Raw genomic sequence first — 72,089 nt, 5'->3', positions numbered from 1 at the left:
CTAAAACAGACAATTAATCGTCATAATCGACAAAGCCCCAAAGCAGACAATTAATCGTCATAATCGCCAAAGCCCCAAAAACAGACAATTAATCGCCATAATCGACAAAGCCCCAAAACAGACAATTAATCGTCACAATCGCCAAAGCCCCAAAACAGACAATTAATCGCCATAATCGCCAAAGCCCCAAAGCAGACAATTAATCGCCATAATCGACAGCCCCAAAACAGACAATTAATCACCATTATAGCCAAAGCCCCAAAACAGACAATTAATCGACATAATCGACAAAGCCCTAAAACAGACAATTAATCGCCATAACCGTCAAAGCCCTAAAACAGACAATTAATCGTCATAATCGCCAAAGCCCCAAAACAGACAATTAATCGCCACAATCGCCAAAGCCCTAAAACAGACAATTAATCTTCACAATCGACAAAGCCCTAAAACAGACAATTAATCGACACAATCGCCAAAGCCCCAAAACAGACAACCAATCGACATAATCGGCAAAGACCTAAAACAGGCAATTAATCGTCATAATCGCCAAAGCCCCAAAACAGACAATTAACCGACATAATCGCCAAAGCCCTAAAACAGACAATTAATCGTCATAATCGACAAAGCCCCAAAGCAGACAATTAATCGTCATAATCGCCAAAGCCCCAAAAACAGACAATTAATCGCCATAATCGACAAAGCCCCAAAACAGACAATTAATCGTCACAATCGCCAAAGCCCCAAAACAGACAATTAATCGCCATAATCGCCAAAGCCCCAAAGCAGACAATTAATCGCCATAATCGACAGCCCCAAAACAGACAATTAATCACCATTATAGCCAAAGCCCCAAAACAGACAATTAATCGACATAATCGACAAAGCCCTAAAACAGACAATTAATCGCCATAACCGTCAAAGCCCTAAAACAGACAATTAATCGTCATAATCGCCAAAGCCCCAAAAACAGACAATTAATCGCCATAATCGACAAAGCCCCAAAACAGACAATTAATCGTCACAATCGCCAAAGCCCCAAAACAGACAATTAATCGCCATAATCGCCAAAGCCCCAAAGCAGACAATTAATCGCCATAATCGACAGCCCCAAAACAGACAATTAATCACCATTATAGCCAAAGCCCCAAAACAGACAATTAATCGACATAATCGACAAAGCCCTAAAACAGACAATTAATCGCCATAACCGTCAAAGCCCTAAAACAGACAATTAATCGTCATAATCGCCAAAGCCCCAAAACAGACAATTAATCGCCACAATCGCCAAAGCCCTAAAACAGACAATTAATCTTCATAATCGCCAAAGCCCTAAAACAGACAATTAATCGCCACAATCGCAATGATTTATTAGACAATTAATCGTCAATCAAATTTCATAATCGTGACAGCCCTAACGTGAAGTAAACCACAGTATTTAATATAATTAAATAAACTTTTCACAATGTAGAAAAGGCATATGTAAACTCGTCCGTTGTTTTTCTGAACAAAAAACTGTGATTTTTTTTCCCTTTCCACTTCTGTTGAAGTGATGTATCGATGTTCCCTGATTCCCTACGTCATTCACATGCCCTTTGAACTGAACATGTAGGCTGATGCAAGCTTGACTAACGTGACCTGCCAGTACTGACACCATATGTGACCCTGGATCACAAAACCAGTCTTAAGTAGCACGGGAACATTTTTAGTAAAAGACAAAAATACATTGTGTGGGTCAAATTATCCATTTTTCTTTTATGCCAAAAATCATTAGAAAATTTAAGTAAAGATCATGTTCCATGAAGATATTTTGTAAATTTCCTACCTTAAATATATAAAACTTTATTTTTGTGAGTGGATGGTCTGCCACAGTGCCCCTGATTAACAACTTCAAAGGCAATTTTCTCAATATTTTGATTTTTTGCACTCTCAGATTCCAGAGATTTATACTTTTGTATCTCAGCCAGATATTGTCCTATTCTAGCAACTCATATATCTATAGAAAGTGTATTTATTCAGGTTTCAGATTATGTAAAAATCTCAATTTCAAAAAATTGACCCATAAGACTCAACTCAACTCAACTTTATTTATATAGCGCTTTTACAATTTTCATTGTTACAAAGCAGCTGTACATGAGACATACTGACTATAAGCAAAATAATTAAAGTTGTACCTGCAAAAACAAGAAAAATTTGAAAACACAGAAGACAGACACACCCACATACAAAACACTCCACACACACAATATGCACACGTACTAACACACATAGACATAGAGACACACACACACACACGGATGCGCACGCACACACACAACACACACACACACACACGTACGTACACAGACAAGTACGCACAAACACACACACACACGCTCAGTGAGAGCACAAGATACACTGCGTTCCAAATTATTATGCAAATTGGATTTAAGTGTCGTAAACATTTAATTTTATATTGTTCAATTAAACTTATGGATGGTATTGTGTCTCAGTGCTCTTTGGATCACTGAAATCAATCTCAGACACCTGTGATAAGTAGTTTGCCAGGTGAGCCCAATTAAAGGAAAACTACTTAAGAAGGACGTTCCACATTATTAAGCAGGCCACAGGTTTCAAGCAATATGGGAAAGAAAAAGGATCTGTCTGCTGCCGAAAAGCGTCAAATAGTGCAGGTATGAAAACATTAGATATTTCACGAAAACTTAAGCGAGATCATCGTACTGTGAAGAGATTTGTGGCTGATTCAGAGCACAGAAGGGTTCGTGCAGATAAAGGCAGAATGAGGAAGGTTTCTTCCAGACAAATTCATCGGATTAAGAGAGCAGCTGCAAAAATGCCATTGCAAAGCAGCAAACAGGTATTTGAAGCTGCTGGTGCCTCGGGAGTCCCGAAAACCTCAAGGTTTAGGATCCTCCAGATGCTTGCAGTTGTGCATAAACCTACTATTCGGCCACCCCTAACCAATGCTCACAAGCAGAAACGGTTGCAGTGGGCCCACACATACATGAAGACTAATTTTCAAACAGTCTTGTTTACTGATGAGTGCCGTGCAACCCTGGATGGTCCAGATGGATGGAGTAGTGGATGGTTGGTGGATGGCCACCATGTCCCAACAAAGCTGCGACGTCAGCAAGGAGGTGGCGGAGTCATGTTTTGGGCTGGAATCATGGGGAGACAGCTGGTGGGCCCCTTTAGGGTCCCTGAAGGTGTGAAAATGAACTCTGCAAGGTATGTAGAGTTTCTGACTGAGCACTTTCTTCCATGGTACAAAAAGAAGAACCATGCCTTCCGTACCAAAATCATCTTCATGCATGACAATGCACCATCTCATGCTGCAAAGAATACCTCTGTGTCATTGGCTGCTATGGGCATAAAAGGAGAGAAACTCATGGTGTGGCCACCATCCTCCCCTGACCTCAACCCTATTGAGAACCTTTGGAGCATCCTCAAGCGAAAGATCTATGATGGTGGGAGGCAGTTAGCATCAAAACAGCAGCTCTGGGAGGCTATTCTGACATCCTGCAAAGAAATTCAATCAGAAACTATCCAAAAACTCACAAGTTCAATGGATGCAAGAATTGTGAAGGTGATATCAAAGAAGGGGTCCTATGTTAACATGTAACTTGCCCTGTTAGGATGTTTTTGATTGAAATAGCTTTTGATTTCAGTAAATATGACCTCCTAATGCTGCAAATTCAACAAATGACCGTTTTCAGTTTTTTACAACCTATGAAATGTTTTCAAACTCTGTTGTGCATAATAATTTGGAACAGTGCATTTTGAGTTTTTCATTTTTAAAATAAATACTGTTGTCAGTGGGAGGTTTGTTCAATAAAATTCCAAATGTACCCTAACTGTTGATTACTTGAAAATTATACTGACTGTCATTTGCATCGACAAATTAGGAAAACCAGAGAAAGATATCATTTGCATAATAATTTGGAACCCAGTGTAAAGGAGAGAGAAGCACAGGTCAAATATAACAGACTATAAATTCCTATATGCAATCTCATATAGGAATTTATAAGACTGGTTTTGTTGTCCAGGGTCACATACTATATGCTTGATTTTTAGATATCTACTCACAAACTTCCCTTAGTCCTCCTCAGTGGCAGTAACCGTGGTATTATTAACCGTAATGACCAATATCACATTTCTACCTTGCACTTTTTAATACTGCAAATAGTACCAAAAGTGCCAAAATTAACATTATTATTATTATTATTATGAACATTATTATTCAGGTTTCATAATAAAACATTCGCTTAATGTTAAAAGGATACTGTTTTCTCTCACACGAACTCATTCTGTTACTCGGTCTTTTCACGCTGTATGAGACAGTGACTTATACTGTAGAGACTGTACAGAGTGTAGCGAGATGCGGACGCACAGGTTTACTGTGGATTCATTTATCTTGTGGATATTTGCCTATTTAATAAGTCAGTAGCCAAATATTCTATTGGAGTTTTCCAAATTTATAACAACAATTTCACATTCAAAATAAGATTCAATGTGAACTCGAAAATGCATTTCGAGCTGGCCACGCCCCCCTCCCGATACACCTGTGTGAAGGCGATTCAGCATCCCTCCAGCATCGAGCCAGCATTGCTCGTTAACTTGCGTGTGTTGATCTGCGGCTGCAGACAGAGCCGATAAAAGCATTAAAGGAGAGGTTGTTCGAGTGTTTTTACTAGATGTGAAATAAGTCTCTGGTGTCCCCAGAGTGTGTATGTGAAGTTTTAGCTCAAAATACCCAGCGCATCATTTATTATAGAATGTTGAAGTTGCCAGTTTTTGAGTGTGTGTAAAAAAGCACCGATTTTGCTTGTATCTCTTTAAATGTTAATGAGCTTTTCGTCTCAGCCCCCTCTCCAGAGGAGGGCGGAGTTAACAAAACATCAAAATGTCAGTAATTGTTAGTGGTGTTCAGCCCTATATGTACGAACCGAAGTCTGACACTGATGGAGACACAAGAAGTGACAACCTTAAGAATTGAACAGGACGTTTCCGAATGGTTAGTTGTAATTTTGCAGTTATTGTGAAATGAACGTTCTTCAAGTGATCGATAAGCATTAGCATGGTCTGTCATGATAATGTATAAATCGCTGTGCAGGTGCTCGTGTGGGAATTGCAGTAAAATGCCTACAGAGCCAGAGAATAAATGCTGCATGGAGGTCGAGCAGGTATAGTTTAGCGTTACTACAGTTATACTACACGTTCAACGTTGTTCTATCATGTACTGTCACACTTACTTTACGTATTGTTTACGATAAGCCCGACAGCATGTGAGGGCAGCGTCAGTAAATACAGTTAGACGTTGTACTTCTATTGTTAGCAACATTACCAATAGGCTATAGCGCGATAACAAGCACATTAAGAGTGGCCATTTTGAAAGACTAATCAGCAACAATATGAGGTGTGATACTTAACGTTACTGCTTCTGTTGGATATGAGGACTGGGCACGAAGTGTTGGTATTGCTCCCGGTTTCAGTAGCAACCTCGCTGAAAATCCAGCGTTGTACTGGCCCTCATTCGTGAAGCAGTCCGGTGTGAAATGATTGGCGGAAACGTGAAATACTTTACCGATTCCCAGCAGGACATTGCCTTCATAAATGAAATTAGGGTAACCATGCTGTTCTCTGTAACTCAGCTTGCGGGAGTCTATGGAGACAGTTATGCTGGTCGGTACATCCTAATACAGAACAACTGTAGTGCCTCCGTGGCGCAGACATTGTGTAGCTCCAGTGACGATCTAACGATGGCGACTGTTGTACTTCCCACATGGGGCTGTGTCTCAGCAAATAGCGCAGATCGTCACCACTGCTGGGCGGGCTTTGCCGTTGAGTGACGACATTAACGGCAGAATTCAAATCTTTGCTTTTACCAGCAGGGTTTTTGAATTACGCAAATTATTAAAAAAGGAGTGAGCACATTTTTAACTGTTTAGACTGCTTGTTTACAGACACTGTGGACACGTATTAATGTTTTAACATTATAAAAGTGAATTTTGCAAAATACGTGCCCTTTATTTGCATGCACACATTGAGCACAAAGACACAATTACTATCAACTACTAATTGAATCAGGTCTTATGGGGGGATTGAATCAGCTCTTTTTTGGTGGGGGTGGGGGTTGTCTCGCATTACTAATTTATAAAAATACCACATTATACTTGTACGTTATGAATATACCTGATCATAATACGTATTATTTTGGGATAAAAGCAGGCTTTAGGCAACAGATGCTTTTGAAATCGTTTTTTGTCTCTCAGCTGGTTAGCTGCTTTACTTATGTATGTTTTATTTTTCCCTACTAATCAATTTTGCCTAATGTACAACAATGACACTTTGTGATCAACTAATTTTGCCGACTGTTAAAGGTACAGTGCGGGATGTTTTGTATGATCTATTAACAGAAATGCAATATAACATACAAAACTGTGTCTTTAGATGTGTATAAAAACCTTACGTAATGAAAAGTTATGTTTTTATTACCTTAGAATAAACCAGTTGTATCTACATAGGGAGCGGGCCTATCTACATGGAATTTGTTATGTTGCGCAGCCATGTTTTGTACAGTAAGCTCTAACGGACAAACAGCTCTACAGAGCGCGTTTCGTATATGTTGGTCTTCGTGTGTGTTTTTAGACGCAGCTTGCGTCATCACTGAGTTGAAGACGCACAAAGTAGTAAGTCGTAGTACGGAGAGGAGGAGGAGTAGTCGTCGTCTAGCTGAAGCAATTGATTGTTCTGTCTTAGAAGTTTTGATAAAATGGAGGACCATGCGTATTGTGCACAAGAGCCGACAGAGCGTGAATCTCCGTCGTCAAAGAAGCGCAAACGTGATGCTGCCAGACGAATTAGAGACAAACGGCGGCAGAAATCCAGGATAGACATCGGTGTGTCTATTACCAGATGGAAGGCACTGTTGAAGGACAAATGTTTTCGAGGCGACGCCGAAGTTGCCTGTTTTCTGCTAGACTGGTGAGATAATTCAACTTTTTCAATGTTTCCACTTTTTCAATGTTTACCAAACAACTGTTTTGTTGAAACGGTAACGTTAGCATTTTATACCAATGGCCATATAACCTCTGAATAATAATGTTTTTCCGTCCCTGCGGTACGTACTCCGGTTGTTCCTGACTTTACAAAGGGGGAGACAAACATCTACTAACTTGCACCTAACTGCCTATGTCGCTGTCAGATCAAACGCTTTGAACAGCGTTGCTATTTACGATTAGCTAACTTTAGTTACTTCACTACTCTCAGCGTGTACTAGACAGATCACAAGAAATATATCTAATCATGTTGGCTTGACAGAGCCAACATACTGATCTTGTATCTAAGCTTATTATTATTCTTCTGATCCCCCAAATTTCTGACAGCTACTCCTCCTAGAGCTTTCAAGCTACATCCACCAAACTTTCCACAAACCTTCAAACTGGTCTGACTTGAGTTGCTCTATCTTTTCTAACTGATCTGGGTTCTGGTTTTCGAAAACCGGACTCTCAAAACCACCTAATTTTCCATAGACTTAACATTGCGACAAACTTTGACGGCTCATAACTCAAAGTGAGGATGTCGTAGAAACTTTCAAGTTACCACGTTTGAAGAAGCTGGAAGGCTCTGTAAGAACTTACCTCACAATGGGGTGTAAGTTGTACCCCTGGGGCGTAAGAGTCCCCCAAAATTCCCCATTGACTTATAATGGGACAGGAAACATGCCCATATAAGGCGTTATAACTGTCCCATGTTGAATAACTTCGCAGTACAACCACTTAGAGACAAGGGGGTGGGCTCATTTTGCTCAGGCAACCAATCAGTATCCCAGGAACTTCCTTAAGCTACAAAGCCACGCCCATAGCAACCATTTACAGCAACCGCTCCCATTATAAAAAGTCCAGATGGATATCTTTGGAACACAGTGTCATAGAGACAAGGGGGTGGGCTCATTTGGCTCAGGCAACCAATCAGTATCCCTAAAACTTCATTAAGCTACGAAGCCACGCCCATAGCAACAAAACATGTTAGCCTAGCAACCATTTAGCTACACTTATATCTCTGCATCAGAACATCATAGAGACACGGGGGTTGGTTTGTTTCACTCATAGCTTAGAGTATTATCAATTGCAGATTCCAAGCCATGCCCATGTGTCATTATAATCATGCTAGTAACACGCTAATCATGCTAACAACATACTAAGCCCGGTTTTAACACAATGGCGTCACATTATTTTTTCCATCATGTTAGAAAAAGTTTAACAATAAAACCTTTCAAACAATTTCAAACTCTTCAGGACAGGCTTTGTCAAGCCAACATAAAGTTTGTACTCGAACTTATCTAGTTATAGAATTGTAACAGTAACTTTCGCAATAGAATACATGTTAAATGATTAATTACGTTAATATATTTCCTTACCTTTGTAAAGAAACATCGTTGCTTGTATCACTGCTATCCGCTGTCTCAGTAGATGACATCTTTTTTTACTGTTGCAGCCACCATCGTACTTCGAAAGGGAGAATCGTTGCAAACTATAATACAACGCTAGTGGCCGCTGATTTTCAAGAACTGCGCCTTTAAATGCAAGAAACTAGTTTATTAGATATTAAAAATGTAAATTGTGATGAGACCAGTCTGACCGGCTGTCAGTCTGTGTTAGTGTTGTGGGGATTTTTCACCGATTTCAGTGCAGTTTACATAGTTACGTCCGGTAGGTGGCGGCAAGGGACTGTTATGAGTGAGTCTGTAAGTCAGCAGACTATTCAACCATTTCAGTCCAAAAGTCTGCTTAGCTTTATTCAGGAATGTCAATCATAGCTATTGTAAGAGTGAATCCTGCATTTACAGGTGCTTGGACACAGAGCTCTGTGAACAGCCAGCCTCTTTTGCAATGACCTTTTGTGTCTTGCCCTCCTTGTGCAAGGTGTCAATGGTCGTCTTTTGGACAACTGTCAAGTCAGCAGTCTTCCCCATGATTGTGTAGCCTACAGAACTAGACTGAGAGACCATTTAAAGGCCTTTGCAGGTGTTTTGAGTTAATTAGCTGATTAGAGTGTGGCACCAGGTGTCTTCAATATTGAACCTTTTCACAATATTCTCATTTTCTGAGATACTGAATTTGGGGTTTTCATTAGTTGTCAGTTATAATCATCAACATTAAAAGAAATAAACATTTGAAATATATCAGTCTGTGTGTAATGAATGAATATAATATACAAGTTTCACTTTTTGAATGGAATTAGTGAAATAAATCAACTTTTTGATGATATTCTAATTATATGACCAGCACCTGTATATGCCGATGTAATTCCCGAATTTTTGCAGCGTGTTTGTGGCCGTTGGTCTTAGCAGCATGAAAAGCAAGTTTTATACAATTCTGAATGGATTACAGCACAGAAACCGCACAACAACCACTCCCTTTATAATGACTAAAAAGCTGTCACTCATCTTCATCCAGATCTCTAGCACCCCAGAACCAGGCCTAATAATAATTTACGCAAGGAATACAAAAGCCCCGACATGGAGTTGATAAATATAGTGGATAGATGTATAGAGAGAGAAAATTACCCCTGAAAAAAGTAGAAGCTTCCTCTTCCTGACTGCGATTTAAAGAGACATGACAACTAGCCCATAATCAAACTTAATATAAATTATTGTAAATAGTTAACAAAATTTACCATAACCATTGCATGAAATTAATCGCATTTGTCATTATCATTTTTACTATACATTTTACAAAATATCTGCCTTATGGGGCTCCCGGATCCCCCTAGCCCCCCTTCACTTTGAGCACTGGTTACGTGTCTGTAGATGATAGAACTAGTAGCAACATTGCTAGAACATCTCGCAGAGAATTATCTGCCTTATTAGGTGGCGAGCTCGCTCTGCTGAACATCTCATAATCAATACAGTAGGTACTCAACCAGCATGAGCCTTCCGCCGCCGCCGTCTCCGCATCGGTATTTCTTTAATGTGTGTTGACTCTTGTTTACCGCCGAGTGGCAGTCTATTCACAGATCTTCACTCAGCGCGAGTTGACGCGTCAAACTCATTGCCTCACTCAGCAGACGGGCAAGAGTTTAGGTGTAAAAACCTGCACTTGAAGAGATATTCAGCTCTTTGTTACTGCTCACACAACCTCCATCAATCGCCACCTCCTGCTAGTACAACAAGAAATCACCCTATAACACTTCAGCCAAAACTCAAAAGAGGTGTCTATTGAGAAGTTCAACATGAGAAAGGTCAGACCCTATCTCACTGAGCATGCGGCACAACTCCTTGTCCAGGCCCTGGTCATCTCAAGGTTGGACTACTGCAACGCTCTCCTTGCTGGTCTTCCTGCAAAGGCTATCAAACCGCTCCAGCTGGTTCAGAACGCAGCAGCACGCCTCGTCTTCCATGTGACGGCCCTCTTCATCTCTCTCCACTGGCTACCGGATGACGCCCGTATCAGATTCAAGTCACTAATGCTTGCCTACAGGACTATCACTGGATCTGCACCAGCATACTTTCACACCCTCCTACACCCCATCAAGATCCCTGCGTTCAGCAAACCAGCGGCGTCTTGTGTTGCCTTCTCATAAGGGCAGTAAATCTCTTTCCCGCTCATTCTCTTCCTGCTGGAACACACTTCCTAACTCGGTCCGGTCAACCACATCTCTCACGACATTCAAAAAACTGCTTCAAACCATCTCTAACCCTTTAACACTAACCCTCTCTCTTCCTCTCAACAGGTATTGGTCTGGCTTTTGTTGAAACTAGTAACTTTGTATTAGCACCTGTTGTGTTATTGCTCCTGTATGACATATGGCTTATTGCTCCCTGAACTCTCTGTATAAATGCGTCTGCTTAATGAGTAAATGTAAATGTAAATAAGCATTACTATACGATAAAGAAACGGAACAGAAGATTGCATTTCATGCTTGTTTTATTTCAATGCAACTTGAACTTTTTTAAAGATAAAATGATCAACAACACAGATTTATTGTGTTAAGTAAAGTAAAGTACTTTATATGTCTATTTATTATTGCATTGATACACAGGAGACATTATAATAATATATATAACAAATAAAAAGCCTTGTTGTGTTTGCATTGGTTGGTCCTGTAGCCATTCTGTTCAGTAACTTTAAATCAAGTGAGTTTGGTAGGGCCAGAAATCATCAGGAGTTCTTTTATAAAGTATTCAGGGATCGGTGTTGAAAAAAAGAAAATGCATACAAAACACTTCTCAATTCAGAAGGAAAGAACATGATATGGAAAAAACAGTTAATTGGGAAAAAAAGCATCATTGATCTAAGATTAAAAGAAAGACACCTTTATTCATTAAACAAAAGATTTGGTAATGTAGAAAGTAACAGAAGGATCAGGAAGAGATGAGTATGACCAGGTTAACAATAATAAATAGTAAAAGATACAGAAGCAAGCCTGCAACTGGACTCTGTGAACCCTGTCAGTTATTAAAGCAAGAAGTAACAAGAAGGTTACTGGGATATTTTATATCGGCTTAGAACTCCGCTCAGCCAATGAGAATCAAGGACCAGAACTGACAGTTTTATAATGAAGCAAGAATCCCTGTGAAGCAGTGGGTTACTGGGCATTTTATAACAGCTGAGGGCGTTGTGGCACACGTGAAGCGAAGTCATTAAACACTGCTTCACACGGCTTATTGCTTTAATGAAACTGTTTTTCCACATGCTTAGCACGGTTTCATTAAATAAAGTGATATTTAAGCTGTGTAATGCAGTCAGCAGTTATAAATCATGGTATTTTATAACGGCTTGGAACTCTGCTCAGCCAATCAGAATCAAGGACCAGAACTGACCGTTTTATAACAGAAGAGATAATTAAAAGATCACAATATAAAACAGAAACCAAAAAAAATGATGGATGAAATGGAAAAATAGGATTACATGACATGGACTAAAGGACACACTGCAGTGTGGTGAAAAGTGACCAGAGCCGAAAGTATCTATTTGGGTATTTAATAAAAACAGGATTTTTAACAAGACTGACAGGATCACCCAGAGGAAAAACTACTCCAACCAATGCATTGTTGGTGGAGGCCAATGAAATACCATTAAGTTTGAGAAGAATAAAACTATCCCTGTATATTGGTCTTCAATTAAGAGCCATTCTGGAGAACATATTGCTAAAGATGTGTTAAATGATTGTTGGGAATATACAGGGGAAAAAGTAAGAATTTGGGTGGAATATGAGCAAATTAGCTGTATGTATATACCAGATATACCAAATGTATATACCAGACTTTAAGGTGTCCCTATCTAAAAGAGTAATAGATGAGCGGTCAAAATGATTTTAATGGCTCTGACATGAGTTGAGGAAGTAAGCCCAAATAGAGTGGTGATATGCTCTGATTCTGCATCAACATCATGATATACATATCAGTCTAATAGAGAAGACTTATTAAATTAAATATTAACTTTACTCTACGTATACAAAGAAGAGGGATAGTGGTTGGTTTTTGTTGGGTCTCAGCCCATGTGGGGTATAAGGGAGGTTGATGGATGGCAAAAGATGCTCATAAAGGAAGAAATAGATATGAATGTCTCCAAGTAAACGGAATGCTAAAACGTTAATCATGGAAAATATTTTAAAGGATTGGAAAGAAATATGAAACTTGTATAATAAGCAAGCTATAAAAAAATGTTAAAAACAAACAAAACATTTATGAAAAAAATAAAAGGATCCTGTTATGTTGACAAGAATGAGACTTGGACACGCAGGGTTGAACGCATCTCTGTGTGAGTTTTGTAGGGAGTGGGAAACAGTGGAGCATATGATGAAGAAAGAAAGGAATTAATAACATATTTAAGTGGAAAAGTAATTAATGATATAGGATTATGTGTAAGACTAGGAATAAGGTACTTCAATAGTACAGGGTTAAATGTGAGGATTTTAAATTAGGTTGGACAATGTAGGGATTTATGAGAACATTCTGGAGGAGCTGAACACGCAGCGCCAGATGGGACCGTGAACCCTAGAATTCGTGTTGATGGGATTTTTTGAGGTATTTGAGGATCAGGACTGCACAACAGGAACGTACAGTAGGTGGCGATATACACAAAGGGTGTAATGTAATGCGCCAAAAAAGCCAATGAAGAAGAAGAATCACTATTGACACCCGGCGGAGTTAATTGCCACCAGAAGATGGCAGTAGTGCAGCACTATGAATTCAGGACCCCATTAAAAACCAAGGAATAAGAAGGCGCTCGCGCACAACACACTTGTGTTTTAGAAGTCGTTATGTGAACGGATAAAATACACTCAATGCGTTTTTAAAGTGTCAATGTCACGCCGCTACTTTGGATCGTAACATTGACAAAACGTTTCCTAGTCAACCTGAATTCAGCGTGTTTGAAAAATGCCCCGCGTCATGAGCGCTAACGTCATACAGAGTTACCTGATCTTATCAGCACGCGCAGTTGAAGAATCTCCTCAGTGCTGTTTTCAGCGAAAGCGACGACGGATTACACGATCAGTTGCTATCAAGTGTTTGCAGACGGTCAGTTAGCGACAATACAAAACTCGACAAGTCCGCACGGACAGACAGACGATCGTGAAATAGAGCGAGTTAAAGCGCTTAACATCACGTCTTCATCTGTACGAGCTACAGCGAACGACATGGAGAGAAAGCCAGGTCAGTGACACCCTTACACCATAACAAACTGCGATAAACAAAATCTAACGGTACATCCCAAAATAAATCCTCTACTTAAATATAGATTCACATAATAAGATAATACAGTTATTTACTGACTCGAGGCCAGCACAACGTCAGGCTTGTTTTGTTTAGCGCGTGTTAATCTTAACATTTCTTATGTTTGAATGTGTTTTCAAAATCCCTTTAAATTAAAAACATTTATGATTGTGTTCAGGTTTAGTTCATTTGATGTTTTAGTGTGTTTTAAAGGATTAAGTGTCGATGTACAGTACTGCAGTTTTAAGTTGTAATGACATATAAGAAATGAAGGATATGACATAATTGTCTTATAATTTCATGTTTACATAGCTTAAATGACTTTTTATAGTTGAATATTTTACAGTCGTTTCATTGAGAATTTTGATTGTTTTAGTGTGTTAGTGGAATTGTAATTTACCACCTAATTACAGCTTTATTGTGTATGTTTGATCTTTTAGAACAACAAACAGATGGGAAGAAGAAGAAGAAGGGTGTGCGTGCCTGGTTCAAGAAAAGATGGCGGGCTGTGAAGCACACCGTCTCTTGCACCCAAAGCAATGAAGTGGTGCCTTTTCATACACAGTCTGACCAGGATCCATCAGATCCTCAGCCGGGTCCATCTGAACAGCCTTATCTACGTGTCTTTAAGCCGGCGGTCTTGGCAGACACAGCTGATTGCCCTGGTTGTCACTGTGAGCAAACGCCTCTTGAAGATCCGGTCGATCCTCAGCAAGATCCTTCTGGACTCAAGCAAACAGCTCCTGAAGAACCAGCGGACCACCGACCAGCTCCGTCTAACCGTGAGCAAATAGCTCCAGAGAGAGCTGTGTTTTATTTATTTGTTTGTTGTTTTTATATATTTCTGGCATCTAAATATAATTTCTACTGTTTGTTTTTTCTCTCTCTCTGTTTTCATCTTTTAGAACAACAAACAGATGGGAAGAAGAAGAAGAAGGGTGTGCGTGCCTGGTTCAAGAAAAGATGGCGGGCTGTGAAGCACACCGTCTCTTGCACCCAAAGCAATGAAGTGGTGCCTTTTCATACACAGTCTGACCAGGATCCATCAGATCCTCAGCCGGGTCCATCTGAACAGCCATATCTACGTGTCTTTAAGCCGGCGGTCTTGGCAGACACAGCTGATTGCCCTGGTTGTCACTGTGAGCAAACGCCTCTTGAAGATCCGGTCGATCCTCAGCAAGATCCTTCTGGACTCAAGCAAACAGCTCCTGAAGAACCAGCGGCTTCCCAACCTGGTTCATCTAACTTGAGTCCATATGCTCTGAGAATACTCAGTTATTTTCGACCACCTAGGTTTTTCACCTATCCCGCTCCATGGATGTATGAGCAACCGTTTCTTGATGAATTGGATGAATATAGTGAGTATACTGCCATTATGTTCAGGTTAACTTTCTTTCTGTCCTGCTTTTCATTGTCTGCTTCACTGAAATACCTCGTATTATAGGACCAGGTCAAAAATATCACTTCTTAGATTGTAATCGATCTTTAATTAAACGAAACAAAATCTATTTGGAAAATATCTGTTGAGAAATAAGGAACTGATTTGGAAGAGAAATTGATTTGAATCGAAACCCTGTAGTAAGAATCGAACTGAATCGCCAAATTGTTCGCAATACCAGCCCTATTATTTAATATTTACTTAATATGTCAAGTGTTAATCTGATCAAATGAATTGTCAGAATGACTTTTGAGCTTTTATTCTGCCCTGATATCCTTTTGAAGGAAATATTTACTTTTCTTCATGATTGTCCTGCTGTTTTACTTTAACATCTTTTCATTCTGTTGAATCACATCGGATGTACTGAACCCCTCTCCATTACACGTGCATGTTTTCAAAGATAATATATTAAATAGGTTTGTTTGTTTGTTATTTACAGCATCACTGCTCTTGGAGTTTGTGCGTGTCAATCACATGTGTTCTTTCTGTTTTTGTTTTGTCTTTAGAAGCGTTTTCGTCGCTTTATGAGGTGGGAACAAAGAATCTAGGAAAAGGACACCAAGGCATTGTGTATGAGGGGACTCGCAGGTCCGATGGCCTAAAGGTACCTTTGCTTTATTCATCAAACATTTCAACCTTGTGTCTTAGCATATAGACGTGTTGAGTGTTTTGATCCAAATATGTTGAAGTGAATTTGCAGACTGTAAAGTGTGATGTACTGCTGTAAAGCTAACATGTGATGATTTCTCTTTGCAGGTCGCCATCAAATTTATGCACAAGTTTCCACGCTTTGACAAATATATTCACGTTGTGAGTCATATTTACATTTTTTATGTAAAGTGGGGTCCAAAAATCTAAAAGATTCTGCAGTATTAGGTTACATACTAGGTTACAAATCAAACAAGCAAATTTGAAGTCTTTGGCATTGATTTCTGTGTAGTTGAGCACATTTTAAAAGCATGAAACATCAGGTTTTGTGCACACATTAAAAGAGGGACAAAACAAATACTGAGACATTCATAAACGTCCTTCATACTCACATTGTTATGCTAATAAAATCGTTTAATTGAAAAAATAGTTCATTAGAAAAATGCATTTCTTGATGTAGTTTCAGACTCTTAGACCCCACTGTATCTCAACACAAATGATTCATGGAAATTGAAACCTAACGTCTGCTAACCTTTTTGACCCTTTTTACCAGCCTGGGCATGACAAGCCTCTCTTCTCAGAAGTGGCTCTAAATCTGCTGCTACAGAAACCAGAGAAATGCCCCAACATTGTGGATCTGATGGACTGGTTTGAAGAGGAGTACACCCACATCCTCGTTCTGGAATATCCATATCCCTGTTTCACCGTGAAAGATTTCATTCGCGTTGAACGTCTGTCTGAAAATCAGGCACGTGATCTCATGCGTCAAGCAGTGAACGCAGCCAAACACTGCATTGACCACAACGTCTGCCATGGTGGCTTGGAGGTCAGAAACGTCCTGATCAATGTACAGACCATGACGCTCAAGTTAATAGACTTTGGATGTGGCCACTTTGCCTCAACTTGGGGCGAACCAGGCACTAAAATCTACGGTGAGTTGAGTTTCTGTGTTGCCGATGTAATGACCCTCATACAAACATTGTAGCCAACCCAAAATGAGTTTCCCCCCATCAGCACACTGTCAGAATTTACAGTAATGGATTGATGGTGTTATACTTTGACTTTCATGACTTTTGCCAGTGAAATGTTTGCTCACGTCTTGCTTATGTTACAGGGCGAGCTCATGCGGTCGCCGATACGGTCTATGGTTTGGGTAAACTGCTCCTCTATTTGACGCGTAGCGATTGGGTGATTCAATTCTATAATCATGTTAAACTGGACGACCCTGAGATCAAAGACCTTGGTTTAACTGAAGGTAAGAGACCAGCACTTACAAAAAATCCTTGTGAAATGCAAACCAAGATTCTGTACAGTCACTGCGAGATTTCTCACCAAATGCAACTTCTTAAATATAAGTTGAAAGAAAACAGGATATTGTTTCCTGAACAATAAAAGCTGTTGTTATGTCTGACAGTGTGTTACAAAGAACATTCATAACTAATCGGTCCTCTCGTAAACACTTTTCCTCACAGAATGCCTTGACTTGATCAATCGGTGCAAGTTCGCTCCACAAGCCGACAGGCCAACATTAGAAGAGATCCTCGACCACGAGTGGTTTAAACAGGGCTAAAGGTCAAGAGTATCTTATGTTTTTCTCTACTTCAGTCAGTGATATTAGCAGATCCAGTGGTCTTTCCAGGAAAGTTTTTGTCCTTCAGTTAGTGCAATGCATATGATTTTCTCTAGATGGCGTTTTAGAAAGTCTTGTTTGATTAAGCCTGATGAGTCAACATCTCCTGACGCTCCTGCTTGAACCGGTTTATTTTTTCCACAAATTCGTTTTTTTTCCTGAACTTCGTTTTCCATGTTTTACTCTTCAGTAATACAGTAATGTACGGTGGCTCTGAACCGCAAGTTCAGATGTTGATGTTAATTCGTTATAATGAGATATAGATTCCATTAAAACGAGATGTTAATTTGTTATAACAAAATATTAATCCGTTAAAACGAGATGTTAATTCGTTATAACGAAATATTAATCCGTTAGAACGAGATATCTCGTTTTAACAAATTAAAATGTCTTGTAATATTTCGTTATGACGAATGAATATCTTGTTCTAACGGTTTAATATTTAGTTTTAATGGATTAGTATCTCGATTTAACGGATTAATATATTGTCATAACGAATTAAAATTTATTGTAATATTACAATAAATTTTAATTCGTTATGACAATATATTAATCCGTTAAAACGATATACTAATCAATTAAAACGATATACTAATCCGTTAAAACGAAATAATTCGTTGTAACAAGATGCTAATCAGTAAAAATGAAATACTAATCCGTTAAAACGAAATAATAATTCGTTATGACGAAATACTAATCCGTTAAAACGAAATTTGTTATAACAAGATGCTAATCAGTAAAAACGAAATACTAATCCGTTAAAACGAAATGATAATTCGTTATGACGAAACACTAATTTGTTATGACGAAATACTAATCCATTAAAATGAAATAATAATTCGTTATAACGAGATGCTAATCCGTTATGACGAAATGCTAATCCGTTATGACGAAATGCTAATCCGTTATGACGAAATGCTAATCCGTTATGACGAAATGCTAATCCGTTATGACGAAATGCTAATCCGTTATGACGAAATAGTAATCCATAAAAACGAGATACTAATCCGTTAAAACGAAATAATAATCCGTTAAAAAGAAATAGCATCTCTTTATGTCAACTCCTTGATACCCGAGTTTTGAGTTAGTGGCGTTTCATGACAGAAAACCCGAGTATAAACGCACAATGTGCTTGAAAAGACCGTTAAATTAGTCATATGTTTAAACAACCTGTTCTCACTCCCGACTCTTTTACGCTCGGTCAGCGCCCCTCGGCATCCCTTTGGAACGCGAAGGGTACCCCTTTGGCATTGTTTTTCGACGAACAGGGAACTGCGTTGCTGTTAGATAAATGCGTGCAATTCTTAGCATTTCATAATTATTTAAGGTTTTAATATTTTGTAGCACCTAACCCCAACCCCACCCTAACTATTTCTCAACCATATAAAACACAACACACGAATAAAAGTACAGTCACAGGTATTTATGGCACAAACTGACCAAAAGTATTACAAGGTATTACAAACAACTCGTTTCGCAGAACTTTTCGCACCGAAGCCATAGCTTTACATGAAGATGCCGTGCGTGTCCGTGAATGCATGAAGTCGGCTCCCATTCAAAAGATAAACCGGAACAGCTAGATGCAGTCGATCGTGGGAGCCAATACCGTTTCACGCTCAAAGCAAACGAAATGACCAGAACGGTCACGAGACACGGGAGAGCCAATGGAATCAAAGCGTAACTTCCTCTGGCGGCAATTTTTGAATGTCGTTATTTGCCCGATCTGAGCTTTACGGCGGACGGTGATCGATTTCGCATCTGTTCCTCATAAAAATTGACCGTTTCGTTGGTACCCTTGGAATATCTGTATTTTTGAACGACATTGACTGCTTGTATCTTGTGTTTTATAGTACGATAAATAAACTGTTACATTACTTGCTCAAACTGCCTGAATAGCGTCATGGAAACGCAATTATCCTGGCCATTAAACTTAAATTAAACATCATCATTGCAAATTATATCTAATATACATTTTCACAATGGTGGTAAAATTTGCGTTCCTTTCACGTCAAAAAACAATGCTAAAGGGGTACCCTGCGCGTTCAAAAGTGATGCCGAAGGGTGCTTACCGAGCGTAAATATGTGACAAGTCGGGAGTGAAAAGCCAGTTATCCATACTCGCGCGTTCCCAGCTAACACAGTTACGTTGTGACGACGTACCAGGACCGTACCATATTCGTTGCCACCGTACCATAATAACGTTCCAGCGACGTAACTTTGTGATTCCCATATTCGTTGTGACGGCGTAACATTGGACGTTGTTGGGACATGATGATTACCTCCTGAAGACATACCTGGGACGTACCAATTTGTTATTTAACAATGTTAAAGATTCAATTTTATGCACAATTGGAGTAAATCTCTATTCAAATATATAAAGCACAGAATAACGATTATAAAACTCAACACAGCACTGTACATCACAATCCGATATTTTATTTATACTGTAGTACGTGACATAAATAGACATAAAGACTTCAACACAACATAGATGATTTAGAGCACATATTTATTGACAGAGATGAATAAACATTAAGCTTAACATTATATTCTTACCAGTCTTACCACATACGTTTAGCAGGTTGTCCGTTTTCAGAAACAACAATCAAAAGCTTCTTTAGTCACACTCACAAACATCAGGGTCTGTTCATTTAAACGCAAATCGATCGAAAATCACTAAAATATGTGTTTACTCTCACATATGTAAGGTATGAAGTAAAGAAACAATATTAATAAACCGCTAAAGTAATATATCAGGCACTGAGGTGACGTGAACGTTAAAATGCGAGCGTGCGGCTCTTTGCAGAACAGAGAAGGCGCGCACACTAAATAAATAGAAACGCAGTTTTAATTGTGGTATCGAATTAAACTCCTGTTTAATAGCTGTCAGAAGTTTTTATAGCATTATTCTTGCCATTATGACAGATTTTACTCTGATCATAAATTTTCCATACAATAACATAAATATGACCAGGGCTGCGTTTCCCGATAACGTCGTCTCTTAGCGCGCTACGATGACTCTAAAGGTACAGCTTAACTCAATACCCTGTGAGGTTACTTGAGGCAGTAGTTCTCAAACTGGGGGCCGTGGCCAGAGATGGCAAAAGTACACACATCCTTTACTTAAGTAGAAGTACAGATACTCATGTTTAAAAGTACTCAAGTAAAAGTTGAAGTACTGACTAAACTTGTTTACTCAAGTAAAAGTTGAAGTACTGACTAAACTTGTTTACTCAAGTAAAAGTATAAAGTATGGGCTCTAAAATGTACTTAAGTAAAAAGTAGCCAATACTACTACCTGTTTTAGAGTCACGCTCGTACCTCACAACTGAACTACCATTATGTAGAACACAAGCATAAAAAAGACTGATGGAATAAATCTATTTGCCACTACCTAGGTAGTGGAAAAAAACACAAATTTATAATACAATTATGATAAGAGTGTAAAGGACAAGCATATTGATAATAATTGTGACAGAATTCCCTTTGTCTCAAGTTCTCAACCATAATTTTAGCTATTCTTTGTGTTGCCTTCCGCCTTGGTCCGTGGCAGCTTCTTAGACTACTAGCCTATGTCTGCGATGCGTAATAGCCAGGAAATGACTGTTTGGTACTGTGATTGTCAAAACATTTTATAACAGAATTTCACTGCTTTCAATTTTAGATTAACTGTCCCTTTAAATTTTAAGCACAGACCATTCATGGACATATCATTATACAGAGGTTGTAGACACTTGAGAGATCTTGTCAAAAAGAGAAAACTGAGAAATAAAGAGATAATTAATTAGGCAAGTCAATTGACTTGGTAATAATGACTGTTTTTCTCGATTGGTTAAACACATTTCTTGAAATTATGCCTTGCTTTAAAATATGAAATGTTTAGCCTCTTACATTGTACGTTACACTCGTTCAACATTAAAACTGATGTCAGTGTTGCTAGATTAGGTGGATGATTTCCAGCCCAAAGGCTCACTAAAACCTACTCACTCCAACAAAAACCAGCCCCAAATTTTAACTTCCAAAATAATGTGATAGTATTTTATTGCAATGTCAATTGATAAGGATCGTTTTTTTATTTCCTTATAATTTTAATCATGACAAGATGAAAAAATATAATAAAAATCAGGAAAATAGATCAAACAGATCAAACAAGGCAAATGCATTAAGAAAATCAGAAAATAAGACTAATAGGATATGTCCAGAAACCACTTCAAATGGCAATCAGGAAATTAGCGCATTTTTGTGCAAAAGTGCCCACTATAATTAGTTCATCGAAAGCAACGCAATGAGCAGGTATTTTTCACTCGTTCACGAACTTAACGCACACACCACGATAGCAAAAAATATGCAATTCATACATACTAATGAACAACAATAATGCGCTTACCTTAACGAGCTGCCTTAACTTCTGACAGAGCTACAGTACATCTTTCGTGAAGTATATGTTTGTAGAACATGCGAATAGCTAAATAGCTAAATTACATATTTAAAATCTGGTCTTTTCGCGCTAAAAAACCCTACCATTCACGAGTCACCACATGATGCGGAATATCACGCTCGAGATCTGAGAACAGTTACTGCGTCTTCTTTGAATTGATTGGTCACTGCTTTGCTCTGTAAAGAGTAACTCCCGCCTTCTTACATTTGATTGGCTAGTGGCCACCTCACACAGCGCTTCGGCTTTTAGGCAGACCTATCATTAGGTTGAAAAAGTCACGCAATGACAAGAAATAATATTGATTGTGCGTCAAATACAGATTAAAACTAAAGTAACGAGCCTGGTTTGAAAATGTAAGAAGTAGAAAGTACAGGTATTTGCGTAAAAATGTAAGAAGTGAAAGTAAAAAGTCGTCAGAAAAATAAATAGTGGAGTAAAGTACTGATACCAGAAAAATCTACTTAAGTACAGTAACAAAGTATTTGTACTTCGTTACTTCCCATCTCTGGCCGTGGCCCCTGGGGGGGCCCCGAGATGGATCCAGGGGACCACAGATTTTGTGGCATTTTATGAAACCTAGAAATTGATCATAGATTTTATGCAATCAAACATCAGAAAAATAAGACCACCAGACAAAAGAATGGATGTTTCAGCATTGTATAACCGAATATGTTTTTGTTTAAATAAAAATGTTACATTTAAGATTATAAGTCTTTATTTGGGGGGCCGCAAAGCGATGCACTCTACACAAAGGGGGCCTTACAACGAAAAAGTTTGAGAACCACTGACTTAAGGTAAACCTTTTTAAGTATGACGTTAGCAGGTGTTGTCCATGGCGGTGGCGCTGAATAGGTTGATATCGATGCCTTGAGAATCCATTGTTCGCTCTACCTTGCGTTACAGAGTGGGTAAAGTATTGAGAAAACTTTAGAAATGGTAGAAATGGCATTTATCAGGGCTCACTGAAATAGTTTAAATAAATAAAGAAGTTTGTGTGTGTTTGTGTGTACAGGTTAAGCTATATTTGTGAGGGCCTCAGTACCATAGTGAAATACGTGTATAGGGTATATATATTTGTGTATAGGGATAAGTGTCCCATCCAGAATGCCAATCACTCGCAGGACACCCGCAATGGCATGGAAGCCTTGATGTGCCTCCATCACGTCGTGCCTGGCGAAAGGCATACGGCATAAAAACAATGATTTTCGGGGCTGAGGGGGTAGCTCCGTCGAGTTTGTCTCGACAAAGTTGGGCCAACAAGATGCAAGAGCTGCAGAATTTGCTCCCGTGGCAGGATAAATTTGTGTAGTATTGGCTCTTCTGACATGGTAGCCAGGGGACTAAAATGTTCTCTAATGAAATTATGCAAATACCATAACTGGCTCCGCGGACGGCGCCGTCTTTGATTTAACACAACTATTCGCTGTCTCGCTGCCATAGTTTGACCAAACTCCCCATAACGTTCCTTCCCTTTATATAGACCACGCCTTTCCTGTCAAATGGTTTGCCAGCTGATGTGCCTTTTTGGGATAATATGCTGTAATTAAAAACGCTAACAACCATCAGTGTATGACAATTTAATTCATGAAAACACTTCAATAGCCTACACTGAGTGTATTAAACCCGAGTATTTTATTTGTAAAATTAAAACTAGGTTAAATGCAAATGCTGGGTGATTTGCCAAAAACATCTAATCTCGTTTTTTTCTGAATGACCGATTCCAGGGATGTGATTTTCCATATAAATACAGATATGTATTTTAATTTGTGATGGGATTGGGGTTGGGGGATGTGACAGAACATATTCTGAACATAATTTTGCAAGTTATCTTTATTTATCCAGAGAGTCCATGAAAAATAGACGGCTGTTTTGGTACTCAAAAAAGCGCGGGGTGTTATTTTTATTAAGTGGGGAACCGAACAGCGTTTTGTAGGGTATACAGAAAATCCAGAGTGAAACGGTTCCAGTACGCATGTCCCACCTATCGATACCAGCTGCGCGTTCCCGCTCTCTTTCTCTTTTCCGACAGTGAGTTAACACACACGGCACGTGAACGCATAACAACAGAGCCCCGCCTCCTCTCACAGACTTGACTCGTTTGCGGCAGTTAAATCGTGTTAATGTTAGAAAAGATGGCCAGTCTCAGTAACACATCTGGCGTGGTGCACGCTCGTTACGCTTCCCGTGTTTACCATAGCGCTCCATGTGCGCGGATCAATAATTTCATCCACTCGTCTCATTCGCTCCGGTTATTTGTTGTTAATGTTAGAAAGATGTCCAGTGCGGAGTCTCTGCAACACTTCTTGCGTTTAAAGTTTGCGTTTCTGTCTATATGTGCGCTGATCAATGATTACAGTCTATGTGAATAAAAGCCAATTTAGCCAAATAAAAAAAATGGAATCATAAAAATGTAGGCTATTAACTAACATTAACGAACAATGAATGAGCAATACATTTGTTAAAGTATTTATTAATCTCTTTTAAATGTTAGTTGAAAAATACAACCATTTATGTAAGCTCCCCTGTTGAAAAAAAACAGCATATGCTGGGTAAGGTTTGTTTTGATCGATGCTGGTTTGATCTTAAACCAGCACATGACCAGTTTAAACCAGCGCAAACCAGCATCAAAACATACCAAACCAGCATATGCTGTTTTTATCAACAGGGTCTGGTCCATTAATACTGACAAATACAACTGTTATTTTAAATAGTAAATGTATTAGTAAAATTAACATTAGATTAACAATTAATAAATAATGTAAAAATATACCTCATTGTCAAGTCTTGTGCAATTTAACTTCAAATAAAAATAAAAAAATGAGGGCCTTATTGCTATGGCAGTTTATTCCCCGTGGTATCGAAAATGCAGGGCTCTACGTGCGACCTTATTTCTCAATGGTGCGACTAAAACAATCTGAGGTCACACCGGTGCGACCAGCCGTTCGAGAGAGAAAAAAAGTCTCTGCGAAAGTCTCCCTGTGATTCAACAACAGACACATTCGGTCCATGTCGTGGTCTAAACCAATCAGAGATAGTGAAGGGCGGACCCCCCTCTGATTGGCCGTGGTCCAGATATTCCTGTACGCGTGTGTACCAGAGGTCGCGTTAACCGAAAATTCTCTGTCATTGACAGATTTTTTACCAGTGACGGAAAAATCTGAAGGCCGTCCGTGTAACTCCCCGTTTCCCTTCATTAGAGCGTGATATGCTCGCGAAGGGTCATGCGTGTTTTCACCTGTCATTGTTACCGACTAGACATTTGTGATGCGATCTGGGAAAACCCGTCGGATGTCGCGCTGGGACCCGCGGGAAAGACAGTTCACCTATCAAAGTAAACCACATAACATGAAGAATGAAGGAGCATCAATGCACATTTCCCGCCAGTCCTGTGTAAACTACGGCATGCAAAGTGTTTTATACAATGTTTTCGTGAGATGACAGAGCTCCCCGTCTGCAGCACCGGGAGTTATCCGATCGCAAAACATACAAGGGATGATCATGAGTCCAGACACTATGCACATGATAAACAAGGTCAAACTTGCTTCACAGCTTATTAGTTGTTGTCCGTAATGTTTGCTCCTTGTGTAGTGATAATGGCAGAGCTCTCTGATTGCATTGGTTAAGCGTCCGGGGCTGTCACGTGATGAACGAACGACTTGTCAGATAAGAGGTGTGGTGAGCTAATCATAGACAAGACCCGGGTAAACAATGAATTAATCTTTTCTGTTTCTTATAGCATTATAGTTTTGTATTGTTTGTAATGTGATCAACGTTTGCATAAGTAGTAGATATATTAGGAACGTAACATGTAACATTTATTATATTTTGCTAAAATGAACGATATGACTCGAAAAAAGATTCGTTCTTTTTGCTGAATGAGACTCAAAGGTCCGAGTCAGTAAAATGATCCGAACTTCCCAACGCATTTCCTGGTTATAGTATGGTACTTCTTCTATGGAGCATTGGCTTTTCTGCGGATGCAGCTGCATTTAACCGTACTTCAGTGTCAAGCTGCGCATTGAAACATCGCAGCCAGCCTCCAAATCACGTGCGGTTTCCTTTCAATTAATCGTGCAGCCCTTAGAACATGATCTATATACAGAGACTAAAATAGACCATTCCGTGATTTAATGGCTTGAAACTATACAAATGGCAGATCTAGTGTCTGTCTAATATAAACACATTGAAGTCTCTTCTGAATGCATACATTCAAATGAACTAAAACTGCAACATGCAGTGTTTGCAAATACCTTTATTACATCCGGCTTTATTACGCTGTAGTCTGTTAATGAATTGTTGCTGATTACAATCAAATTAAAAGTAGGCCTAATATAAACTACTCAAGGGGTGCCATATGCTAATGTCAAATAAAATGGGATTAACAAAAGATATTTGCATAAAGCATCAACCCATTTTATTAAATATTGTTTAGTTTACTGTTAAACTAATAAACATTCATTTCTGATATTTCCAAAATTGCCTGTCAGAATTAGGTAATTATAATAGTTTGTTTCTGAGTTGCTAAGTGAAAAATATCTATTTTGGCCATTAGATGCCTGTTTTTACTCATGTAACATATTTCATTAGTAAAATTAAAGACTATTGGGGGGTTGGGTGAGGGCGCGTGCAGTCTTCCTTCTTTTTTGCCCTTTGCTGATCACGTGCCTGCAGTCACAATATGGATTTCGATTTCTTGAAAATGTTTCACTAGTGAACTTAAAAACATACTTTCACAAACTTAACCCAAACATATGCTACATGTTCAGACATAATATAAAATAAGATAAATGGAATGCTAAATAATTCTTGGTCAGAGTCAGAGATAGACGTTCAATTTTAGAGAGTCACAGCAAATGACAACAGTAATGTTGATAAAAATAATTAAATAAATAAAAAATTGACAATAGCAGCACCTTTCAGTCTGTCACCAACATGCACATAGCCCAGGGGTGGACGATCCTGTTCCTGAAGGGCAGTTTTGCTCCAACACACTAGTAATCCTGAAGACCTTGATTAGCTGAATCAGGTGTGTTTGATTAGGTTTGGAGCTCACCTGTGCAGAGCTGTGGCTCTCCAGGACCCGGTTTGCCCACCCCTGACATACCCCATGTTAATATCAAATGTGCAGCATGAGCGTCACGAGCATTGTAAGAATGTGTTTCATGCACAACTTAACAGAAGTTTCAGCTCGCGTCTACACTGGCGAGCGGCAGATGCAGCAGAACACAATAGAAACCATCGACTGTATGTTTCCACTGACGCAGAGTGATTTAACGCTTCCTTTGAGATGCGACTGCAGCAGCAGTTCAGCCATCTTGTGTTGAATCACATGCACCATCTTGCGGTCTGGTTACTTTCTTGACTTAACAGCTGTCATCTGTCACTGTCAACATGACTGATAACGTTTGCTAACATTTTACTCAAAATCGCGATATGACAATTTAAAATAATAATAAAATGGGTGAAAGCACAAATTTGAATTAAAAAAAAAATCACTAAAATCGCCCGGCCCTTTCACCAGGCATCATGGGATCGAATGAGTGCACGTGATAAATTCCACAGAGAATTGGGACACCACTAAAATGGATCTCCCCTCATATCTAGTACACTAGCTGACAAACCCTAACAGCAAACGTCAGTATTTGGACTAGTAAAAACATAGATGGATATGAGTTGATCCGGAGCCTTATTTAACATCTGTAGTTAGATTACAGACTAGGGCTGGGCGCTATGTCCTACAATTCTTATGCTCAATGAATTACGGTTAAATGCACAACACCCGAAAGCCAGAGGGCGCTCTAGCTCAGAAACTCCAAATATGGGACACAGAAGAAGAACGATCTGCACGCACGCACGCGCACACACACACTGCATCCAAAATCGCCTACTTCCATACTATGTAGTAGGCGAAAATATATTCATACTACTCCCACTCATACTATATAGAACGTAGTGTTTTGCCGGCCGAGGTAGCTAAATCGGCCACAGTCACATTTCGGCCGATAATCACATTTAATGACTCAATCGGTACTCACTAACTTGGCCGATCTCATAAACCGATCGTAATTTGATGACGTCATCACGCGAGGACATACTGTACGTTTGGCGCCGCAGTCATATCTTGTGAAAGAGTGAGCAGAGAGCCTGTGCACTTTCGCTGTCTCCAAACAGGGTGCGAGTTCATTCTGTGTTGCGCAGGCCGATCGGAATATGATGTGCAGGCATAAGCAGTCATGCTTTCATAACAAAACGCATCTGCAGAACGCATCTGGGTAATGTCATATTCTGATCAATCAAAGAAGTCGAACACCCCAGTCTCTAACTCTCTCTCTCTCGCACATAATTAACAAAAGCAACAGACACAATGACAAAAGGTCGGAAGACCAAATCCATGTTGCACGTGGCACATTCTGAGAATATTTTTACCTGAATTGAGTGTGAGTTGTGTTTAAAAAAACGGGTTACCTTTTCTTCTCTGATGCGCACATGACGCAGGGGACATAAACCACACTTTAATAAAGGAAAATCAATCCTATCCAATGATAAAGTGGTTTCCGTGTTAACTTCTTTCTTTTGCGATGTCTGTCATAAACACACATAAAAGAACGGATGTGTCAAACAATGAACTCCGAAGACTCACTATCCGAATCCATCAAATCTGTCACTCAAAACACCTCCGAACGTTAGTGTGCTTAGGCCATTTAGCAACAGTGGCTGATAAGATTTAGTCTAAATAATCCACAGTATTTACAGTTTATTTAAATGACAATGTGTAGTAAATTACCTTTAAAATCATTAGACAGAAGAGAGTTGCTGTTAGTCTGTTTATTTAAGTATGTGGTCAAAATAAGAACGGCAATATTTAAAAAGGGATGGTTTTAAAAGGGAAGTTTACTTTTAATTTTAAATATTTATCAAATTACATCTTATTTTGCAAACAGTGACCAGAAAGCTTATATCAGTTATATAAAGCTTGAAACACCGAAATCAGGATCGGTATCGGCCGATCACGATGACAGAAAATCGGTACTCGGTATCGGCTGCCAAAATCCTGATCCACAGTATGTGTTCTTCAAACCTTTTCAGGTATTTTCATGATAATAACGTATATTTATAATGATGGTGTTTGACGAGTGATGCTTTTTCAAATGTACGTTATAAACAACTCAATCTCGTAGTCGTGGTTTTAGAACGAGCAATGATCAAAGAGGCGTCGTTCACGGAAGACGTTGGTCTTCTGAACCACTTATTTTATTTATTTATTGAGTAGATCGGAGACACACATTTTAATAAAGCCTGTGATCAGTTTATACGTCCATTAATACGTTCGTTGACATAACTTTTTCGCCACCTGCTGGCGTATTATAGAAATGGTCACTGAACGAATCAGTGAACGAATCTGAACGAATCATTTTGGTGAGCGAACTGACAAAGAACGAATCACTCAAATGAATCATAATTCCCATCACTATGTGATTGTCGCCAACTGGCAACCGAGCTGTGGAAATACACTAGTGCGTAAATCGTCTGACATCCTGGCACGGAATGCACATTTCAGAGTGGAATTAACTGGCTATAGCAGGGGTCTTCAACCGGGGGTCGGCGGTGGAACTGCAAGGGTTCGCTAATTACCGTTTACTCACAGGCAACTTTTTGTTAAAAATGTAAAGTATGGGTACAAAAATATTACAACCAATGTTCTCTTTAAGCTGCGCATGACCGCGGACTCATTGAAGCTCCGGCGCATTGCCGTTTTAACCTGCGTGTGAAGTGTGTTTCATATTGAGAATGTGTTTTTGTGGTAAAATATAAGAGGCTTTGTTCTCATTTTACACATTTGAGTTCATGGTAAATTGTTAAATGTATCTCATTATTTCGTATTGTGGGTTGTAATATGAGCAGGGATTATTCCTGGTGTTATATCCCATTGTGATTTAGTGTTTATACTGCGTTCATGCAGTGTTGTATTTTATCTTTAATATTGTGCAATGAAGTGTAGTAACTTAAATAATCCTGTTACTAAGGAGAAGCACACTGTGTGCTGATGGGGTTAGGTGTTCTCTTTCTCTTCTCGTGAGAGTGTTGCACGTGAGCGGAGAGAAGAGATGTGCCTGGATAACATATCGTGCCTTATGTGTGTGTCCTTCAGGTCAAATAAAGAAACTACGGGTTAGGGTTATTTTTCTGTCTCAACTGAAATTCTTTATTGAAAGCAACACAACCAGAGTGAAACCGTTACACGTGCGTGCAGACGCAAACATCCATTCAGGCAGCGGGCGCAAGCAATGGAAGAAAGGTTACATCTGCATCAAATAAACCGGTAGGGTTAGAATCAGTGCATTCTCTGTCTCCCTTCCGATAAAAGTACGCATGAAAGGAGTTGCGTGCAAATAAAGTGCATTCTCATATGTTTCTGAGCTTCTGTTCAAATGTGTTAAAGCTGTAAAGCGCGAATTTGACAGAAACTATGACAGAACTAGCGTACGTGTTTAAAATCAATGAGACGCGCACCGTGTAGTACTGATGACGTCAAACAAGTTGCCCCGAAAATAACGCGGACTCCTTGCATCATGTTGCTCTCCTTAGTCTGATATGATGCTCTGCAGAAAAAAACTCGTGTTAATTTCACGTGACAGCCGCAACGATGCTGATCCACGAGAAAGACAACGAGCTCAGAATTATAAAATAGCGGTGTGATCTGCAACACACAGAGAAGCGGAAGAACAAGAATGACACTTCATAAAACAGCCTGCTTTTACAACAGAATGCATCAAATCTGCACTCATTTCTTTGGCATCCAGAGACGACCCCTACCTCCACTAGATTAGTCTTTGTGCCATTAACCAGGGTCAGTCATCTCATTGAAGCCTTAATAAAAACTAAGGTTCAAATAAATGTTTCATTGTCCATCTCACAGTAAAATGAAAATGTTTGATTCTGCAAATTCCTTAAAATAATCAAGCAATCTATATTAAAAACAAAAATATTAATATTTAATATATAATTGCTGTGACAATAAGGGTTGTTTCTATTTAAATAGCTCCGTTTACACATTTGGTATAAGGGGGTCCCTGCTCCATGCATCTCTCATCTAAGAGGTCCTTACCCCGAAAAACGTTGAAGACCCCTGGGCTATAGCATTGTTTTTGGACAAACCAATATATGAACTTAATATGTTCGTAGACATAATAAGAAACATGCTAAGGTATTGTTTTGATTTAATACAATAAAGTGATTACATACAGCTCCTTTAATTGTTCTTTAATTTTTAATTGTCCAATAAAAAAGCGACCACCTGACCGGTCCAGCTCAGACAATTCCATCCCCAACCAAGAGCAAAGACGGACTACTTGTCACATTAATGCTAAAGATTGTCCAATGCAAAACCGCGTAAAGAACGTCTCAAAATCAGAATGCACAGAACAGGATGAATGGACGCGCGCTGCAGGATACACAAATGCACAACTTCTCATTGGTATGCGCAAAATGATTATATATAAACACAAAATAAAACATTGTATTCATAAATCTGTCTCTATTTGTACAAATCGCCTCATGTTTATTACAATCTAAATTTCACAGATTTAAATCATACGGCATTTGTTTGTGAATACTAAAATACAAGTGTAACTTGTATCACGTTCACGGATGACTGTGCATGCATTTGTTAATCATTTTGAGATTAATTTCATCCCATAGGAGTGGGGGGGCTTGTTGGTTGTGGTTCGGGGAGTTTCATTTGTTGGGACTGTGTGGGTCTGGTCTGGTTGGTCTTGTTTTGTGGTCGATGTCGGACAACAGAGGAATAAAGTTAATTATGCCATTACTACTTTTCCCTGGTTGTCCCTCTGTTGTCTGTTGTTGACCACGGAATGGGACCGGGTTGGACCTGCACGGTTTCGGCTCGTGGGCTCTCCCTGTTCTTCGTGGACGTTGCTCGGTGGCTTTGGTCAGGGTCACTGAGTGCAGCTATGACACGTCAGAGGAGATCTGGCCCTCCCGGCTGAGCCTGGTTTCTCCCGAGGTTTTTTTCTCCATTTATTCATCATTGGAGTTTGGGCCACAGCAGAGCAGTGCAGTGTTGGCTTGCTCACCGGGAGACTGCATTTATTTATTTATTAGATATTATTTATTATAATGATCTTGCTTGGTCTATAAACACCATGCACTGTGCTGTGTTTGACCTTTCTGTGTTTTTCTAATTTGCTCCTGTGAAGCTGCTTTGGAACAATGCACATTGTGAAAAGCGCTATATAAATAAAATTTAATTGAATTGAATTGAATTGTTCTCCTCCTCTTTGTCAAAAAACAATAGGTAATTCGGCCAGGGATTTTTACTCGGGTGGTGGGACAAAAACAGACGTTCTTGATTCCGACAGCAATAGAGAATGTGAATCTGACATCACTCCCTATCTAACATGTTGCGCCGCCATATTGGGAGGATCATACTCCACTGCTATTATTGTTTTGATATGTACCGTTACTTGTTTTGTTTGATATATGAAGAAACTTAAGGTGAAAGAACCAAGGGCTTTTCCTGAACGACTCTGCGCAATGCTATACGCCCTTTTCACATGACGTCACATCTTCCGTTCTGCTGCGAAGCAGTGTATCGTTACTTCCGCTAGCACTCCAGTTCATAAGGTGGCGGTAATGCACCTATAAGCTGGTTTGCCAACTGCCAGTAAAACTCAAGAAGTTCCGCTAGCGCCTCCGAATGGAGTTTACCAAGTTCCTTGCACATCTGCCACAAATACGGATAGATGATGTACAACGTTGTGACAAGCAGAGCGGGATGAGAGAGATGCGAGACCGGTGCAACGCGCTGTTCCCTCACGGCCTCGTCCCGCTCTGCTTGTCACAAACGTCTTGCAGACAAATTTTCGCTAACGACAAGATAAACGCTAGAGAAAGGATACAAATTCTTTGTTGAACAGTACCTGTTTGATTCTGAAGGTAAGTGTTTTGTTTTCTTTTTGTGTTAGCGAAGGTGCTAGAATAAGTATTTGAATACGTGTTCAGTCAGTTTTTTTCCCACTGTTGTTAAATTCCAGCGCGACGAAACGGAAGTTCTTCTTCTTGTTAGTTGCAAGACGGATGTTATGATACACTGCTTTGCGAAAAGGCGGAAGTTAAGTGACGTCATTGTGAAAAGGGCCTATTGCAGTTTTTAACACAGCAAGACCGACCTACCATAGTTATAATTCCTAATCAAACAAGAAAAACAAAACGCTGCATTGAACGCACTAGAAGCAATCCTGCCAAGATGGCGCAACATTTAACACGGCGTGACGTAGCTTCACATTCTCTATAAGAATCACCTAGTTTAAATGGAAGGAAGTGTCATTGACAGTGAATATTGATGTCTTTCACACCTGGGCAGATAAAGAACCAACCCCCTAATGGTCCTATCAAGGTGGAATGTGAGGCAGCCATGAGAAAGAAAGCGACGGGACTTAAAGAACAAAAGTTTTATTTCTAGTATATTTACAAAGTATACAATATACAATCTTCACTTAAGCATTCACCTAATTCACCTTTTGTCTATTCCGCAATATAATTAGCTTGCCGGAACCGAACACACAAGGCGTCTACGCTAATATTAGTTTGTATTCTTTTTCATGGGTTCCCGAGGACACCAGAAGCAGTCAGTCCCAGCTCCGGATCTGGCCTTATGCTCAACCCAGTTCATCAAACACTCGTGCTTCTGCCACCAGTTGATGACTACAACCAAGACCTATAGTAAAGCAGAACCAGAATAAGATTTTAATGCACAACGTGGAGGCCAGGAACCATCCGACGCAAAGTGGAATGTATTCAAATCCTTTAACGCAAGGCTAGCCGTGGATTAACCTGCTTATAACATGGTCATTTGGTGAAAATGAGTTATTTTTGTCAGTTAATTTCAAACGATGATCAAACTGACTGGAACTATCCATGCATTAAACGGTTTTAATGCACACCTTTCAGCCAAACGTGCCATCGCGTTTTAAAGTATTCTTTTAGGAAGCTGTTAAAACCTCTTAAACTGCGTGACATCATCGAGATATAAAGGTCTGAAGTGGCCCAATAAACCCATATTTGGTATTGTTTGAAAGCGTAGACTCTCTATTTTCTGCAGATATGAATCAATTTGGACATTTATTTTACTGTAAGATAGTTATTTACACTTTATTTGCACTATCTCCCCCCCCCGTTTTTGTACATTGTCCAATATTCATATTTTTCATATCGCTCAAATTTGACAAACATGGGCAAATCATATATCAAATAAAAGCTCTCATTCCCAGGAATAAGGTTCCAGTTATTTTTATTGAATTATAAACACATAACCATGGGTTCCAAGCCCGTCAACGCAATCAAGCACCTCCAACCTCCAATTCTTCTGGCCGGGGCAGAGGGAGAGCCAGCGCGCACAGGGCCCGAGTTATTCACGTTCAAAGACAGGTTTTAGAACAAAAAAATACTTGCCTAGATGGTTCATCACAGGATAGGCAACATATATAATAATTTTCATCACTTACAGCAGTTTTTTATGTTATTTCAAAGGGTTTTCTGTAAAATGACATCTATACGTTGCATTTATTCAACTGTATGTGGGTACTTCAAATTTTGGTAGGTGGAAATTGTATAAAAAAAGGGGATTGTTCTTTTCTTCAGTTATAATAGAAGAACTCTTGATTGGATTATGATATCAGCAAATTGAGGAAACATGAAATTTGTCTCTATGTGCTGGAAAAAATCAAGTTGTTTTCAGGGAGCTGCAGCCCTCATAGCCTAAATTATAAACTGCAGGTTGTAAAAAAACCTCAGAGCGCCTGTTTTCTTAAGTGTTTATTATAACACAGACAACACATACAATCATTTTTATCACTTTCAACAGTGTTTTATGTAACTTCAAAGGGTTCCTGTAAAATGATACCAAACTTTTGTATTTACACCTCTGCATGTAGGTATGGGAAGCTTTTCAATTTGGGTAGGCTAAATCCAGGCGGAAATCCTTAAAATAGTCACAGAGTGTAAGAGGTTAAAGGACTTCGTCTCCTTCCTTTCTTCTGTTATTACAATCCTGTACCTTGAATTCAACAATGCTCTTATGAGACTGGTTGTGCATCAGTGTGGCCACAGTGGCAATGTTAATAATTCTTCCCTCTTTTGACCACTTCGTCTGAGATTCTTTGGCCCTCAGCACTTCTTGAGCCATACGCTGAGCATCAGCATCCTCCTTCTTAGGTGATCAGTCTGGACTGGGGCTTGCAACACAGTGGGCAGTAAACTTTCAAACTGAAGCAGGGTCTGCAGCATTTCCAAAAGTCTTTATTTTTCGGGGTCAAAAGCTCCTGAATGAACACAGACACCAGTGAGTGTTGGTAGTGAATGTCCATTCCTTTATTTGACCTCATTCCTTCACCTGGCAGTGGAATGTTTTATAGTTCACTCATCCCAGGTGATCTTAAATAACAAAGTGTCACAATGGACTTGATTTTACATACCGCTTGTGATCAGTATCAGTTATGGACAAGAGAAATGAAAAGTGTTTGTCCAGACAGTATTTATGGCCCCTTTCTGATAATAAATTAATAATATCAGTCACAAAAACAGCACCTAGAAAACATGATATGATCTTTTAATTAGTGATTCTGTACCAGTTTAACCACTGCATGAATACTGCTCATAATCCAACAATATAAATACACCTACATACCTGTATGATCTGGTTTAATGCCACTCCTGGAGCAAAATATGACATAAAAAGCACAAGTATAGAGCGCAGTGGGAAATGAACGAATAAGTCACCCACAGCACAGAAAACAATAGGTGCATGTGTAAGACATGGAAAGCTAGAAATTGTTGAGCTCCTGCAGGGTTGAATCCAGAGTGGTGTGAATCTTGATGTTCTCCTCTCTGGCTGTGGCAAGCCTCTCTTAAACACAGCACATAAAAGAACATTTGGCATGTTTGACAACAGACCATCTAAACCTTACATACTTGGATTTCATATGATCATGTTGAACTGCTTTTGCAATGTAAACAAAATCTTGAGTAGATTTACAGAACATATTTACAGTATAAATACATGTACTCCTGACTAAAGACAAGCCCTGGATTGTGACTTTATACCCGCTGCCCATATTCATATCAGGGTCCAAAAAATGATTAGTGACAGGAATCAATTTAGGTTTGTGCTGTGTTTTACCTTCCAGGTCATCGACGGTCTTCTCAAGCTTGGACACTGATCTCTCAGCAAACTCGGCTCGAGTTTCAGCCTGCCAGAGATCGGAAAACATACATAGACTGTAAAGATAGCTGTATGTGAAGTGTTAAAAGAACATGAGACAAACTTATTAACAATGGTTCACTTCTTTCAGTCTGCCAGTCAGGATCTTGATTTCCTCTTCATATCTGTCCTCTTTATCAGAGTACTGCAGGAGACAAACACAGAGAAGCGATGAGAGACGAGAGCGTCTGTGCAATCTCCTCTTTATTTATATGAACATTTAACACGCGCTGCAGGGAGCTGGAGGCGGCATAACAACATTTACACACAGTAACACCATGACAGAAGCACATGATGCAAAGTATCCAAAGCTTCTGATTTGACTGACATGGTCTGAATGATTCACATGAGTGGCCTCAGACGCCACAACCTCACATCTCTTCACCGACCATCTGATAAATAATGCTCACAACATGGCTAGAGCTAGCATTACACGTACGTGTCCTATGGTGTGACACAGCAAAATAAAAAACAAACAAACTTAATATTTTAATAAAACTTAATACAATATTGTTATGATATAGTTTTATATGATTCATATTTATCATATAAAATAGCATAACACCACGTTCAGACAAAGAGATGCGATGTCATTCATTTGAATGGAGAGCTGGAGACTTCAGGTGACACGAGCGATGGTGACCATTGCCGACAGGAAGTGGCCGTGTCTACATTTACATTTATACATTTGGCAGACGCTTTCATCCAAAGTGACTTACATTGGAAATGTATTATACATTTGTTTCTGACTATGTGCAATACACTGGGATCGAACCCTTGACGTTGGCATTGCTAGTGCCATGCTCCAACCACTGAGCCACAGGAACGCTAGCTTTGGTTTTGGTGTCTAGCGACGTGACAAAGTTGAGATTTGCTCAACTTTATACAAATGATGAGCAACTTTCGGGAGCGACTACCAATAGGAGTAACCCTGGGTTCACACTGCACGCGTGAGCAGAGCGAGCGCAGCGCCGTCAGCGTAACTACATCAGCACAGTAATTCACACAGGAAGCGTTTGTATAGCGTGACCGCGGATGCATCCAATGTGCAAGGTAAGCAAGCCAACCACATAGCATACATTCGTTCCCTAAGTTTAAACATTTGTAAACGTGATACTCTTAAAATTCTGTTACCAAGGGTACAAGACCCAAGTATATTGGTAAACAATATGGTCAAACAAAACAGATCGCCATTATATAATTTTCTTACCATCTGCACAAATATATAGCAGAAGCTATTTCAACCCAGGTTTTTTCCTTTGAATATATGTCTTTGTAATTACTACAAGGATCATAAAGCATTTTGTGCTTCTCAACCTCAACGATCAGCCTCGTGTCGTCCATTGTGGTAAAAGAATGAGGTATGACACGATCACCTTTTATAACGAGCTCCTCGGAAAGCTGGCCACAAACTCAGGTTTGATTGGGTACTGCTAGAGCCGCTTTCTGGCTAGTTAACTGACGTGATTTTATAAACCAAGCTTCCACCCAAACGGAATAATTAAAAACAAATGAAGGGTTTTTTTTAAACATACTCCCAGTCTTGCAAAAAAAAAAAAAACAGGCTTGCTTATTCTGTGCATTCTGAGCACTTTTATTGTGCAACAATTTATATTTGTCCATCTAATGTGTGCTGTCACTTTAACTGAGCTTGAGCTGCGCAGCAAAAATAGACTCGGCGCCGAAACCATCGCATCAGTGCTGCTCACGCGACGCTCCTGCTTGACGCTGACGCGCTGCTCCTGCTCCCGGTATGAACGCACTCATTTGATAACATGCACGCCGAAAAAAATACGCGCTGCTCTCGCTCTGCTCACGCGCGCAGTGTGAACTAGGGGTTAAGCAGCGGAGCTCACGTCATCCGCCTCTCGTCAGTTACTGCAGTTTGTTTATAAATGTTTCTAGAGCAACCAGATCATTGTGCCAGAGAAAGTGTTTCATGGGATGTCATGGGGAAGCAGATGTGAACAAAAGGACATTGCACATTTATAGTATGCAAAAAGTTTTTGTTTACATAATATGCCTGTGTAATTATGTTTATATAAACACACACAACATAATAATTACACTGAAATATCGACGTGTATATTAAATTCTATAAAAATTATATGATGTAAAAATATTTAATATGTCGATATATATATTTTTAAATGAAACATGCATGTGTGTAATTATTATACACAGTACACACACACATATTATTAGGGATGGGTACCGAGAACGGTACTTTTTTTGGACCGGTACATAATTGGGTCGATACCAGAGTATCCATAAGCTTCATGACAATCGATACTGTTATCGATACTTGCGCTGTTTTATCTCTGTGTGTTCGGGTGTTAAATGGCGAATTAGAGGCTGCTGCCTGTCATGTCTTTTTCCATCCCTGAATGATGTCCGAATGGCCGAAGTTTGCTCGACGTATGTGTGATATCTAGGGACATATGATGTCCATGATGTATTTGTAATCTGCTTGTTTTGAGTGTGTATAAGTGAAAGAGTGGCATGGTTGCGCTTGTGGAGCTTTCAGCGTCCGCGTTTCACAACGAGGAAGCTTCCGTCAAACACCCCTTTGCGGCAACCCGTCAAAATAAAAGTCCTTTATTTGAGAACAAGTTATAACATTGTTTTTAATAATTCGGCCACGGAGTATATTTACTTACTTTAGTAAATTGAAGTAAATGTGCTAGTAAAATTATAAAAAAAATAGTACATATAATTAAAAAAATATTAATTGCTTAGAAAATAGTACTTAAATTTATGTAGACCTAAAACCAGAAAGGAAAAAAGAAATACGGTCTACCAGCCAAATAACCACAGTGATGTAAAGTAAATATGTTGAATTACATTATGATGTGCTCCTATGCACATGCTAAGAGCCGTAAGTGATATGCTAAGGAACACACACATGTTTTGTTATGGGGCATTTTCTGTTTGCTCAGAAGTATTAGTAAACTGCCGTTCTAAAGCTCAGCTGTAATAAAGAAACTTAAAATGTTTAACATCTTTTCACATCATGTGTTTTTGCATCAAATTATAGAGCGTAGTATTGATAACAGTACTGATAAGTACCGGTATCGATAAGCAGTATCAATATCGGCATTGATATCGATAAAGTCTTAACAATACCCATCCCTACATATTATGTAAACAAAAACTTTTATTTTGCATACGATTACAAAACAAAACGGTCATGATGCCTATTGCTAAAGTACTGATGTGATTCATGTAATTAATTAAATATCAATCAGGTTTGACATGATAGGATGGTTTTACTCAGACAGTGTTTTTCCTTTTAACTAGTCAAAGCAGTACTTTGCTCTCTTGCTATTTCACAGGTTTAACTACTAGTGAAGGGAATTTTGATTCATTTGAGTGATTCGTTCTATTTCAGTTCGTTCACCAAAATGATTCGTTCAGACTCGTTCACTGATTCCTTCAGTGACCATTTCGTCATATATTACATACATACGCCAGTATGTGCTTCAGTCAGTCTTTCACAGCAGGACAGTGATCCCACTCGGCTGCAGATTAAAAAGTGCCTGACGTGACTGATCTCATAGTTCATAAAAGCAACACATAAACAACAGCCGAATTAGCAACAACAAACTATTTGTTTATGTGCCATGAATTTGTCATAATCTCGAATTATTGTAATACATGCTTATATAAAACAATGCTATACTTTCATTAGGAAAATAACTTTTTACTACAAACCACAGTTAAATCATCATGTTTGTAAAATAGTACATTTAGGTTTTTAAAATGTAAGTATCGTTTAAGCAAGATATTTGCAGTACAGCCATTTGTATTGGCATGGTAAGAAGACAAAGTACACCAAAAGATGGTTACCTCACGGTTTTAAAACCATGGTTAATTTTCGCAAGGGTCTTTACATTGTGTCCATTTCTGTACTTGTTGAACGAGAGACTTCCTCTTTCATTTCCTTCACGAGTGAGTAGCAGCAGCTCATTCAGTTCGTTTACAAAGGAGAATCAGAATCAGCGGGTCCTTTCGTTCGTGTAAGATCGAGATCTCTCTCGTTCAGACTCAAAACACTTGTTCGGTTCATTCGTTCAGTGCATTCAACCAATCATATGCTCTGTCAAAGCTCACACTCGAACGCCATTGGCTCGTGCTTTAGACACTCTTTTAAGCCAAGACGCTCTGTGCTCGAGGGAGAGATTTCAGTGAACGAGAAATATGAGTCATTGCATTTCGTGAACAAGAACGATTTGTTCACTTAAGTTTCGTTCAAAAAGAAGGATTCGTTCACAAATGTAACGTCACTTTTAACTGCGCAGGACTATATCAGTAGAAACACAAGAGAAAAAACTGTAAAAGGTGACGTGAATCCAGTCAAAGCCGCGATCAGAGAACACACCACCTGACCGCAGATGAGCGAGAGAGCGATAGACAGTATATGTCTGTCAGGTGGACAGCGCATGAGAAGCAGGACTGAGGTGAGATCAGGTGAGGAGCCCTGTGGGGTTATTAAGGGCAAGTACCTTCTCCTCAGAGGCCTGCAGGGTCTTCAGCGATTGGTCGAAACCCCTCAGCTGCTCCTCCAAACGCCGTCTAGAGCTGTTTTGGACGGCCAGTCGCAAGACACACAAGCGCATGCAGAGGGGCAATAGAGGAGGCGTGGGGGTAGAAGGCAGGCCAGAGGAGGGTCCAGACCGCACCGCAAACAGCCAGAGAGATGAGGAGGAAGCCAGGTTATTGAGCTCAGGAGCGACATCATGTGTACAGCAGGTCTCGCTTTAGATGTGTGCTTGAAATGTAACATGCACTCGAGAAGCAATAAGGGCAGTACTATGGCGTCAGATTTAGATCACCAGGACTTTATTACCTCAAATTAGTTTTTTCTGTTTGTAAGAATTCCCGTCCTAAAAAGTCAGGTTGTGAAATTCAGGTTTTCATGATTCAAGTTCACGCGTTCAGGTGGTAAAATTCAGGTCTCAATATTCAGGTCATCAAATTCGACTTGAGAATTACTTTGGGCTATAACCAAGTGTAACATCCGGGAATGCAAGGAAGAGCAATCGACCGTCGACAAAGCGTACAGAACCCAAGAGGAGAAACCTTTTGGTAACAGCCACTAGGTGGCGCTGCAGTAGCATGGCTGCCATTTAGTGCTACAGAACATTTCTCTAATTAAGTCATCAGTCAATTTGATGATCCAGATTCTATAGAAGATAAGACGATGATAAATATATTTTATTTGTAACCCTTGACACAGCATTTTATATACCAATGACATTGTAGGTATGTGCTCACTACAAAGCAAAAGATGCGTCACACAAGCTGGACATCGATGTGGTTACACGGTGGAATAGCTCAATGGATATGCTGGAAGGCTATCTCTCGAGCAACACGCGGCTATAACGCCAGCTCTCTCGAGCACAGAGGTGCGCAAAAACGCCCATCAAGTTGAAGAGGTTTTCCACCAGCTGAAGAACAAATCAAACCAATTACAGCAGGTGTGTCTTCATTTACTAATTATGTAACAATATGTATTAGCATTTGTGCGTGTTTGTCATTTGCATGTTTGTGTGCTTTGTGCTGACCTTTTGGGCGTGTGTTCTATCCTACTAAACTATACTACATCCCCTTGTAGTATATCATCCCCAATTTTTAGGACAAATAATTCAAATGAAGGACAATAAAACTCAAGGTAATAAATTTGATGGCTTTTTCAAATTCAAGTCCTGGTGATATAAATCTGACGCCATACAGATCAAAGTTAAATGCATTTGAAAAGTTGCCATATAGCAGCGGTTCTCAACCCACTAACAGGTCAAAGGTCTGTTTAGAAAAGGGACATGGACGGTCTTCTGGTTCAGCATCCGTCACTTAGGAGCTGTCCAAGTCTGCCATGTTTGTCAATCTTCAACAAGAATATGTGAGGCAGATTGAAATGTGTAAATCAATGGCAGTCAGGAAGACAAAGCCATTTATGGTCTAATTGTATTATTACCGTGACCAATTGTTGGGCATACAACCAAATACAGTTGAGAACCACTGATCTGAAGCATTTCAATGACATTCCAGTAATGCAGGCACTCGTCATAAAGCTAATGGAGACCAGAAAACAGGCTATAAGAGTAAATGACACGGTGACAGTTCATCATGAACTGCGATGAGAAGTGCCTCAAAAACCACCGTCTGTACGACCAATGTGCCAATACGAACATCGCAATTCTGTTCATTCCTTAAATACCACGACCAACCCACCATCTGCATATTTCCAGAGTTCAGAAAGCCAGACGTGAGCATGAGAATTCAGCTGTACTCTTGCTGTATGTTTGTGCTCAAGTAATGAGGAAAAGGACTCACGCTTCAGCCAGCCCTGCTCTCTCCTCTGCACGCTCCAGATCGCCCTCCATCACCACCAGCTTACGAGCCACCTGACAGACCAAACACATACTCAAATCCTTCACCTTCTGGCCAGATTCAGGTTCTCTGAGCGGCCCCAATGGCATCTGTTACTAAAAGAAGCACAATGTAGATACCAAAATAGACACGGAACGATGCAGCGACTAACCTCGTCGTACTTGCGGTCGGCCTCCACAGCGATGTGTCTGGCCTCATTCAGCAGGACATCCTGGAACTCCATCTTCTCCTCATCCTTAAGTGCTCGGTTCTCGATCACCTTCATTGCTCTACACATCACAACATTCAATGGTCAGGTTTCAGCATGTGGAGTGACCGCCACCCATCATCACTTCACAAAGTCAAATGCTACTGAAAGTGCATAAAAAAACCTGAAGAATGAACTGGCATACTAAAATAATACCCACAACAAAACTTCAACTTCACAAACAGATACTTTTCTTAGCACACGCTTTTTTTGTAAGACACTTGTCCCTGTCTGGTGTCATCCCACCCTATACGTTATGGCATTTCATGACCTCTCGCTCTCATCAGCAGCTTTCGCCGCATCCTCCAGCTTCTGCAGCGCTGTAGTCGATCTGTCCTGAGCCCTGTCCAACTCTTCTTCCATCAGCTGAACACGTCTGCTCAGAGACGCCACCTCCGCCTCCGCCTGGAACAGTTTGCACACAAGTACTTTCATTACACATCTTAGCATTTTAACTACCATAAGTGAAAACACACATCTTTTTTGTCTAATTTGTCTTTGTAACATATACAACATACAAGTATAATGCTACATTTACTTTACAGTACTTTAAAAAAAAGGTACTGTATGTCTGCATTCTATTCAACGTTTACCTCATCAAATGCATTTTTTGCTTTTAATTTTTATTGTCAGATGAGTGCTATGCCAAAAATCTCAAAACCTGAAGTGTTTTGATATCCTGTAAAAATCTCTTGCATTTATATTTCTTAAAACTTTATTGCCATCATGATAAAGACGGTTTCATCGGGCGCATGCACCTGGCCTAACGTTAACTTCCGGTCTGTTTGTTCATCGGTCTGGCTAGTGGCTAATAATATAAATATTTATATTTTATTTCATTTGAATTCATATTACTGTATAGTTGTTTAAATTAACAATTTGTTGAATTTTATTGTATATTAATTTTATTAAATAAACAATTTGTTGAATGGTCATATAACTTTGTCGCATTTAAGTAAACAGCCAAGTAACGGCTCACCTACTGGTAACCCAAAATGTACTTGTTATTTACTTAGCTTGCTATCAGAAATAATCTGCAGGGACTCTATTTTTTGCAGATGTGTACCGGAAGTTAAAGGTCCAGTGTTTGAAATTTAGCGGCATCTAGCGGTGAGGTTGTGAATTGCAACCAACAGCTCACTCCACCGCTCCCCCCTCCCTTTCAAAGCCCTCAGGCGGCTGACACAGAACCAAGATGTTGGCATGTTTTCACTTCTTTGCTGAAGGCGATAATGTATTTACGAAAACACGCTCTGCAGTGCATAATTGAGTCCATATAACTACACAATCCTGTTATTTACTCACGTCATCTCTGTGTTCTGCTTGTCTGAGTGCATGAACTGCACAGTTTAACGTGCTACACGCGTGATTCTCATGGATTTGTCTGTGTCTGCGCTATATGAACACATGAACTTCACCTCCAGAGTTGCTCTGAGAGTTTATTTCACAACATTTTACTGAGTGAAGCTATCACTTCTAAAAAACACACACACAAAAAACAAGCGTCTTCCAACAACCTACCGAGATAGAAGTCAGGTAAACTACAGTAGTTTTATGTGGACATATATATTACTATTTAATAGTAACAAATAAAAAACAGAACTTTGAAAAATTAAAACTAATTTAGATGCATCATGCATAAGCTGAAGTTAGTCGTTTACCTTTGAAATTATTCTTTCTATTTTTATTTATGTTTCTTATTTATATATTTGTATTAGATTGCATTTTGAATGTAATATGGCAATGTAGTGTATTGAATGGGTTTAGTTTTCACAGATATTAATAATAATAAAAAGGATTTTTTTCTAAAAAGGAAACAAATTGTTCTTATTAAGAGACCTGTGTTATTTTCTCTTGTATATTTAGTATTGCTCTTTAACAAAGAACAAGTACTTACTATCCAAATACTTGATTACTCAATGGCATAATTGGTAGAACACTCGATTACTAAAATAATGGATAGCTGCAGCCCTAGTCAATACAGACCTTAATGCTGGATCGGGTATCGATCAGTACTGGACCGATCCAAATCCAATCCTGTGCGTTAGCCGCAGATGTTACTCATAAAGCTTCAAAAGGGAATAACTATTATGAAACCACCGTAAAGTTTTCATGCACTATATCTGAATATAAATGATATAAAATATAAATATTTGGTTCCAAAATGAGATAACTCCATTTTGAATGTTTTCAAAAATCATGTTTTTTTTATTGTGCATTCCAATTATTATCAATTTCGATACCGATACCAATACGTTTTACTTTTAAAAAGCATTCACTTGAACTTACATTTACTTTCCTGTAGATGAAATGTCATGATTTATCAGATGAATGCATCATTAATATGCTAAATCTGAATACATTTTCATGACCACCAAAATATTTTGTGATTTGTGCTCTTAATGTGCCTGTAGGCTAATTCATCATGTAGATGTTAAAACACTGGACATCATTTAAACCAAATAAATCTATTTATTTAGTTATTTATTCCTGTAATCGAATTTGCAAACATGAATTTTGCACCAAATTATTACTGGAAAATAGTAACAATAACAGATTAACAGAACAGAAAAACGATATTTAACAAAACAATTTCTCGTTATCCCAGTACTACTTCTCTATCTTAAAAAAACCCAAAGTGGACAAAATTATTACTCAAGAACAAAGATTTTAAAACTGCTTTTCCGTTTTTGTTCAGTGTTGTTTAGACAAAATAATAGAACAAGTTAACATGTTTCCCTTTCATTACACTTTTATAAGTGAATTTATAAACAAAGTGCACACTATTATTTAAGCACTTTATTTATTTTGTGTCTCAAACAATAAAGTACTTTTAATACCCCCAAAGGCCCACTGCCATACATCGCAGTTCGCAGTGTTTTTATTCACCGAGGTGATAAACTCCACATATGCTCCTCTTCTTTTCGCCGGCTGCAGCTGCGTCTGCGTGATTGCGCTGCTGAGTCACGTGATAGCGGACTACAAAACACAGCAGGGCAGGAGGAGCAACGTGTGCAAAACTAGGTGTATGGGAAATAGTTTTTCTTCATTATACAATTATTAGCTACATTAGTAAATAAATAAAATCAGTAGTAAAAACTAAAAACACATTAGTATCGATATTTTTATGTTAGGATCGATCCTTTTCGATACAACCTCAGTATCGATACTTCGGGATCGATCCGCCCACCACTACCACAAGCGCAACCATGCCACTCTTTCACTCATAAACACGCAAAACAAGCAGATTACAAATACATCACGGACATCATATGACCCTAGATATCACACATACGTCGAGCAAACTTCGGCCATCATTCAGGGATGGAAAAAGACATGACAGGCAGCAGCCTCTAATTCGCCATTTAACACCCGAACACACAGAGATAAAACAGCGCAAGTATCGATAACAGTATCGATTGTCATGAAGCTTATGGATACTCTGGTATCGACCCAATTATGTACCGGTCCAAAAAAGTACCGGTTCTCGGTACCCATCCCTATAATCATCACGTTATCATTCAGACTCTTCTGTTGTGAGATTAACGTCACACTACAAACATGAATGACGTGCAGCGTCCTGCGGTGTCTGTGGTCAGTTTGTGGGAATCAAACACATAACGTTGCTGATCAAACGTACTGTAGGATGCTTTGGATAAACGTCTGCAAAAATGCAAAGGATGTAACTTATTGGCGCATTTCAGTCATAGTACAGGCAGCATTTCACAGAGAAGAAACGTAACGTAACATAAAGGGAACTGTTTGTGTAATTTACCTGATCTCTCTGCCTCTTCTCCTCCCCCCTCTGTCTCTGTAGGGCTTCAGCTCTCTCCTCAGCTTCATCCACCTGCTGTTGAAGGACTTTTATCTTGCGTTTCACCGCTTCAACGGTGTTCGGCGTGCCTGACATCTTCAGTTTACACACGATCACTTACCGACAGACAGATAAATAGACAGACAGATGTTCAGCTTCTGATGTGAAGTGAGTTTCTCAAATCATCACATACAAACACCTGACACGCCTCTCGGCGGGAAATGGCGTTTCGTCTGAATCGTCCTGTCAAAATAAAAGCTCTTCGACCGAAGTCACTGCACTCGGTGGCCACGCATGTAATCAAAAGCCACAGGCAAACAAGAAATCATGCTAATATACACTCACTCATGATGACGTGCTGTAAAATATGTGAGATGAAAAATGGTGCTCACCCTAACCCTCAAATGAGTCGTACCTTAGTCATGCGGTCTGATCACATAATGTTGTGAGCCCATGTAATAACACAACCAACGGACAACAGCAAGCTTATCATTCACAGACTTTATAATAGTCCACTTATATTTACCCAAGTTAATATTGGTGAGAATAATGTAGAGACATGGCTGATGTTGCCATGGTAATGTGTCATACTTTAATGCACTGTAGCTCTTAGCTGGTGTTTATTTAGGCTAGACAAAAGCATCGAGGAGGGGAATCTGCTAAACGGTGCTGACATAGCGAAGCAAAACATTTACGGTTAACAGTGTTTCATTTCATCTCCACACTTAAAAGCACACTGTGGTGGTGCAGTAATGCGTGGGCTCGTCTTAGGGCAGCTTTGAGGCCGCGATCAAAGTCAAGATAGTGTCACCCAAAATCACATCTTAATTCTAACAACTTGTCAATGTATTTATAGATGAAGAGTAAAATAAAGTGACAAAAAGCATGATTGCCTTCATGTATTTCAATAGAGTACAACAAGTTAAAAATGCAATATAAACAAAATGCAGCTATTCGTTAGCTTTGATATGAACTCACTGAAACATTCCAACAAAATTGTCCACACAAAATATCAGGAGTGCAACATTAAACAAAACTTTAGTGTCATTTTCAAGTGGCCAATAAAGAGTTCCTGATCATTTCACTTCATTAATAACATCAACATCAATATATGTACAGTATATATAATATATATATATTTCAGAAGAGACCCTCGGCTCTTCATCACCTACATTTATAACCAGTGTTAGGTTTGAGTATTGACTACTGCATTCAAAGTCCTTTTCAAGCTGGGCATTTTCCATGCTACATTTCATAATATCGACATATCCCCCACAACTCCCGCACCCCCCAACATTCTAACAGCAGACTGGACAGTACACTATGACTACAGTGACAATCTACAGATGGAAATGAGCAACAGAGGTCCACTTTGAGTTGGACCTGGAGTTTAGAGTTCATAATGAGCACAGAATAATGTCTGGATAGTGTCCTTCATTAAGTTGTAGTGATTCTTCATGTAAATCAAGACAGAACCGTGCGGTTCATGGACGCACACCGGCGAGGAGAAACCGTAACCCAATGAGAGTTTGTGGCATGATATGAGTGGGACTGGGACTCTGAAATAGATGCTACAGGGGCCGTTGCTGCTAAAAGAGGAAAATTGGCAAAGTATCATTGCTTGTTTGTTATTCGTTTAGTCAGGCTGTGCTTGTCTATAACTGCCAAGATCAGACCACGCTTCATGAGTAATCAATGCAGATATCCAGACATGTTTTCAAAAGTTTACAAACAGCTTTTCGTTTCTCGTAAAAATGCAACACAATTTAAATTAAACACCATTGTAAATCACAATCCTCTAAAAATGTCTAAATTGTTGTAAACTACAATAATATTATATAAATGTAATGGCATAAACATTATTTTACAAAAGAGATACATGATTTGCAGGGTTTTGGTTGAGGTCCTCAGGTTGGTCGGATGTTAACTGTGCGCTTCATTCCCACACTCGCTCTCCTCTGGGATATCCTGCAGATCTGAACACACACACAAGAGTACTGAGCAGAGAGTCCCGCACATTCAGCTATTCAAGTCAACAGTGTCTTCGTGAAGCCTGACGTGCAAGCAATATGATGGAGAACAAAGCAAAACCTCTCTACGCAGTAAACAGGACTTCACATCTGCACAGACAGAGCTGGGACAGCGAGGCACACGAGGGCCCTAATCCTCAAACTGACACAGCAATGGAGGAAAGAAGAGACTCACCTCTGGGGCTGTCAGCCCGGGGGGATATGACCGTGTCACCGTTCTCCTGTACCCCTTTTGTTGGATCCACTGTATCCTGTGATGTCACTGGGTCCTTGGCTTCCGTTGTGTCTTTAATACGCAGCTTTTGAAGTTGTTTATCCGCTTGATTTTGCGCTCTGTCGCTCTTCTTGTGTTTGTCCTGGGCGGCACGCAGTCGCATCACTTCCTCCTGTAGCAGGTTGTACTTGCGCTGCAGCTGTGCCAGATCACCCTGCGTACCCACCGGACCGCCGTCCTCCGGCAGAGCATCCCGCGGCGGAGTATGAGCTGATGGATCTTCCAGCATGTCCAGCTCCAGGAACGAGTCCTGTCTAATCACTGCAGCCTGACACACACACAGAGAGAGAGAGAGAGAGAGAGAGATTCTCACACATCAGTGGCAGTGGTTTATAGAAACAGAAAAGCGGCTGAAGGTCATGTGCTCTGTGAATCTCACCTGTAGAGCATGCAGCTGAGTGCTGAGGTTTACAAGTCTCTGGTGCACCTCCTAAAATACACACAAACACTTGCATCAGATATGCCCTGTTCTCATGTCATGCACAGCTACTGTCACGTCTGAAATATAACATTATTTTATACTGTGGAATTAGTGCTGTGCCAGTAAGAATGAAAGCAAACTTGAGAATGAATGAAGAAACAAACAAAAATATATAATGAGAACAAAGAAAAACACTCTGATAATGAAAACAATAAACTGTAACATGGTTTTCAAATAAACTGCTTTTTTCTTAACCGTTTTCTACGTTCCGTCATTTCTGTGCAAATCATGGTTTATGAATTACGAGTTCTCATTTGCACTTTCTGTTTTCGTTTCTGCTTCTCAAGTTTACGTTCACCTTTCTGGCACAAACCTCACGTGTGGGCGGGTATTAAGGGCACTTTACTCTCATTGGCTAGTGAGATTGAGCTAGTGAGGCCTTGAGCAGAGGTCATTTCTGTGCAAATCAGATATAAATCATTCTTCATCCAATTAAACAGTTTACATAGAAATGGATTCTACGCCTTCGCTCGTATTTTTAGTGTGATTCATTGGCCAAAAGAGAACACTAAAATGAAGAAAAAAACATGAATTTAACCAATAACTCAGTTATTCTTATTGGCTAGGTGTGTCATGGATTGATCCATTTGATTACTTTGAAAGATGTACCTCATTTAATGTCTTGTCCAGTAGCTGGTTCCCGTTTCTGTCCTGTAAAATGTATATCATGCGTTTAAATAGATGTCAGAGAAGCAGATGAGAGCATGTCGCTGTCTTTTTTCTTACCTTGTCTGATGCACTGTTCCTACCATGTTTACCGTTAACTGAAATCACTCCATCTATTTGAAGATCAAAAGGAGGAAAGCATTCGATCAGATTTGTCAGAAGGCACAGGAACACATTTGTGACTGCGAGCAGTTACAGCCACCGTGATAAGATGATTTTTTGATGTTCATCATATTTGCATGTACACTATAACGTAATGTATTTACTGTATGTATGAATATTAATCAGTACTGACGCTGGTTTAAATTCTTCTATCCACTCCATTTTAAATAAATGTTTTTAAAATGACAAATATCCATTGCATTGCGGACAGTATGAACAGACCTTTAAGATGTCCCGCTGATCCATAAAGGGACCTATAGTTTGCAAACCTTTATGATCTAAAATAGCACAGATTTTCACTCAAAGAGGGCTAAACTGAACGAAGGAGGCACACGTGCACATATAAACCTGCATACTATTCAACCAAGTCTTGCGATTTACATGGGAATGTATACTGTACCTGTTGTTTTAGAGATCAGCTGCGCCTCTTTCTGTTCACCGTTCAATCTGCAGGACTGTCGACGGTCGTTGCTGGAATCCAACAGCACTTCACTCAGTCTGTCCACTGAACGTTCCAAGAAAGAAACAATGACCATCGTGCCTTTCATACCATGCTCTGTTCTTTACATGTTGAGGTTCTGCTTTCTCACCCTCACTGATGGCGTCGTTCAGCAAGCGTTCAGCTTGAGGAGCGTAAGGTGTGTCCGCTCGGAATATATTTCGGGAGTTTGAGGGAATGGTAACGTTTTGACCTCCTGTGACCTCTGCTAGATCTGAGAAGAGCGTCACTCGCTCCTGTAGCAGCTCCAACACCTCACGGTCCTTCTGCTGGATGTCAGCTGGAGAGAAATTAGGAAAGAATCAAATCAAGAGCATCAACAGATCCAAGAGACTGCTGGGAAGGAAAATATGACAAACCTCGAAGTCTGCGTAGCAAAGCTTTGTCCTCAGTTTCAATCAGAGGAAAATCCTCCCTCGATGGGCAACTAGAAGAAAGAACGAGACAGACGGAGCAAAGTGAGAGTCTGAGGGGTCGACTGGGCAGCGATGTTTCAATGTAACGTGTCGATTGTGTAGAGAGGATGGTGCAAAAAATTGGGACTGATTCTGACTTGCTCACTGTCTGCTGAATGATTTTCATCCAGGTCTTCCGGTCATTTTTGGAGGTCGCATGGAGCTCATACATCTCTGGAGGTGTGGAGTGACTGATGAGGAACATTCCTCGCTCCTGATTGGCTATGTCTCTAACAATCAAGTTTTGCAGGCACAGCACTGCTGGTTTGTCCTGTAACGAGAGGCATACGGACCCTGGGTCAGTTTGTGACGCACGTCCTATGAAATATCACGTAAAATGGGTTTGAAAAAGGACTATGACCCACCAAACAGGGGAACATGTATTTTTGGTCTTTCTCCTGCATGAACACGAGGATGTCTGTCATCAACAGAACGTGCACGTCTGCGGAAACAAAAGGAAGGGTTACTGATAATCCACGCCGTCTACGTGAGGTATCATAACACAACGCAGCAGCGATGACTGGAACCTTTGAGTCGGGACCCCTGAGCCTTCCACAGCAGTGTTCCTTCATGAATGAGTCTGCGGCGGAGCAGCTCGCCTCCACGAAACGCCCCTCCGCCCTTCACCTCCGTCTGAGCCCGCGGGTCCACACGGGACTGGATCTCCTGAAGCCGTTGTGCTCGCTCCAGCTCCTGAACTTGCTGATCCACCGAGCACAACAGCTCCCGGATCAGGGCCAGAGAGTGAACCAAAGACTTGCTCTCTTCATCACTCCCTGAAAAGTCAAAGAAATCGGTTTTCAGATCCGCTCGTATATCAAAACAGGATCCAATGAAGAATGTAGATAGAGTTCATATAGCAGCTGTGTACAATGTGACATTAGAAACATTTTTTTAAGCCAGACCTTTGGTGTTGTCCAGTATGCGCTGGATGAGCACGGGATATTTAGTGATACGCTGAGTGACGAGTAAAATGCACTCCTGAACTCCATGCCGCCGAAGTAAAGAACCCCTGCTGACTCGCTTGAGAGAAGAACACCACAAAGTCAACAAGTTAGCCAAAGAGTGCACTCAATACGTCGTAATAAACAGGAACAGAAATGAATTCACACCACATGTTATTAAGCGTTCTGAACGCTCACCCGTATGAAGTGCTGGAACTTCTTATCACGGGCCAACAGCTCCTTATAGAGCTTGACAGATTTAAGGTGGCGACTGCAGAATTCCACATAGCACTTTCTCATCTCCTCGGCGTTCTGACCTGAAAACTAATGAACAACAACAATCAAAGCAAATGTACAGTATACTTTGAAATGGTCATAAATCATTTCAGAATGACATTTTCAACATTTTTGGAGGTGCATGAAGCTCACCTGCTCCACCAGAATATCTCCCAGCTGTTGGATGGTGAAGTTGCGGGCGCTGCCAGGTGCCAGACTGTGGCTCCTCCGCGCCAGCAGCAGGCTCAAGAAGCGCGAGTGGACGGACAGCAGCTGGTCTAAGCAGGGAAAGATGGCATGGACTACACCCATCTCCAGCATCAGCTCCTCCAGCATCCCTCTGCGAAACACGCCCTCCATGATCCGCAGCGTCCGCACGTGGTTAAACTCTGTCTGAATGAGCTCTGAGAGAGACGCCATCCATTTTCAATCAGAATCGCCCGAAACGCAGTGCTCTCAAAAGCAGAAACCAGTCAGACAGCAACGTCCAGGCCCATTCTACAGATCTGATATTTTGATACAAACTAGGGCTGTCTAACCATTAATCGCATCCAGAATAAAAGTTTGTCTTTACATAATATACTGTATGTCTGTGTACTGTGCATATAAACTTTGTACATGCATATATATCAAATATAAAATGAATAAACATTTATATATCATTGAAAGTATTGATCATCTAAATAAATGTAATTATGTCAATATTTCCTAAATATGTGTACGAGTTTATAAATACAAAATTAATATGCACAGTTATCCAAACTTTTATTTTGGATGCGATTAATCGCTATTAATCCTTTGACAGCCCTACTACAAACAGATGTTTATCTTACTAATTAAGTTTACAAACTAGGATGGACGATGTTGATCTTGATGAGTGTAAATAGATTTAGCCAGTAAGTTTGGGTGGATATTGTCTCATTTGGGATACTGTATAGGCACACTACTATTTTTAACCCATTTATTTCTATCTTTTGCTGTAGTGTGTCAGTAGAAAATATCAGTTTCTTTTTTCTAAACATTTCTTTTGCCATTATTTGTAATAACGCAGTGAGATTGTTGTATGCAGGAGGAGTCTGACAGCAGCCGGTCATCATTGAGTCTGTCTATTGTTACATGAAGAAAGAGAAAAAACTGAGACGGACTAAATCTAAAAGAACTGTGGCCATGTTGGCTTCTGGGATCACTCTGTCTCAGCATGCACACTGTCCGGTGCGTGTCTCACCATATATAACGTCTTGTCTCTTAATGACATCTTTGCGATGAGACTGCAGATAAGACGAGTCCACAGCTAGGCTCCAGGAGTCTGCCTCAAAGTCTTTCCCATCATTCTTCAACTCCTCAAGCATTGGTGTGTAATACATCTCTCCTGTGGAAGTGAGAGCACGTCTTTTTTAGCAAACCGCATACAACCCCATTTCCAAAATAGTTAAGGCCCAACGCGAAGTGCCAAAAATAGAACGCGGTGACTTTCAAATCTCATAAAGCCATATATTTGATTCCCAACAGAACAAAGAAAGAAATGTTTGAACTGAGAAAATGTCACACGTAAACGAAAAGTTGGAAAAATGGTACTAAAAAGAAACAGCCTAAGACACATTTTGCAAGTTATTAGGCTCACTGGCAACAGATCAGTAACATGACTGTATGAAAAGAGAATCTAAGGTAAGAGGCTAATCAGTTAGCATTCTGATGTTTAAGAAACAAATAGTTATCGCTCACTTATTGAATAGTCATTATTAACTACTAAATGCTATATGTCTTAGCACGCTCCAACTCCAGCAACTGGTCTCCTCAGTTTCCAGACTTGTGCCACGCGCAGACTTGACTTTCAGCATGCGAAATTCCTTCAGACGGTGGTACGAAAAAGGGCGGGAGCGATTCCTCCATTTGATACATTTCTGTACCGAGAGGTCACGCTGTGACGTTTTGATCTTCTATTGGTCTCACGCACTCACGTGACAAGAATTCACAGGTCAGAGTTCACCAAACGTGAACTTTGCTATGCAGAGACATATCTTTGGACAGGCTTGAGTCTCTGGTCTGACGCATTCGCATGAATGGAACGAAAAGTCAAGTGTGACCGGGGATTTCCATAGACTTAAAAGAGGGGATATGCGATATGCAATCAAATTTTTTCCCTTAAAAGTTGCAATTTGACATGGTTTTTATGTTGTTTTGCAAACAAAACATCGGTTTATAAGATTTGCCGATCATTGCATTCTGTCTGCATTTCCATTTAACCCAGCGTCCAAATATTTTTGAAAATGAGGTTGTACATTCTCTCATGTCTTTGTTCTGGTTGTAAATGTCTTCACTTGTACCTTCATCATGGAGGGACTCCATTGACATGGCTCTGTTCCTAAAGTTCAAGGAGTCTGTGGAGTGAGAGAGAATCCGCCGGAGTCCGAGAGGAGAGTCATCGTTCAGAATTCTGTTCCAAACACAAACATCAAGTGTCAAGATCACACAGTGTTTGATGGAGTTCAACATTGTTATAAGGTACTATATTTCACATACACTGGCTGTGCTGACATTACATGTACATCTAAAAGAGTGACACATTTTTTAGAAATCGATATATTCAGGATTACATTCAAATGCTAAACAAGTGTGTTGGAGTTAAGTTGGATGTAAACTATCCAGTACACTGGCCATCCATGAAGGAAGTTATATTTCTACAGTGTCATGTTGCCAGGACGTACACATCTACATCGTAGTCAGTAGAAATCTGACGTAAATCTCAAACAATAGCGCCAAGTCTATGGTCCGTGTAAGACAGTCATACCCAGCTATGTTATTGGTGGAAACGCTCTTGTTGAGGGACAGGGTGGAGCGTCCTTTACGGGAACCGAGTAGTGACTGTCTCAGTGTCTCTGACGGATAGATCGCAGAGCTAGGCCTCTCCTTCAATATCGTGTCTGGCAAAAGAAAAACAACAGGAATGAATGACTGTATTAATACTTCGCCTTTTAGCAGATTCTCTTCATTCTCAAAACTATCAAAGCTCCAGATCACAAGCGGTGAACTGTGAACACACCCAAAGCATGTTAGGGTGTCTTGCTCGAGGGCACCTCAGTTGTTTCCTGCTGGCAAACCTGCAACTTTCAGGTAACATTAGGCCACAAGTGGGCCATCTGGTATTAATACAGAAACAAACAAAACTACAGTAAACCACACTGAGACAAGCACTCACTTTTGCTGCGGAGCGCCACGTTTTGTAAAGATGCTGTGTTCCTGACCAGCGCCAGCCTCTGTTGCTACAATTCAAATACAAGGTCATGCACATTAGGGTCATTGCTGAAATATTCACATACATGTCCTAGATTCTAAGGTGAAATTGACCATATTTGATTTGGGAGCTGTTACTCGCTCGCACAAAGCTATTGTATGGATTCAGAAGATTCTAGGAGTGACCAGTAGTTTGGCCTGCGCTAATAGCGTTTTGGTGATTTTTGAAGCTTGACAGATATGATCTTGATGAAGTGATAAAAAGATAGAAGTCTTCAAAAATTGGCAAATCTCAAACACCACAGTGCAAAACCAGACAGCAAAAGTGAGAAAAAAATCTCATTTGTTGTTATCTAGTCATTTATATTGAATCTACAACTGTTACTAACCACAGCATAGATGCTAAGCAACAACAGAGCTAGCAGAAAAAGATCTGGAGAACATCTTAGGAAGGGCAGTTTTACATCCATTCTAAATCATAAACATCTTACAGGCGTCTTCTAGATGTCTATATGACATCTGACAACAGACGTATTGCAGACGAGCAAATCTTGCAGATGTACATGCAGACATCAAATAGACGTCTGGCAGATGTTTGTGTGCTATCAGGAAAGCAGTTATTAGTTTATGAATGCAATGCACATCTGCCCCATGATGACTTACTGGTTGATTGACATCTATCAGTCTGCATGTTTGAAAAACCATATTTTCTTATGCCCCTCTTACCTTCTGCTTCATTTTTGCGCAGTTGGCCAGTGAGTCTCGGCAGCGGTTATGGATGGTCACATTGCAAGCTGGAAAACAATAGAACACAAACAAAAATAATCTCTCAAATAATAGATCTTAAATAGTAACAAAAAGGATAAAAAAACTTGTGACTTTGCAGCAGACATTAACACTTGCTCGTGTCTACTTCATATATCAGCGGTTTGTCAAACACTCCCTGGAGATTAAAGTTATTGAACATCTGTTCATTTATGTTAATGGTTTAGACCAGGGGTGGGCAAACTTTTTACCTCACACATGTTGGGTTTCCATGTTTTATGGGGACATTCATAGACACAATGGTTTTTATACTGTACAAACTGTATCTCATATTCCCTCCCCCTAACCCTAACAATCACACACAACTGTCTGCTCTTTTACATTTTCACTAAAGTTCATTCTGTATGATTTATAAGCTTGTTTCCTCATGGGGACCAAAAAATGTCCCCACAAGGACAAGGGTTTTGGATATTGCCATACCCTTCCCACACACGCACATGCACACGCACACACACACACGCACACACACGCACACACGCACACGCGCACACGCACACACACACACGCACACACACAGGCTTTGGTTGACTATCCCCGTGGGGACAGTCCATAGGCGTAATGTTTTTATACTGTACAAACTGTATATTCTATCCCCTATCCCTAACCCTATCCCTAAACCTAAAGATCATAGAACACTTTTTGCATTTTTAGATTTGTAAAAAATATTGTTCTGTACAATTTATAAGCTTTTATGCACATGAGGACCTCAATTTTGGACCCCACGGTGACACGAGTCCCCATGTGTTGGTGTGCATTCAGGTTTAGGTCCCCACCGGGATATACAAACATGAACACACACACACACACACACAGTTTCAATAGACTTCAGCAGAAGCTGTGCACAATAAACCCATGTATTATCAGCGCTCACATGAGATTAAACACTTCACTTTTGCAGAACAGAAGCAGAAACAGAAGTTGTGAAATATCGAAATAAGCAGAACAGGGGAACCACATGAATTAAAAAATCATCTCATTATCTACGTTTCCATCCACCTGTCTTTATACTTGGGATATCGCATGGAAATGGCACATAACAAAATGCACATAAATTCTAAAAATGTGCAATAAAAAAGTGCTCAACTGATTTGCCCAGGTTTTAATCCGATAAGAAATGCACAAAAACGACAACAGAAACACATTTATGGAATCATTTCCTTGATGAAACGTCGTGGACTAACCAAGGGTCCGGTCTCATTGTACAGCATCTGCAGTGTTGTTCTGAAATGTTTTCTCCAAAGTGGTTCTGTATGACATCCAACCACTGTCTTTTATTGGTTATTGTGTTTCATCTGTGTGCTTTGTGGCGCAAGTCATTTAATATAAAAAAAGACGACTTACAGTTATCCTATTCCAGAAACTCCTGTTTCCCTTACTGATTGGCGCCAATTTATCAAGAAGTTAAGATTTTCTACTCTTTCACAGTCTGTGCGACCGAATTCCGAAACCTCAGTATGCACAAAACAGTGGGCGAGAAATACCTGCATGGTCTAGTGCTTCCGTTGAGATTTGTGAGTGTGCATCAGATGGACACTTCTCTATCCCATGATGCAACGGTCAAATTTCAAAATTGAATCAAATAAAAATAGTAGAAAACTTCAAAGCGATGTCCGTTTTTTAAATGTAAGTTCAGATGAATGGATTTCTCGTGAATTAATCATGTTTGTACCAACGCCTAGGTACAGGTTGTTGTAAATACGTCATAGGTCAAACAGCATACGGGTCACATGACCATAAAACATGGCGGATGCAGTACATCCGAAATTTGCCCTGCGTTCCAACTGGGATATATCGCCCTCCGAAGGGCCCTTCGGAGTGACAACAATCATGGCCGCCATACTGAAGGGTCGTTCCAAACCGAAGTGCTCATAACTGGCCACTTCAAAGGGCCCTTCAGAATGAAGGATTTCCAAGGGTACAACTGATGGTCACTTTGGGCTCCCATGATTCTTTGCGCAGATTCTTTGCGTGGTGACGCCGCCTCCTTATGGGCGCGGGATGATGACGCAGAAGGGCACTTCAAGAAATAGTTGTTTGGTCCCCTACACCCTTTAACCCTCCAAAGCTCTCACTCCGGAGGGTAAACCATTCAAAGGGCTTAGGGCATAGGGATGAGCCCTTCAAAATGGAACGCAGGGCTATTCATACCACCCCCACACATACTATATAGAACGTACTGTTTTAACCCTCGATACTTCATTTCAATCAGTACGTACTGTCATAGTATGCAATTTTTGGCGCAACGAGTGCTTTATTCAACCCTTTGCTAGTGCCTTACACATTAAGTGTGAGTATCTTTCTCTCTGATCACCAGTGATAATATATTCAAACCCCTCCAATTATTCACACCGGCATCTGGATCAATACGTCACTGCTGCAGTATTCAGGGAGAGATAGTCTTTGTCTAGCCCTCGGGATCTTCAGGATCTCACACTCTCGAGGTCACGGCTCATTCAGCTGCTGTAACACAGTGGGAATGTTACAGAAAACACTTCTTCATGACTCATTTTATGTCCTAGGACAGTGGTCGGGAACTTATGGTCTGCAAGCCACGTGTAGCTCTTTTCAAAAACTCATGTGGGTCGCCATTTGTCTTACCCTTCACCACCAGATTTTTGACAAGCCATCACTAAACCACAGAAAAAGGCAAAACAAGCCTGCTGTATGAAGCCTCTGAATGTGCTCCACATACAAAACGAACATGCTGAGTCTGACCCGCCTCATCTCTTAGCGTCTCTGATGACCTGCTAGTCAAATTGAAAATAAGAGTGTGATCTTGAAGAGGATTGTTGTGTAGTGTTGTGCAGGACTCACTGGGGCAGCTGAGGGCTTCTTTGGCAGTGATGCTCTTGTTGCAGGCGGAGCAGAGTGTGGTCGCAGAAACGCTGAGGGAGGTGAAGAGATGACCGTTACTGTAACGCGCCTCACGCTCTTTCGTCTCTTTCTCTCGCGCCTTCATCCGCTCCTTCTCCTTGTTCTGCACATACACAAGGAATAAAAACAATTGCTTTCAGTTTCGTACTTCTTTAGATTCACCAGCGGGTTTCATGTTCATGTTCTCATGGGTAAATGCATACGGGGTGATGACGTACGTCCGCTGAAATCTCAGCCACCATTTTACAACGAGGATGTTAAAACAGGGTGCCTAGTGGTAGCCTCAGACATGACGCTCACGGACCGTTGTCTGAACGTCTGATGCATGAGGCAAACTTTCTTGGAAACACTTCAGCAAGTTCGAAGTCGTCATCCGATTGGTTAAAATTTACAGGATTTCCGGGAGACGTGCATATTGCGTTCTTTAACGGTCCGCCTGGAAACAACACAAAGTCGTCTGATGGAAGAAGTAAGCGGTTGTGTTTACAATTTTTGACACGTTCGTGAATGTTCACCGGTCGGTTACTGTGGGGACATTTCCACGCCTCTAAACTCAAAACGAAACCTGATTAGTTGCTTTACCTGTCAGTCATATGGCCTCTTGGGCAGGCTTTGACCAAAGAAAGCGGCCAAAGTTCGCGAGACTACAGGTTGGCTATGGTTCATTCATTTCTTAACTAACATGGCGGATGCAAGTGTGTTGTCGAACATAGAAAGTTAATAAACAGGTTTTAAATATCTGTAGGATTTGTATTCAATCGATTCCTCGAGTAATTTGAATAGAAAAAATCATAGAGGCACATTTTGTTGCCTCAAAGCTTGGTTTAATCCATTTAACTACAGTCCACACGGAGCACTGCGTTTCCCACACACCATTATTACTGACGCACAGCCCGCTAAACTCTGGACATGTTATGTAAACACAGAAGACACTGCAGAATAAATTACAGAAAAATATACCGGCAGAGGTTTTCATTTCTGCTCTGACAACCGCGAGACTGCGACAAACACTAAAACTAAATGCACATGGGTTTAGTTTTCAAGATATTATTGTTTGCAATTTCGCCAATAAAAATGTACATTTTTCTAAAAAGGAAACAAATTGTTCACTTTAAGAGACCTAAATATTCTCTTGTACATTTAGTAAGAAAAAGTACTTGTTATCCGAATGCTCCATTAATCGATGGAATAGTGGGTAGAACACTAGATTGCTAAAATAATCGATAGCTACAGCCCTAAAATCTACTGTTTGAATCGAATCGATTAGGATCATCTGAATCGATACCCAGCCCTGATGTTAATATCATAGTTTCTGTATTTTACTCGCGTCTGAAATGGTCGGGCAGCACTTTTACTGTCAAACTGTGTTTAGCGCTGGTGTCATTTATAAAGTTCTCTGAATAATAGCATGAGGTATTAGCAGTTTGCTTTATTATGCTTCTATGGGTAAATTAATCAAATGAAAAAAGCACCATATTCATCTATGTTTTTAATGGTTTATTTTCCTCACTTTGCTCTTGGCGTGAGATTTATTTGGGCAGAGTGAGAGCGTGAGATACAGCCTAAAGCATGTCTCACAACAAATGTGTGAAAACTGACAACCCCGTTACAAGCATGTCGATAGTTAACAGAAAATTAAAGTTCTGATAATGTCACAAAACGCTGGGTTTGATTGTTATGTGGAACAATGCACGTCAGTTTCAAACATTCATCTCCGGTACAGGAAGCACACAAACACAACTTCCTCTGGAGAGGTCAAATAAGGTCGTCTGAGGTTAAAAAGGGAAAAGGGTGCATTGCACAATAAGACCGCAGAAGCTACAGAGTGCAAGACATTCTACAGTCTTCTCACTACAGATATAGCACGGGTCACAACATTGTTCCAATTCACCATCAAACTCTCCTCAAAGTGAGGGATTAGCTAGAACGCTGAGCAAATATCCTCACAGCGCACATCATGAGTGTACTGTACTACATTAAACAAGGTGCGTGTTCAACCCCTGCACACTACAGCCGGCTGGGTATCACATGCTTTCACTCAGAGTTTTGGTGTGTTTCTGTAAGGCACGGATGATTACACAATTTGAGACAGATGCTGGTGGTTTTTTAATCCTGTCATCAGCTACTATTGATTTGAATCTGATATAAAGCCCACAACACTTACCAACACCAGGTAAAATTACAGACATGAAGGAACCTTTTAATTTAACAAAACAAAGCCAACTGTTGGCTTAAATGAATCCAGAGAATGTTCATATTTGACACAACCATGGGCTAGAAACAACCCAATCTTTTGGGCTGAAAGAACCCAGCATAGGTGCATTTATAACTTACTGGCTGGACAATCTGTACAAAATGATTTCAAACCTACACAGACCAAGAGAGCCGACATGACACACTATACAGACAAGACTGTACCATAGACGCATGGAAGACATGCCTAACAAACACGGTAGGAACACATTGGCCTACTGAGAATTCATTTATGAAATGTAAAAATAAATAACGAAATGGTAAGGTCTTTGTGTTCCAAGCATTTTTTTATGACTTCCTGTTGTGTTTTATGGTACTGATTCAGAGTATTCCCTGTTGAAAAAAAACAGCATAAGCTGGTTAGGTAGGTTTTGAAGCATGATAGCTGATAATTCAGTTTGCTAGATGGCCATCTGCCAAAACATTAAAAACAATTATATCAGTGCTCCAGACTGCAACCAAAACACATTTTGTGACCAGTTTTCAAGACAGCATGATTTTTTTTCACAAGTACTCGCACATGTACGACCTGCAAATTTGGAATTTCTTCCGGTTGTTATTTCATGTGGAAAGACGAGTAGATCGTGAGCCCACCAGTGTAGGCTGTGTGTGTGTGTGATAAGTCAACTGCGCGGGTCACGCGGCACTGATGTTTCCCGCGGCCATTGCGGACGCGCACACTTCAGGTCGTCATTGACAAGTTTACACACACACAACGCGAGCGCATTACTACAATTCACTGTTTGCTTTCACTTTCTATGTCCGTCTCCGTCTCGCGCACACACGTGTCGCGCAGCTTCCAAATCATACTCAACTGCGGATACGCATGAATAGACGAGCTGGACACATGCGCAGAATGTCATACTGTGGACTCGGCTGTCAACATTTGTCTTGGGAATGTGCTGTACGCGGACGGGATGTGCGGACGACCGCGGACCCCCTGATGACGAAAATTGTGTCATGTGGGGGAATCGCGATGCCGGCCCAACATTGTGATGGCTGTCAGCCATCGGCGATGGACGATGTCATTGTCTATCGGCCCAACCCTAGATATAACCCTAACCATAAAGCCATGTTGGCCAATCAGAAGCCTGGAATCTGACGTCAAACAAAGAAGATAGTGGCACACATTCCAACGTCATACCCAAATCTCCGGTTTCACCATCTAAGTTTTCAAAAAAGTTTGGTTTCAGTGACCGGGTACTGCGTTTGCGTGTGGACGAACGGCCAAACCACATAGAAAAAGCTGCAGTTTTGAAAATACCTGTGTTCGTGTGGACAGGGCCTAAGACACAAGCTCTGCAATAATTTTATATTTTAATAATACATTTTATGCATTCTTCAAAATGATTCCATCCACCAGTGTCAAATCTAACTAAATAAATTGAGCTTTCCCTCACTTTCACATTGTCACCTGATTTGGCCGAAGCCGTCTCTGTTACAGCTGAAGAAAGACTTTGATTGTATGTGTGTTGACACAGCTGCGCACACACCAGCGGTAAAGACACGTTCAGGATGCACTGGCAGAGTTTAACTTCATCCTGCTCCAACACACCTGTCTGTCATTCAAGTGATCCTGAAGACGTTGATTCAGGTGTGTTTGACCTCAACTCTGACGGAGCAGGGCCTCTGGTTTAGACTCGACATCATTGTGCTGAATTTCTGTGCGGTTGTTTCTTTTCAGCATCTCAACGTGATGTAATTCAATAGTCATGCAATGTCTCATTACAATCCCACAAGTCTCCAGTTACACAGTGTCATTGTGAAGGGGTCGTGTTGGTATTACAACTAAGAATGACTTTGAAGGAAGTGATGAAGGTATTTCTACATGGTCTAGTTGAGCCACAACCCAACAACCAGAGCGGAGGAGCAACAACTCAGCATGTGAAGGGTGGGAACATTATCTCTGTAAATTTGTGAGATTGGATACTAGATAAGCTGAAGTCAATAAATAAGAGTCTAGCACCTTCTGAGTGCTTAAACTGCCCTCACTTGAGACCATTTACACGGCCAGATGTAATAAAGTCTGCTCTCACCTGGACACTCTGTTGCCCTCCGGTAGATGTTATCGGTCTCTCAAGACCCTCAAACAGTTTTCACCCATGTTCAAACTCCATGTAATATAGAGGACAACATCCCTCAATCATACTTCCCTCATAATAAACTTTAAGGTTTCGGAAATATTATAACATTGAGGACCAAATAAGCTACAAGAATGAACTATACATAACGTTTACATTGTTTATCTGTTCACTCGACTAAATTGTGACAAAGTGCAAAAAAAAAGAGGAAAACAAACACAAACTGACCATACTTAAACACAACACAGCAACACTTGAAAAGAAAAATGAAATTTGATCAAAATATTAATTGTGATTATTTTACGCAACAATTACATAATGGTTCAACACAGTGATTACAGCTGTCTCTGAGCATCTCAGGTGTGAAACACATTGAATGACGTGACAAATCAAAAGGCTTAAAATCAAAACGTTTGTATCCAAAAACGTCTGTTTCTGCATTCAATCATTGTCAACGAAGTTCATTCTCGATTAGTTGGTCTGTGACGTCACTTGCGAGCTGTGCAGTTATAAATCAAGCACGTTCCCTTTTAAAATGACCGTTTTAGATGCGTCTCTCCCTGCAGCATGAGCTGCCCAGTTTTAAAGTCAGACGTGTCTCTTCGTGCAGCGCGAGGTGCGCAGTTTTAAAGTAGGGATGTGCACGAATATTCAAATATTCGATCCGCAATAACTATTTGAATATTAAAAATGCTATTTGAAAATTCCTATTTTTCATGAGAATAAAACTGCGTCACCACAAGGTTAAGTTACAGAAGACTTTAGAGTTGTCACGTCTTATTTAACGCTTCTTCACTTCTTCTGTAATGATTTTTTAATGTACAGAAAATATAAAAAATCATTTGTATGTGTTCCTAAATCTTTGTTCACTCAGATCGCAAGCTAGTTGAAATATTTTAAGTTTACACACTGGATGCCCGGATCGCGTTTTATGCTGGGCTCACATCACCATATTAAAATTAGGGCTGTGACGGTGGCAGTTTTTTACCACCACGGTGGTAATAGACAAATCGACCGCGGTGGTGCGGTGGTTGAGAAATATATATTATTTATATAAATAATCCGGCCAATCAACGAGGAGGGCTGAAGACACTGAAAGGATTGCACTCTCGCACTGAAAGCGTTTGCTAGCTCGAGCTGCTTCAGTGATCGCGCATCAGTTGACGGAATAGGCATTTGCACATTATTTTAAGTCATGCCAATCACAAATACAAACCATTTTAAAGCATCATGTACTCGCGTGCTCTCAAAAGACGATCTTCAGTCAGTGCATTCAGGAGATGCACGCGTACACGGGACACAGCCGCCACTCAAACAGCTCGCAACATGTGTCAGATTGAGTTATTTTCGCAATTTATTACGAATAAATGTTCAGACACACACGTTATAATGCCCGTCTCTGCGAATACTCATCATAGAAACGTAGAGCATATGTCTAAAGAAAGCTTGAAGTGTCAACTTTTAAATGATCCAATTAATATTTATATTCTCTGATTATGTGCTATGTATGATGAAAGTAAAGACAGGAACAGCAAGATTCTTCGTCAAATATGTTGATTTTACTGCGCGTTTGGACGATATCACGATGCGCATGTACAGTACAGCGGATCTTCAGACAGTCCCAAAAATCACCACTCCGAGGATAAACGGTTTCATTTTAAAGTGCGACTGCATCAGGTGGAGCACATTCTTTCTGATAAGTATTGTTTCTTTCTGTCCTTACTGTTTACCATGGTGTTACTATAGTAAACGTATAGTAACCATGGTTTTTGGGCAAAGATTTTGTCAGAGCTCTTGTTATTCTTAATTTGAAACATATTTTTCATTTTTACACCAGACATATATATATATACTGTATATATCGGTTCAAGATATCAGCTATCGGTCTACTTGATCTGTAATAATCGATATCAACATCGGCCCTGAAAAACGCATATCAGTCGACCCCTAACTCGTACTCTAGCAAACAAGACTGTGAACAACCTGCTAATGTTGGGCGATATTCTCTATAGTCAGATCGTTCTATCGCCAGCCTAGTGTTTCTCAATTATAGTCCTCGTGCCCCCTCTCCCGATATGTTTTATATAGGGAGACATCTAAAATATTCTGGGAGAGGGGGCGCGAGGACTGGTATTGAGAAACACTGGTGCAAAGAACCAGTCTTTTGCAAACCTCTGGTTTAGACATATATGAAGACGGCAATCGGACTCGGACCCGGAAAAAAAATCAGCTTGAGATCACCTCAACGAGGTGGTGTTGACCTGTTTTAAAATGATCTATGAGTTTTGTAAATATAGTTGGACAAACGCGTTACAGAACAACTGTCCAAACTGCATAAAAACAGTGCTGCGAGCATTCTGACCATGAGCACAGAGTCTGTGGTCATAATCTCACTGGAGAGACGGGCAGGCACACAGATATGAAGACAGACTGTGGCCTCACGGCATACAAGTGGAAACAAAATACAATATGAAAATGTAATGGTTTAAATTTAGGTTTATTTAACACTTCTGTGCTTTGAAAGTGTACCATGCCAATAAACAGAATGAAAATGTGCAGTAAAAGGCCCTGTTAAATGAATAACTGGGTTAGTGTTATGACACGCTGGACTGCTCTAATAACATGTGACCTGGTCCTCCTGTCTCAGTTCTGTGCCTGAGGCTCAGAGTACAATTCTGTCTCTGTCCTCTCAGTACTAATGGGTCCAGTATGCACTGTCCCATGCCCTCACGAAACACAAAACACATACAATACAGTCTGTAAAAACAAAGATGGATGGACAGGGATAAGTTCAGAATATTCTTTGTGTGGCAAACTGTAGCAACCACCACTAGACAACATAAGATGAAATATCTTTAATGATCCCCAATCAGCACTCGATTAGTTTCTCACTGCATTGCCATAAGGAATGAACTTTAAAAGCACACACATACAGCATGCTAAAAACACAGGCTATAAAAGTCAAGGGTCAAGAGCCCAACTCAAGAAAACACTGATCACCATGATGATGACTTTTGTTAGCTGGGGACGTTCTTAAAACATTAAAAAACTGGACACTGAATGTTTTTAAAACGTTTTCAAAAGCATGAAAAACCTCTAAGGAAAGTTCTTATAACAAACTTTTGTTAGCTGGTATATGTTTTCCGTGCTGTTTAAAGCCCAATTACTAGCCGCTTCGGCGAAATCGCTTTTTTAAGTGTCGTGGCTTCTTGTATCATCTGGTTAGGCCACAGTGTTAGAAGGGAAGGAATTCATTTGTTATTATTCTTATTCACGGAGTTATATGTGTGTTTTGCTTCTTTCATTTAATGTCTGTGTTTCTGACTTTTTCTTCCAAAAGTTTTGACTTTTAAGCAATAAAATTGATTGAAATTTACTCATTTCTAATAAGCTGTATTTAATTTTAAAAAAATTGCTTGTAATCTGTTGACATAATTTTATTGAGTAGATCTAAGGTATTACTTTTTACAGTGTAATAATATTATCTGCGATTTAGGAGCAGTGAAATAATCCTAATGACACCACAGGTGAGTTTGTCCCGGTGTTTTGTCAAAGCACTGTCACTCACAGTCAGTCAGACCCCCTCCATTCCTACTCCTGTGTCCCATATACACCAGAGTTGCCAAGTTAGCGAATGTTTTTGGCCATACTGGACTTTCAGTTGTATTAAAAATCAGTATGTGACAGTTCAGAGAGTAGTAGCAAAATGGATCTGACCAGACAAACGAAGCTCTGACATGACACAGGACACTTTTGCTTCAGCATGCGCTCAGAGAAACAGTTGTTTCCTCAGTGCTGTAAGGGAACATAGACGTCATCCTGTGGGAAAAACGGGTGTCCTGCTTTCAGTAGAGCCCTGCGAGAATAAACCAGTGAACAATAACTCTTTTGGTAGTCAAGGTCAGCAGGTTCTGGGAGTGAGAGTGTTATCAGGTAGATCTCAGGTGTAGGGTAATGTTTGGGAAAGGGAAATATGAGGCCTTATGATGATCTGTTCAATAGGGGGAAAAGGTCTCCATTTCAATTCTTTATATTTCTTTAGTTAAAGTGTAATATTCTCTTGTTATACGTTATCATTACTGATACGGGTAGTTTGCCACATCCCACAAAATTAGGAATATTAGACCTTTCCTGACCGAGCATGCTACACAAGTAGTCCAGGCTCTTGTTCTGTCCAGACTGGACTATTGCAATGCGCTACTAGCTGGACTTCCAGCTTGCACAACCAAACCTCTACAGATGATCCAGAATGCAGCGGCAAGAGTGGTCTTCAATGAACCGAAGAGAGCGCACGTCACTCCTCTCTTCAATAAGTTACATTGGCTCCCTATAGTCGCTCACATCAAATTCAAGACTCTGCTCCTGGCCTACAAGACCACCACTGGTTCAGCAGCCCCTTACCTTCACTCGCTAATGCAGACTTATGAACCCGCCAGATCCCTACGCTCTGCAAACGAACCACGTCTTGTGGTGCCATCCCAGAAAGGTAAAAGATCTCTCTCACGTACCTTCTCGGGATCGGTTAAACATTTATGGAATGATCTGCCCACTGCTACAAGATCAGCAGATTCTGTATCCATCTTTAAGAACCGTCTGAAAACACATCTCTTCCGTCAACACCTGACTGATCAGTTCAGTTCTGATTCTTTTCTACTCTTTCTATCCTTAAAGAATTAAAAATAACTTAGCTTTGTATACTGTGGTAGGCTATATGATATCAGTTTTACTGCGCTTATGCTTTTTGTTGTCCTTATGTTGTTCCAATTGCTTCCATTGTTTAGCTCATTTGTAAGTTGCTTTGGATAAAAATCTGCTAAATGACTAAATGTAAATGTAAAATAAAAAAAACTGTTCAATTTAAAGTGTTCTATAAAACTAAACTTCATTAATGTCTCATTGGGTGTGAATAAAAACTTGTTTAGGCATCATGCCTTCTCGTTTTTTTAGCAAAACATGTTATGATATTGACATTTTTAGACTGTTACGCTAATGAGATTTTCAAGGTATTCTTTTAGTTATAAAGTTATGCCCCAGTTTCACAGACAAGGCTTAAAACTAGTCCCAGACTACAATTAATTTTGAGCTATCTTAACTGAAAATAACTTGCCCGGACATATCTTAAAATATGTCAGTGCCATTGTTTTGTCTCAAGATGCACATCAGTAATGGTTTCTTGTATGGTATTTTAATAAAAGCGACTTAAATAGCCTAAATTAACTAAGGCATAGTCCTGGTTTAGGCTAAGCCTTGTCCATGAAACCGGGACTATAAATTTTGACATACATGCTTTGTCAGAGCAAAAATCTGTTAATGCAAGTATTATTTTTTAAATCATGTTTGGCATCCTAGAAACCAAGATGTTGTAGGAATCGCCCAACTACAGGACGCAGAAGGGCTGTCAACCAGTCTGCCTAAAGAATGTCTTAAGATACCTGAGGTTCCAGATTTGCAGAGGGTTTATCAAACATGATGCTGTACATAAGTCTCCTTGTCCACATACCTAATCCTTCTTTGCACAAGTTGTTTTAACACTACATACAGTATGTTTCATAGCTCTTTTCTTTTCTAGCCTGTCCAGTTAAAGATTGATCAGTAATCATGGTCCAAGAAATAATGGTGAAAGCATCCACCGGCCATTCTTCCTCCAATGGCACGTCTCCGAGTGATGGATTAGCACTGTCTTTTTCAGGAGATTGAGGGAACAACATAAAGACATGTACATCAGCAAGTCTCTCCACAGTTTAATCCTGCTATGTGTGTGTGAGGTGAAATACTGTCATCGCATGGAAAATCAGTCACTACCTGCTTGGCCCAAACCAAAATGTAGAGACCAGGTAAAGGATAAACCAACACAGCATTGACACAGAGGTTGTCGCCTGGAAGCCTACATAGTGCACAATGCACGAGTAAATCTATCCCATTCACACACCAGCAAGAGGCGCAACTCCCTGAGCTCTGCCTTTCGTCGCTTCTGCTTCTGCCGGAGGAAATGCTAACACCATTCCACATCATCTTCCGCACGGCCCTCCTCATTTCTGTGCTCAACCAAGACCCCATTGGTGCTTGTGCTTCATTCTCTCCAACATCCCATTGTCACTTCTTTGTCTTTCTGATGGTACAATGGATGGATCTGGTGATGTACCTGTTATCTCTGTCCATGTAAATGGATGCAAATTTAAAAGGACAGCACGCACCACATACAAGGTCAAAAGCACTATGTACACTGTAAGAGCGTTTGGTCGGGTAACCTAAAAACGCTTTTAATGTGGACATATCTATAATGGACTTATTCGTGTAAAAACAAACGAATTAACCACATAAAAGCCCAAGAAGCCATTTTTACAGTGTACACTAAAATGCAAAGCTTGTCTATGCAAATAATGCACAGACTGTATAGAGATCAACAGACACTGGTTCACTATCAAAACTACTACAAAACAAAGAATTATACACACTTGACTCGACACGGATGTGAATAAAATGGGGGTTTCGCATAAACATTCATGACATCCAGAGAAAAAGAACAGATGGAAAGAAAGACGTGCAGAAAGTAGGACCGAAACGTTGAAAAGAAAAGCACACAAATAAAGACGAGCAGGTTAAATGTAAGTTGAGGTGAATGTGTGAGGTAATGCAGCAGTGTTCACGCGCTGCAGTCTTTGTATTTCCCTCCCCCACTGATTCCCTCAGCGCTCTGCAACGTGTTCACACAACCGCACAATAGACTACAGCACACACGTATCTATCGAGAAGCACACACACGTCTGCGATTCACAAAACACACGTTGAAACAATAAAGGAAACTCGCACGCAAATACACATGAGTGTTTCATTAATTTAATTTCTATTTTGTATTTCATTTTTAAATTGTTCATGTGACCACATAACAAAGACGCCGGGCGAGATCGAACTTATCAGACCGCAAGAAAAAAATCAAAGTAAACCTTCACAACACTCGCGTCAAGAGTCATTCATCAATATTGTGTCGATCATTGTCTTCTTTAAACGTGTTTGCTACATGCTGCATTACTACCAGCGTGTATGCTTCGAAAATAAAACGAAACGGAAAATAACGATTAAGTTAAAGATAACGCGTTCAACAACGTTATAACTCCGTTATAAACTCACCTTTAGATTCGTGTCTTTCATTTTATCCTGCCGTGTTTTCGGTAACGGGTCCGAGGAACGGGACATGCCGAGAAAATGAAATCAACTCCGCCAACAGGAGCCGGGCAGTTGAACATCCACTTATATCGAGCGTATCCAGAGAAAAGCGTCCAGTGATGGCAACAAAACCATAAAAACACACGTATATTAAGGCTTCATTCAATCTCGAGTGAACAGTGGTTTCATAAAACGGATTTTTTTTACAGGAAACTCTGCAGCCCTCATCAGTGTGATAGTGACCCCGGTCAGACTTCTAGCCAATAGTAGCCGAGTATTTCTCTGACTGACAGCCGCTCGACCTATCAGCGTTGGCAAACACTGAGGGACTCAGCCCATCGCAGCTGCTGCTACAGTACAGACGATACAGCAGGACGCGCCACATGGTGTGTGTCTGTGCGCGTGCGTGTGTGCGCTGAAGGGAAATCCTCAACAAAACACTCGCGCGAAGGGCATTGCTCCTTTCATTACATACATGATTCTGAATATGAAATCTGTATTTGTGATTATTGCTGGAGTCTTGAAATGCAATTCAAAAAGAGCCCATTTCCAATGATATTAATAACGCAGGCATTATACTCCCTGCTGAAAAAACAATAGAGCCCTGCCCAAAACACAATAGAAAATGTAATGGATGTAATGCTTACAATGGAAATGGTATTGGTTTGGTGTTTACTGGTATGTAATGGATTCTATTGATTGGATATTAAGTCCTACTGGAATGATGTCCAAAATACCAGTGCAAAAAAGAATTGTGTAATGGTATAAATGGAAAAAGCTAATGGTTCATAGTTGTAATCGAAACCATTCGAATTTCTGTGATGGTTTTTATTGGGTTTTTTCACATACAGTATGTGGACATTCAAACGTGATTCTCTTTAAAACTGTGTCTGAGTTGATACACTTGAAAATGTCACAAGGAAAATAACCTTTTCAATCATGTGATATTTTTCTCTCCACATTTGGCCGCAGCAGCTATCTGTATACACAAAATCTGTCTTTCTTCTGTGGAACACAAAAGAAGATATTTTGAGAAATGTCTCTGTGGCTTTGGGTCCATTACAGTGGAAGTCAGTAGGGATGAATGTTCTTTAAATATCTTCTTTTGCATACAGAAGAAAGGAAGTCATAAAGTTTTGGAAGGACATGAGGGTGAATACAGGATGAAAGAACTTTCATCTTTGGGAGAACTATCAGTTTAACTACTCTTTTAGATAATGTTCTTACAAATTGTGTGTTTTTTTTTGCATGTGCAGTTCCAGAAATGTCAT

General features: G+C 40.1%; 3 protein-coding genes across 6 annotated transcripts; 1 reads left to right on the top strand and 2 right to left on the bottom strand.

The window, feature by feature from the left end:
• Window positions 1-13,248: 13,248 nt before the first annotated feature.
• Window positions 13,249-17,634, top strand: LOC130558265 (serine/threonine-protein kinase pim-2-like). The gene is made up of 8 exons (XM_057340585.1): window positions 13,249-13,657; window positions 14,158-14,499; window positions 14,623-15,075; window positions 15,662-15,759; window positions 15,912-15,965; window positions 16,357-16,735; window positions 16,918-17,058; window positions 17,276-17,634. Exons 1-8 carry the CDS (start codon window positions 13,642-13,644, stop codon window positions 17,371-17,373), a joined length of 1,581 nt encoding a protein of 526 aa, XP_057196568.1. The 5' UTR covers window positions 13,249-13,641; the 3' UTR covers window positions 17,374-17,634.
• A 17,034-nt stretch (window positions 17,635-34,668) lies between these two features.
• On the bottom strand, window positions 34,669-46,926 carry LOC130557555 (tropomyosin alpha-3 chain-like). 4 transcript variants are annotated; one of them, XR_008963327.1, is made up of 8 exons: window positions 46,565-46,926; window positions 43,061-43,194; window positions 42,694-42,811; window positions 42,486-42,556; window positions 36,069-36,138; window positions 35,577-35,795; window positions 35,365-35,476; window positions 34,669-35,211 (listed from the first exon to the last, which is right to left on the bottom strand). XR_008963327.1 is itself a non-coding variant. In XM_057339415.1 (8 exons), exons 1-8 carry the CDS (start codon window positions 46,697-46,699, stop codon window positions 35,713-35,715), a joined length of 750 nt encoding a protein of 249 aa, XP_057195398.1. In that variant the 5' UTR covers window positions 46,700-46,914; the 3' UTR covers window positions 35,599-35,712. The 4 variants fall into 4 exon arrangements, 3 of the variants coding, with proteins under 3 accessions (XP_057195397.1, XP_057195396.1, XP_057195398.1); XM_057339415.1 differs by lacking the exons at window positions 34,669-35,211; window positions 35,365-35,476 and adding exons at window positions 36,232-36,294; window positions 40,655-40,730 and having other exon boundaries at window positions 35,599-35,795; window positions 46,565-46,914; XM_057339414.1 differs by having other exon boundaries at window positions 34,669-35,476.
• Window positions 46,927-47,428: 502 nt separating this feature from the next.
• Window positions 47,429-71,060, bottom strand: arhgef2 (rho/rac guanine nucleotide exchange factor (GEF) 2). The gene is made up of 21 exons (XM_057339412.1): window positions 70,783-71,060; window positions 59,261-59,423; window positions 56,348-56,415; window positions 55,587-55,650; window positions 55,179-55,311; window positions 54,715-54,824; window positions 53,616-53,759; window positions 52,544-52,794; window positions 52,313-52,438; window positions 52,076-52,193; window positions 51,698-51,946; window positions 51,536-51,612; window positions 51,269-51,441; window positions 51,075-51,142; window positions 50,807-50,995; window positions 50,617-50,721; window positions 50,115-50,167; window positions 49,998-50,039; window positions 49,287-49,337; window positions 48,809-49,175; window positions 47,429-48,579 (listed from the first exon to the last, which is right to left on the bottom strand). The coding sequence occupies exons 1-21, from the start codon at window positions 70,846-70,848 to the stop codon at window positions 48,527-48,529; spliced, it is 2,670 nt and encodes an 889-aa protein (XP_057195395.1). The 5' UTR covers window positions 70,849-71,060; the 3' UTR covers window positions 47,429-48,526.
• Between the last annotated feature and the right edge of the window lie 1,029 nt (window positions 71,061-72,089).

Source organism: Triplophysa rosa, linkage group LG8, assembly GCF_024868665.1.
Source record: "Triplophysa rosa linkage group LG8, Trosa_1v2, whole genome shotgun sequence".
NCBI classification, from domain to species: Eukaryota; Metazoa; Chordata; class Actinopteri; order Cypriniformes; family Nemacheilidae; genus Triplophysa; species Triplophysa rosa.
This window is presented reverse-complemented; position numbering and strand designations above follow the sequence as displayed.

Coding starts and splice junctions, on each gene's coding strand:
- LOC130558265 (XM_057340585.1), top strand. Junction 14,500..14,622: donor CCGACCAGCTCCGTCTAACC/GTGAGCAAATAG, acceptor TTCATCTTTTAG/AACAACAAACAGATGGGAAG. Junction 15,076..15,661: donor TGATGAATTGGATGAATATA/GTGAGTATACTG, acceptor TTTTGTCTTTAG/AAGCGTTTTCGTCGCTTTAT.
- LOC130557555 (XM_057339413.1), bottom strand. CDS start 46,699: ATGTCAGGCACGCCGAACACCGTTGAAGCGGTGAAACGCAAGATAAAA. Junction 43,195..46,564: donor AGAAGAGGCAGAGAGATCAG/GTAAATTACACA, acceptor AAACTGTTCCAG/GCGGAGGCGGAGGTGGCGTC. Junction 42,812..43,060: donor GCTGCTGATGAGAGCGAGAG/GTCATGAAATGC, acceptor TGTGATGTGTAG/AGCAATGAAGGTGATCGAGA.
- arhgef2 (XM_057339412.1), bottom strand. CDS start 70,848: ATGTCCCGTTCCTCGGACCCGTTACCGAAAACACGGCAGGATAAAATG. Junction 51,442..51,535: donor AATACATGTTCCCCTGTTTG/GTGGGTCATAGT, acceptor CTCTCGTTACAG/GACAAACCAGCAGTGCTGTG. Junction 49,176..49,286: donor CTCAGCTGCATGCTCTACAG/GTGAGATTCACA, acceptor TGTGTGTGTCAG/GCTGCAGTGATTAGACAGGA.